General features: G+C 36.3%; 6 protein-coding genes, 1 long non-coding RNA gene and 2 pseudogenes across 14 annotated transcripts in view; 5 read left to right on the top strand and 4 right to left on the bottom strand.

The window, feature by feature from the left end:
* Positions 1-438, bottom strand: part of LOC103432772 (transcription factor bHLH153) — a 2,767-nt gene extending 2,329 nt beyond the window's left edge. The window contains exon 1 of one of the 3 annotated variants that reach the window (XM_070820445.1): positions 151-438. The gene's annotated coding sequence lies outside the window, so the exon portion shown is untranslated. The other 2 variants (XM_008370978.4, XM_029100939.2) reach the window with 2 other exon arrangements.
* A 4,359-nt stretch (positions 439-4,797) lies between these two features.
* Positions 4,798-7,846, bottom strand: LOC139195128 (uncharacterized). Of its 2 annotated transcripts, none has more exons than XR_011579766.1 (3): positions 7,131-7,846; positions 6,780-6,846; positions 4,798-6,589 (listed from the first exon to the last, which is right to left on the bottom strand). It is a non-coding gene; the product is annotated as an uncharacterized lncRNA (long non-coding RNA). The 2 variants fall into 2 exon arrangements; XR_011579765.1 differs by having other exon boundaries at positions 7,321-7,842.
* A 6,645-nt stretch (positions 7,847-14,491) lies between these two features.
* LOC108172639 (protein THALLO-like) lies at positions 14,492-19,289 on the bottom strand. 4 transcript variants are annotated; one of them, XM_029100934.2, is made up of 10 exons: positions 18,802-19,289; positions 18,496-18,656; positions 18,046-18,133; positions 16,743-16,922; positions 15,867-16,040; positions 15,695-15,772; positions 15,425-15,564; positions 15,214-15,337; positions 14,869-14,941; positions 14,492-14,774 (listed from the first exon to the last, which is right to left on the bottom strand). In XM_029100934.2, exons 2-10 carry the CDS (start codon positions 18,510-18,512, stop codon positions 14,746-14,748), a joined length of 903 nt encoding a protein of 300 aa, XP_028956767.1. In that variant the 5' UTR covers positions 18,513-18,656; positions 18,802-19,289; the 3' UTR covers positions 14,492-14,745. The 4 variants fall into 4 exon arrangements, with proteins under 4 accessions (XP_028956767.1, XP_028956769.1, XP_070676545.1 ...); XM_029100936.2 differs by having other exon boundaries at positions 18,496-18,620; positions 18,802-19,085; XM_070820444.1 differs by lacking the exon at positions 18,496-18,656 and having other exon boundaries at positions 18,802-18,942.
* Positions 19,290-25,277: 5,988 nt separating this feature from the next.
* LOC103408200 (uncharacterized) lies at positions 25,278-36,296 on the top strand. 2 transcript variants are annotated; one of them, XM_029100932.2, is made up of 15 exons: positions 25,278-25,596; positions 25,805-26,048; positions 26,421-26,500; positions 27,162-27,200; positions 27,859-27,877; positions 28,112-28,165; positions 28,835-28,962; positions 29,052-29,120; positions 30,233-30,318; positions 30,875-30,984; positions 31,719-31,769; positions 32,213-32,271; positions 34,116-34,160; positions 35,379-35,453; positions 35,983-36,296. In XM_029100932.2, exons 1-15 carry the CDS (start codon positions 25,435-25,437, stop codon positions 36,112-36,114), a joined length of 1,353 nt encoding a protein of 450 aa, XP_028956765.1. In that variant the 5' UTR covers positions 25,278-25,434; the 3' UTR covers positions 36,115-36,296. The 2 variants fall into 2 exon arrangements, with proteins under 2 accessions (XP_028956765.1, XP_028956766.1); XM_029100933.2 differs by lacking the exon at positions 28,112-28,165.
* A 1,636-nt stretch (positions 36,297-37,932) lies between these two features.
* On the top strand, positions 37,933-41,477 carry LOC108172505 (uncharacterized). Its single transcript, XM_017330137.3, has 8 exons — positions 37,933-38,172; positions 38,726-38,832; positions 39,445-39,488; positions 39,599-39,690; positions 39,956-40,064; positions 40,357-40,370; positions 40,724-40,825; positions 41,276-41,477. Exons 1-8 carry the CDS (start codon positions 38,122-38,124, stop codon positions 41,390-41,392), a joined length of 636 nt encoding a protein of 211 aa, XP_017185626.2. The 5' UTR covers positions 37,933-38,121; the 3' UTR covers positions 41,393-41,477.
* A 54-nt stretch (positions 41,478-41,531) lies between these two features.
* On the bottom strand, positions 41,532-43,369 carry LOC103427473 (UPF0481 protein At3g47200-like; annotated as a pseudogene).
* Positions 43,370-44,187: 818 nt separating this feature from the next.
* Positions 44,188-48,665, top strand: LOC103427470 (uncharacterized). The gene is made up of 10 exons (XM_008365525.4): positions 44,188-44,466; positions 44,548-44,771; positions 44,863-44,971; positions 45,194-45,539; positions 46,021-46,090; positions 46,258-46,325; positions 46,833-46,948; positions 47,038-47,144; positions 47,421-47,560; positions 48,125-48,665. The coding sequence occupies exons 1-10, from the start codon at positions 44,386-44,388 to the stop codon at positions 48,376-48,378; spliced, it is 1,515 nt and encodes a 504-aa protein (XP_008363747.1). The 5' UTR covers positions 44,188-44,385; the 3' UTR covers positions 48,379-48,665.
* A 1,057-nt stretch (positions 48,666-49,722) lies between these two features.
* Positions 49,723-50,826, top strand: LOC103427471 (endochitinase EP3-like; annotated as a pseudogene).
* Positions 50,827-63,844: 13,018 nt separating this feature from the next.
* On the top strand, positions 63,845-64,300 carry LOC139194949 (uncharacterized). Its single transcript, XM_070820110.1, has one exon. The coding sequence runs from the start codon at positions 63,845-63,847 to the stop codon at positions 64,298-64,300; it is 456 nt and encodes a 151-aa protein (XP_070676211.1).
* The last annotated feature ends 5,816 nt before the right edge of the window (positions 64,301-70,116 follow it).

Here is a 70,116-nt window from a genome sequence, read left to right as displayed (position 1 = left end):
AACGAATAAATTAGGTGCGAAATGAGCTAACAGCTACTGACATCCTAACCACAGAAAACCTTCCTATTTTCTTTTGTTGTCTCGAAACAAATACATGAACCTTCGTCGTTTCTAGCATGGTGGTTCCATGACAGTCTTGAAGAAGAACACAGGAAAAGAAAAATTTCAGTGAATTATCTCAATTCACAAACATGGGACTTGTCTGAAATTACAGAAATTCGGACCCAAAAAGATCAATTTGTCTCAAGTGTCAGTACGCAGAGAGAGAGAGAGAGAGAGGAAGGAGAGAGTAGTGCAGAGAAGGTGAGAGTGAAAACTGGGGTGGGGGTGGGGGAGGGAGAGAAAAGACAAGGCCTTCGAAAGTGATTTTATAAAGTAATCATATTTTAATATAAAGTTGTTTTTGGAAATTAAAACAAAAAGCACTTTTGTTATTTCAAAATTTTGAGGTTTATTTGACAGCTAATATACAACCGGACAGACAGGGAGAAAAAAGTGGTTGATTTAACCCCAACTTGACGTCATTCCTCTAACCATGGTTGAATGACCCCTTTTTTTTTTTTTTTTTTTGTACAAGATTGAATGATTGAGCATTTTGGCTATATGTATATATATATATATATATCAATATATATTTTAAACTTAATTATAGCAATGGGCTCTAAATTTTACTATTGATTTAAACATAATTGTTTTAAGTAGTAAAATTTAGAGCCATAAACTTAATTGTAGTAATGGGCTCTAAATTTTATTAAGTAAATGATGGGCTCTAAATTTCTTGCAAAGTTGGGTGTTCTTGTGCTTTAAGGTACCGTTTGGTATGCAGATGGGACGGAACGGGACGGGACTGGACGGAACAGGACGGGACGGGACAGGATGGAACAGGGTGGAATGGATGATGTAAATATTGAAAAAGATAAGGAGAAATTTTGTCATAAAATGTTATAAATTTGTGTTCCACGAATGTGGAACGGGTCGTTCCAGGGGAAGAAGTGGAACGAAAAATCAGCCAAATTTCGTTCCATGGGACAACCCGTTTCATAGTTTTTAGGCGCACCAAACATGGGACGAAACGGCTCGTTCCGTTTCGTCTCGTCCCATCCCGTCCCGTCCCGTCCCATGTACCAAACGGTACCTAAGCTCAATGTTTTTTACTCTTTAAACTTAATAATGTGTTGCAATGTTGGTCATTTTCACTAACGTCGTTTTTTGTTTCCAGTTAAATCTAAGGAAAATTAATGAAAATGATTTGAAAACTTTGAGTTTTAACGATAACGACAAATAAAAGGGTAAAATGAATATTACCAGAATTGACTTTTTAGTGGAAAAATGTGGTTTTTCGTTGAAGTGAACAGTATCAGGAGTTTTTCGTTAAAGTTCTCTTAAATCTATGGGTATATTATGAACTTTAACTTAAAATTAAAAAAAATAGAAAAAGGTAAAAAACAAATAAAAATTTATAAATAAAAATCTAAAACTTAAAACAAAATGAAGTTTGTACTATAAATACAAAATAAAAATTGAAGGACTTTAGCAACTTGTAAATATTAGGCAATGTGATTTCAAAGTCGACAAAAGATAGAACTGTCGTTGGACTTAAAAAACTAACAAATCACATATTGAACTACGAAAAATTTCCTATGTATCCAATTTTCTTACACAAAAAAATACACTTTTTTTTTTCTTTTCATTTTTAAATTTATTTTTAATGATCTGGGATGAAGTTCCAAATATACCCCTAAATTTAACCAAAAAAATAGACAGCATTAGTAAAAAGGGCTAGTGTACAACACATTGTTAAGTTCGAGGACTAAAGAAACTAATATAAGTGTTCAAAGACTAAAATTAGACTAGGGGTATCGTTTGGCAACCGTTGCTACAATTGAGCGTGTATTTTATTTTGCCTATTAATTTAGTTTCTTCTTTTGCCGTAGGTTTTACTAAATGATTGAGATTTGGTGTTAATGCAAGGTCTTTTCATCCCATAAAATAGTGCAAGCCGCGAAAGAGACCACAAAAGCCCAATTAAGGTCAAAGCCCAAAAAAGATTGAAAAGCCCCATGCTCCAGAGAGTTAAAAGAGGATATGCCTGAGCGCTAGAGCCGACTGCTCACTAGCCTAGTTCGACTAAGCAACATTAAGTACTTTCGGACCGCCAAGGTCACGTGGGAAGACTGACAACTTTATGGCACAAGGCTTTAGGAGCATGCTTAATCAGACACCAATCAGGTCACGTGCCAATCACCAATCAAAAGCAGAAGTCTAGGATGGGACATAAAGATGGTCGGACCACTGCTCATAATGACATCGTTGACTAATCAAGGCCGAGAAAGTCGCTTCACACATATCGATCTAGATAGACGTGCAATCACGACTGAGCAAACGTCACTTCACCGCACAATGTTAACTGATACTTAAAAAAGTTGTTAGTATGTTAGACAATGCAAGTGATGCATCAAATGCTAGAAAGGTGAGAGAGATGCTTTCTGGGTTTATGGATAGCCTATATAAAGGGTGGGAACCTCTTGTAAGATGGTCGAACGGGTGGGAACCTCTTGTAAGATGGTCGAACGACTGAAGAGAGAAAAATATAGCCTTTAGCCGGGCACTTTTTGTAAGCTTTGAAATCAATATAATTCGAGTAACACCGTGGATGTACCCAGTTTTGAGCGGCGAACAACTTAAGTCCTGAGTCCATTTCATTTCAATTTCGATTCAAGCCCACCGAGGGCCATTGTTTTAAGTTTGTTAACTAGCAATTTTTTAGTGTTAACATGAGTTAAGAGTAATGTTACGTAGATCAATTGTTAAGACCAAATTTGAAACCATGTGAGGTGTCACCAATAAGAAATAAGCACGTTGATCAACACTTAAGTAATAATTTAGTCATCAACAATCATGTCATATGGTTTACAAAATTTAGTCAAAATAATTTGCCTCCCTAACATTACCCTAAAGTTAATATTGAGTATGTCATTATTAGTGTCACTAATATGGAAGTGATGATGGCTAATGGAAAAGCTGGTATTTTTCTGAACCTCATGCATGTTCAAGATGTTCCCTTCTAATCTCAAGGGGAGTGCCATGAGATGGTATGCAGAACTTCCGTCACGATGTTCATAAGCGACATGATGCTCTGTTCAACATAGAGTAGACTGGGGACGAAAGCATGAGAAGTTACATAAAATCATTTCGGACTGAACTAGCTGAAGTCGAGAGGCCGAATAATCAATTTTAAGATTAGGCATTCAAGAAAGGCCGATACAGCGCAAGCGAAATGTATTGAGAAGGCCGAAGAGATCACAACTAAGAGTGGGCAAAAAAACGGAAGAAAACCAAAATTGAAAACTTAAAAAAAAAAAAAAAAAGAAACCGGCAAACCGATTTTGCTTTTAGATTTGGTTTTGGTTTTTGAGAGGGTGATAGTTGATTGACGACTAAAAAGATAAATGTTAATCATGATAATTATGTATGGTTACAATTATTTTTTAATTATGTGAATGTTTACGAGGTTAAAACTTAAAATGTTCACTTACAAGTAGATAAAAATATTATTAGATTGTACTACTAAGTGATTACTATATAATTGTTGTGGTCTATTTTTATCTGACAATATAGAGAGGGTCGGCGGCAGTGGAGAGAGATGAGAGAGATGTGTGTTTGTAGAATTGTAGGGGAATGTGTGTGTTGTTATCCCTCCTACATTGTGCCTTTATTTATAGTAGTAAAGGGAGAGAAGATATTCCTTCTCCTCCAAGTAATACAAGTTGTAATAGGAAAGGATAACTAGAATCAAATCTAATCTAGGATTTACACAATCATACTTATTCTAGGAATGTTTACAACACTCCCCCTTGAGTGTGCAAATACTTAAGGTAAATTCAGCATCATACAGAAGTTGAGGAAGTCGACTCGTCGGCACTGATTCCAAGGAACAACGCTTATTCTCAATAAGGTAGGAACTTGCATAAGTAGTAAGTCTCACTAAAAAAAAACCCTAAGGCTATGGCAAAAACCCAAGTAGGGACAAAATCCATAGTCTAAGGAAAAATGCGTGAGAAATGAAAAGTCAAAAGAAACGTCTACAGGATGTCATCAGGGATATGACCAGCCCAAGGTGGGTGCCTCGTTAAAACCTAGTTAGGTAGCAAAAACCCAGTGAGAAAAATGCTCCTAATCGTAGGGAAAAAGAGTACATTAAGATCAAGCAAGTATCCAGAAGATACTCCCCCTGAGTTTGACATAATTCCAAAGAGAAATAGCAAAGTTACAACTCAGAAAATTTACGCATACCAATTTCATGAACAAGCTTCTGAAACCTCGCCTTCGGTAGTGATTTGGTGAAAAGGTCAGCCAGATTGTCTTGTGATTGGATTTGCGTGACTTCAATCTTCTGATGCTCTTGTTGTTGATGTGTAAAGAAGAAATTCGGCGCAATATGCTTGGTGTTGTCTCCTTTGATGTAACCCTTCTTGAGCTGTTCGATGCAAGCTGCGTTGTCTTCAAAAATCGTCGTCAGGGTATTAACGGCGGGATGAAGATCACAGGAGCTTCGAATATGGCCCATTACTGCTCTCAACCAAAAGCATTCCCAAGTTGCTTCATGTAAGGCGAGAATTTCAGCATGGTTAGACGAAGTGGCAACTAAGGTCTGTTTAGTTGACCTCCAAGATATTGCGGTGCCTCCAACGGTAAAGACATAACCCGTTTGAGAACGCGCCTTGTGCGGATCAGATAAGTATCCAGCGTCGGCATAACCAACAAGGCGAAAATCAACCCGATGAGCATAGGGTGCGGCATCACTCGAAGATTCGTAGGGATAGAATAAGCCCAAATCCGTAGTACCCTTAAGGTAACGGAAGATGTCTTTCACGCCAGTCCAATGTCTGCGTGTTGGTGCATTGCTGTATCTTGCCAAAAGATTAACAGCGAAGGAGATGTCGGGTCTAATGCATTGAGCTAAGTACAATAAAGCGCCTATCGCATTTAGATAAGGAACTTCAGGCTCCAAAATCCCTTCATCATCTTCTTTCGGACGGAAGGGATCTCGCTTTGCATCTAGCGTACGAACGACCATAGGAGTACTCGAAGACTTCGCTTTATCCTCATTAAAACGGCGCAACACCTTCTGGGTGTAGTTCGATTGATGTACTAAGATTCCATCCGAACAATGCTCTATCTCGAGACCGAGACAGTATCGAGTCTTTCAAAGGATTTTATCGGGAGTCGATCTTCCTCTTGAAGATCCAACATGAACACCAGTACATTTGAAGATATTAATCCTAATAGGGATAAAAAATGATTGCCCTTCAGATGATCTTCTGTCAAATACTACCACTTTAGCACTAAGTTGTCGCTTCAGACATTTCTAGAATCTTGATGAAGTAACCTTCGTAGGGATTCTAAGAGAGGATAAACTAATAGGTGCTACCAAAGAAACAAAACCATTTCTGGTTTCCTAACTCGAACGGTTGGTAAAAACGGTGGAAGAAAAGCAATAGGATTGATCGGTAAATCCTTGGTGAAACTCAACTCTTGATACATTAGCCCGGCTGCGGGGCTAGCAACTTGTTTCCCAAAACGAAAATTCCTTGGTAGGGAGGTTCATCATTTTAAGTCTAGGGGCGATTGCCAAAACAATTTTCTAACATGACGATAAGTTGTCTAAAGCACCCAAAACTTACGAAAAACTAACATGTTTTTCGTGCTTAATGAGGTGGCAAGATTCAAGAATTAGGTTCAAGAACCAAGAATGCTTACGTCACGCATGTGATGAACGCAATACTACCCAAACTTATGCTCTGATACCAAACTGACACACCCCAACCCGGAATGTCCACTTGGTCTCCGAATCGAGTTATGTTGGCCGACACCTGGAGGGTGACGAAGCCATAAGGTGTAGTGTAATGGAAGAAGAATGTGAATAAATTTAAACCTAAAAGTGCCTAATCTAAAGAGTGCGTGGGTGAGCGGGATTGAACTCATTTCACACGTGATGTCAAAGCATGAGACATTATAGTAAATAGGATGAGGGTTATACTACTAATGATAACCATCTCCTGAGATTTGCCAGAATCCTCGTTTACATGTAAGCACAACTACTAAACCTGAAGAGGCAAAAAACAAAGTTGAGTGGGCCAGCAAAACAACATTTGTAAGAAAACCTTTATTTTCGAACATAGTAACCCATCGCTGTAAAACAAGTATAGTTTCTGTACAACATACTACGTAAGTATGTAACAAAAGTACAACAACAATATAACAAAAAATATGCCAAGTCATGATATATCAAATGCCGCAGTAATATAATCATGTGATAATCAAGTATAACTAAGTGTTCATCCCTCTAAGCTAACACACGAGTTCGTACATATAATTTCTGACACGAACAAGACTAGGGGTAATCAATACTCTCTAGTACTACGATCACGTGAATGCTGGTGCAGAAGTACATCACATACGAGTCGCAATTGCTTAATGCAAACTGTACGACAAAACTGGCACCTAACTTGGATCCAAGGCGAACAAACGGTGCAATGTGAACATACACGTGAAGGACTAGCCTTGGCCCTGGGGCGAGTGTTAACACCTGTGCAGCAAGATGAGCATATACAGATATGTATGAATGTCATGACAGTAATATCTCAACCATATAGCAGCATTTATCATAATTAATATCCCAATAACCCTACTTGGCAATATAAGTGTAAAAGTGAAGTAAATACGCATTAATGGAAACTATAATTATATATAGGTATAAAAACAAACTGTCCACTCACAGATACGCAGTTGAAACAAATCCTTCGAGCCTTGTTTGACCCCGTACGTCCTTGGGATACATTTCCCCTATATGTGAAATTACTAATTAACTTAGTTTAATAACACATAAATGGAAACTTAAATAAAACCTCTGTAGATTGCTCAAACATAGGGTTTGAATATACGAAATCGATCTACTCGACGTCATAGACCTACACAAATTTTTAGAATAATTTTTGGACGTCGGACGTGCCGTCATACACTAGCTATGGCATGACCACACATGCCGACCACTCGTAGGCAGAGCTGACGGAGGCCTAACGACCGTTAGGAATATTCCGTTAAAAAGTAACAGAAGTTGACGACGTTACCTAACGTCGTTAGAATATTCCATCAGAGTTAACGGAATATTCCATCATCTTATCCGGTGGTCCTCGCCGGTCTCCGGAATCTGGAAATTTTCATCGGTTTATAGGTAAAATTTCAAACCTTCATTTCTCAACCATTTTTCACAAAATTTATATGGAAATGAAGCTTATGAAGTGTAGAATCGCGTTATACCTTTTTGAAGTCCAAAAAGTGACAGATGTGGCCTGAAAAAGCCTCAAAAGGTACAACTAAAACTGGGACATCTTGAAACCTTGTATTTCGAGGTTAATTCATCACCAAACCTTCACTAAAGACCTCGGGGAGTTGTAAGAAAGCTTCCCCGACCTTCAAAACTCCTCGACTCGGCTTAAAAACGTCGATCCAGAACTCACCGAGTCGGAGCTTCCGAGTTGGTGAGTCAAACCTTAACTAAATCGATATCTGGTTACACAGTTGTGATCATAGGGTTGAGGGGAGTTCAAAGGTGTGGGTTACAAGTCACATTTGTAGGGTTTGGACGTCGTTAGAGAGAGTTGCAAAGAAAATGTGAGAGAGAGAGAAGAGAGAGAGAGAGAGAGAGTGATCTCTGATTGGGTGATGGGTTTGATGGTGATGATCTGATTGGTTGCTTTCAAATGAGGGAAACAATTGATTGGTGAAGGAGAAAAGTAGGGAAAAAGGAACGGTGGAAAAATCAAATTGAATAATTTGATTGGTTGAGTGTGAAGGGACCGGATCACTTTTAGGGATTTGATGGATTTTGAATTTCAGATTTTGTACAATTTTAAATGTACAAAATTAGCCTCTTTGATAGTGTTTTTTTTTTTTTACACTGTAAATTTGTACGCGTGTGTACAAAATTACCTGTGATTAACGTACTTTAACGGAGCGTAACTTTTTTGTTCAGATCTGATTCGAGTCTAACACGCGCTCGTAGCAACAAGTACTAATTTAGTATAAAACTAGGAAAAAGAAACTGAAAACCGAAAACCACATCCACGTCAGATTCTACTTTTGTCCAAAAAGGGTAAAATCATCAACTCACACCAACGGAAAAGAAATTACAATGAAAAATAAGGATGGATCATCACATGCCCGCCATAACCGTTGCCCATCCCTAATCACCTCATACTGCTTGAGCATGAACTATTTTCATAGACAAGGGGCTTAGTGTATAAGAGACTAGGCGGGGTCTAGCTGGGGCCTAGATTTTTTATTTAATTAAATTATTGTGTAACATATAAACATGTGTCAACTTATAAATAAAAATATACATATATAATTATATTGAAAAACATAAATTGCAAATAAAATGATATATAAAATTATAAAATACTAAATCATATTGAAAATATGAACAAGCACTTAACAATCTTTTTACAAATTATTGGAAATATAAAACGAAAGTTATTTATTTTCTGTCTAAGTAAGAGTTGTGATCCTAAGCCGTTTTCTTAAATAAAAAAAATAAGAAAAGTCATAAAACACCAAGCTTGCCTGGACACAGAGCTTAACTCCCTTAGGCCATCTCCAACTGACCCGGCCAAAATAGCTCAAAATGACACGAAAACTGTCTCCAACAGAAGGCTAGGCCAAAGGGCTTGTGGGCTCCACGTAGCCAAAACAACCAAATTAGTCCATTTCCAACCAGCTAGCCACCTCGATAAGCCCAGCCTTTTTTTTTTTGGACGAATTTTTTTTTCCTACACCATTTCTCACATACTTTTAACTATTTCATACTATCTTACCTCATTTTTTTTTTCAATTCTTCATATTATATTCTCTTCCAATAATCTTTCCTTTAATTTTTTCAATAATTTTTAAATGACCACCTCTTTCAATAATCTTCCAATATGTCCGAAAATCTTCTTGATATGGTAATTTAATTTAATTAACTATATTAATTCAATTAAATTAATAAATTATGTTTGGCCTATGACCCTTTGGCCCCCTCGGTTGGAGATGGTTTTTTGTTAAATGACTATGTTTAGCCTTGGCCCCTTGGCCCCCTCGGTTGGAAATGGTATAAAATATGGTCTAACATTGTTCATTAAAATATAATTTCTTGCAAGAATATAGGGCTAAACATAGCCCTTTGGCCCTCCTTCGGTTGAAGATGACCTTACATACACCTAGGCGGACAAGATGAGGGTCTAGGCAAGTTTTAGCACCAATTTTTTTTTTTTTTTACTAAACGATATTATCTACACCAAGGAAGGGGGTAGACTTAGTCTCATAATGAACTAGTAATAATATGATTCAAATTCTTCCTTAGCAGAAATTGAACATAAAACCCCATATTTACAAATAAAGAAAATTACATTATTTTTTAAATTCTAAAAATATATCCTGGTGATAGCAAGCTGCTTAATGCTTAAGTGATACCTAAGACAACTTTAGAGGGAGACTAAAACATTGCCCAAGATACATGGCCCAAAACTTTTGACTCCAAAATGGCACCGGGAATTGGGGCATAAAACATGGACATACCCGTGCGATGAAAAAGACACAAAATATAGAAAAAGTCTGAGATTCATTGATAGCCATAATTGTCGGCCCCGCGCTTTCCTATTTCCGAGCAAAATCCGGAAATCAAATTTAATATTATGTTGCATTTTTCATTAAAATGGCAAATTGGTAAATATACTTCTCTTCCCCAAAGCATCTTTGGTCCCTCCATGTTTATAATTTTCAGTATCTGCATGCATGTACATGCGGAACCGGATCCCTTCCTGAGCATAGGGTGGGGATCCTCCTGACTGGATCATATGAACCATTGAAATTTGATCCAACGATTACAATAATTATAACTTTAGAGGGCCCCCTGTTTGTAGCCGTTGAATCAAATTTCAATGGCTCAAATTTCAATGAATCAAATTTCAATGGCTCATGCGTTTAATTTTAGAGAAATGCGAAGGAGATTGTTTAAGGGTTAGTTTGAGATTGATGTGCTGTGAAAAAAAAAACGATGTTTTTAAAAGCAAATGTAAAGCTGCTTCTACTTTTTGCTATTTTGGACTCATGATTTTGACAAAAATACATTTTTTTTATATATTTTATTTACCAAACACAATTTTAGCCTCATCATTTAAAAAAAAAAACTGTTTTTAAAATAATTTCAGCAATGCCAACCAGCCCTAAAGTGGGACTCTCTGCCATTTCACAGTTTGACATTAATTCATGTGTCAACGTTATGAAACATTGTGCAAAAAACATGAGGTATCAGAGAGTCCATGGAGAGTTTCACTTTTGAGAGAATCGCCTTAACAATTCTCTTAATTTTATATATAAACTTGGTTAGTCAGCGAATTTTATACATAAACTTTGTTAGACAAGGTTTTAAAGAGGCAAAGCTAATTACTCACTTTTAAGTTAATTCGCATATGTTTGTATTGAGTTCGATACCTAATTAGTAGCTGCTTAGTTGTGTTGAGTGCCAATTTAAAGTGCATTCTTATTAAATCTATCAGTTCATGAAACTTTAAAGACCCTATTCCTCCAAAGAAACCACAAAATTTTGGTCAAAACACAAGTGGAGCATCTAATTTTGTCTAAACAACTTGCAAATTTAGGAACTGGCTCAATACTTATATGCATTTGATGTCAACCATTGATTTCTCCTTTCCAGTCCAATTTTTTTTTAAGGAAATGTTTCACTTTCCATGTTTCATTTTTTGGGTAATTCTCAATTTGCTATCCTAAAGTATCGCAGTTTTCAAACTTTCATATATCAAATTTTTTTCATCGTAGTGTCATACGAAAAGTGAGAAACATCCATTAAATTTCGGTGAGAAACTCCATTAATCTGTGACAAGATGCCTCTATGGACAATGACTGGACGCTACATGGTACCCAGAGCCGGCCCTGAGGGTGTGCAACAGGTGCCATCGCACAGGGCCCCCGATTCGGAAAGGCCCCTAAATTTTCATTACATGTATATAGATGCATATAAAATAATTAGATGTAAAAGACAATCTTATTTGTGGTTCTAGCGCAAGTGGTTTATCTCTTTTTTCTTATAGCCCATGTGCTAGGTTCGAATCCCAATGATATTGTTTTGTTATATTTTAAGCTTTTGCAAATTTGTATCGAACTCAAGACCTTTGAAGGTAAGGAAAAACACATGGCTGATCAAACAACTTATTTTTGTTGCAGTAACTTGTAATATTTTAGTTTTATAAATGAAAAAATAATAATAATAAAGAAATATAACATTAAAAAAAATGAAGGACCTCCACCTAAGTTTTATACAGGGCCCCTCAATACTCAGGGCCGGCCCCGATGGTACCCTTTCAAATTAAAAAAAATATATTAAAAACTTCATTTTGCATTTGATTAGTGCCAAAGCCTTCACGAGCCAATTCCCAATTTTTTTATTGGAAATAATTAATTTAGAAAAAATAAAAATAAAAAAAATAAAAAAAATAAAACCAGAGAAGGAACAAGAATTCCCATAATTTAATGGGGTTGGTTAACAATGTCAAAAGGTTGATAGGGTCAACATCTCTTTTCTGTTGCTGAGTTGAAAATGCTTGCTGATGGTGCAAAATCATTGTCAAAGGGCGGTACAAGCTTTTCCCCAACCCAACAACCTAAGCCACCCATTCATTCTTTTTTTTTTTGTTTTTGTTTTTTGTGTTTCTACAAACAATTAATAATCTACGCTAAATTTATCTAACCTATGAAAAGAAGAGAATATTTGAATCCGAAGCAAAGTAGGTTAAAAAAAAAGCATTTATATACCAAGCCAGTTCACCGCTTTCATTTTCTTACTCAAACAGGAAAAACATACCTATCAATCAATATTAAAAAAGAGAGTGTGATCTTTGATTAAGATCTTATAAGAAATTTTATGCACCTATCTTTTCTCCCATTACAAGATTGCAAGCAAGATTATTAGTGATGCTTTAATTTGTCGGGAAGTCTTAAAAAATAGTATTCATTAAAAAGAAATATATATATATATATATATTTTTTTTTAATATTTTACAAAACCATATTCTTATGAGTTTTGTTTGACATCTAGACATTGTACTTTGACCACATTCATTTGCACTCCTACGCTTAGCTCAAATTTCTCCTCGCTTAGCTCAAATTTCTCCTCGTAGAATAAATGTAGGGGTGTGATATTCACACACTCCTTTTTACTTCTTACACACTTTTTTAATTTTCGATCATCGGATCAGATGAATTAAAGAAGATCAAAGGTCAAAAATCAACAAGGGGTGTGTGAGAAGTAAAAAGTGGTGTGTAAGAAGTAAAAAGTGATGTATGGATAGCACACCCCTAAATGTATTGTTGTATCGGTTATTCAAATGTAGAAACAAAGCAAGGTAAAAAGTCCGACCGAAAAAAAAAAAGCAAGGTAATAAGTGGGGTAATTCGGGCAAGGCAAGATAAAGAACTAATTTAGGGCCAGTTAATCAACCCACTCATATAGTGTTAAAATTTTAAAGAGACGAATCAAAATTCAACCCTAAGCTTACATAATCTATCAACTTGCACCTCGCCAACAACTAGGGTTTTATCACAAAAAAAGTTTCAACACAAGCATAGTGAAACTGCTTAATATAAGTCATTTCATTTAGCCAATATTGTGATGTGAGATTTTTAGGGCCTGTTTGGTATCGTATTAAAAAATTTCATAATTTCTCAAAACATTTCTTAAGAACATGTTTTAATAACAATTTTGTTTAAGATAAAAAAACTTATTTGGTATGTGATTCAAAATAATTTTTAAATTTTAATAACTAAAAAGAAAAAGAAAAACGTCCTACAACAATTCAATTGGAAGGTCAGGTTAAAAAGGGAAGAGGATCCTCTCCGGATTCATTTTGTTGGGATCTTAGAGATTCCCACATCCTAGCCGTTCATCATACATTATGCGGCCAGTTTTCGTCAAGTACTATTTGTGTTTAATTTTAAATAAAAAAAGTCAAATGATTTTTTACCGTACGATGCACGATGAATAGCTAAAATGTGAGGATTTCTAAGATCCCACAATTTGGATCCGGATAGGATCCAAATCCGTTAAAGAGAATGAGAGAGATGAGAGAGAAAGAACAAAGAAAGAGGAGAGAGAGATAGGAGAGAGATTTGGGGAGGAGGAGGGGAGGAGAGAAGTAGGAGAGAGTCTCTAGGGGAGGATGGAAAAAGAGAGGAGAGAGAAAGAGCAGAGAGGAGAGATTGATTCGGAGGACGAGGGGACAAGAGAGAGAGAGATATGAGAGTAAAATATCAAAAGAGAGGAGACAGAGAGGAGAGAGAAATAGCTGAGAAATTTGGAGGGGAGGAAAGAGTACGATAGGATAGAGAGAAAAATCAGAAGTGAGGAGAAGAGAGAAAAAGTAGTGGGTTTCAAGTTTAAAAACTCTAACAACTCATTTTTTGTGTTTTTAGAAGTAATCTAATTTTTAAGTTAGTTTTAAATTCAGTTTTTGGAAAAGTCATACCAAATAAGTATTCAAGTTGTAAAACTTAAAAAGTGTTTTTGAGTCTAAAAATTTGGATTCAAGTTGAATACCAAACAAGCCCTTACATTCTTAAACAATATTAATAAAGAAGAGTAAGCAAAACTAGTACACAGAGAAACTTATAAGCAAATCAATTGGGATGTGGTGTGAGGTGAATTGCACATAAAGATTTGATCGTCAAACTAGTATTTTGCCCATGATAGCCTAGAACAACACTTAAGACAACCCTCCCCTCAACACATACAATGCCTTAAGTTCTAGTGTTAGAATAAGACCCAATATCACTAGTTAAATGAATAAGGTGATGAAATACCCATATACCATCTTCAACTGAAGAAACTAAACATAACCCTCTCAATAAGTTGTTAGTTTTAAGTTTATACTTTAAATTTATTGGTTAATTTAGTTAAATTATCGCTAAATGTTTACAAATATAGTCATTGAATTTGATTCAATGATTATAGATGAGAAGCTGAGTTTCAAAAAAGGGGCTACGAGGAGGGTTAGATTTGGTCAACCTAATGCCCATTTGGCCAAATAATGACTTGGTAGGCTCTATAAAATTATAGCCCAGCTATCGGTTGAAAATAAGTTTTTAGACAAATTAAGCCATTTTTTTACAACCTTTAGCCCTTTTCTTTGGAGATGACCTTATGGATACAAAAATGGCGTACAGGCAAGGCACTTGCGTTGCAGCGCCTGGCATTGGACTCGTCTTGAGTCCACTCGGAGAGGGACTTGGGAACTAATGACTTGGCGGGGGTTCCCAGCCATTCTCAACAAAGACTTGGTTTCTACTCCTCAATCTCAAATCTCAATGGATTAAATAAAATTGAGGCATGCACCTTGGTGCAGGTTCGCTCCTCACCTTTTCCCTCCTTGCGCCTTCATGCAATGCCAAACGAACTTCTTATATAATGCAGGCATTGTGTACAAGTACATTTCGCTACGTCATTTAATTTAATCACAAAATTATCTCGCTTAAACAAAAAAATTCTCACTATCAAAATTGGGACACAACGACGAAATCAAGAGCAACATTTAGTTCTTGAACCTGGTGCTCCGACTGATTCCGGCATTGATTCCAGTGGCCTCTCCACCATACGGACCTAAGGGCTTCCTCACCTCCCGCACCTGTCCTTTTCTATTCTTCACTGCCTTCTGGTGCTTCAACTGTGCACGCACAGAGAAGGAGATGAGTTTAACAACAGAGCAGTCATTTAACAGGCTGCAACATTACACATGTTCGATTATTTGATCAAAATACCATATACTTCTTTCTTGGATTCTTGATCAGCTTCTTGTGTGCACGAGTAAGTCCCCCCCCTGTTCTTCTCCATCTGGTGTAGATGTGGAGGAAGAAAACAATATGGTGAGCCAACAAACAATGGTAAATATTATACTGCCAATTAGATGAGCATGATGGCCAATGGATACCCCTTAGGTGTTACATTGTATGTGTTAATGGAAGGAAATGCAGAGGTTTATTTCCTGTTTGAATCTCTTAAGGAAAAATGAAGACATAAATATTATAAAGTTCAATATGTTTCATTCCTAGGAAATAAGTTAAAAACAAGGATTGATTGGAAGGCAGCAGTGACGAGGTCAATACCTTCGACTTAATCGGATTAGCAGCAAGTTGGGAGAGTTTACTTGCACGGCCGTTGTTCAATCCATGGACGCCACCCTCAATATTTACAGTGTCATCATCAAAATCATCATATGAGTCAAGCTTCCTGTTTACTCGCAGATTGGTTGAGTTAACTTAGTACTCACAATATAGGAACAAAAACATACTATAAAGTATGGGAGCAAAGTGGTACCCATTCAATGGCTTCAGAAGTTTCCTGGGTTTATCAATTTTCGGAGCAATGGAACTGAAGACACCTTTCTCCTTCAACTTTTCCTCAAGGGCAGCTCTTACTTTCAAAATTTTCATGCTCTCTACACCAACCTCATCATTCTGCCACATACTAAGAGGTAAGCATAAAACAAAATGATAATCTTCTTGCAGCCACAAAGAGAAAGGAATTACAAAATTTAGGAAAGAGAACAGAATCAGATACTCGTTAACAAATATGCCATGTATTTACCTGAAATTTGCGTTTTCCCACCTGGTTTTCATTATTCTTCAGAGACTCCGCTATTTCTACCTTAGCAATGTCATGCAACTGCAGTGAATTAAAGTATGAATCTCTTAAGATATCATTGCTTAAAACAATACAATGTATACTGCTCAAAGACAGAGATTAAAGAAGTAACTACCACAGCTGCTGCTTCTCCCTCAACCAAGGCAGGTTGGGGTCCATATTCTTTAGAAAAAGAATCAGATGCGTCAATCGAAGTCTCTTTACCTGAGTTTGCCACTGCTGCCACCCAATTATATTTGTTTAAAATTTCCTCAAAATCAGATGGTAGATTGCCATCAAGTTGCTTCATCTGTAAAGGGAAACCCACATTAGCCATATCTTTGGAACAACGAAACCACATATCGTCATACAAACCATTACTATAATAAGAGCAAAAGGAAACCAAACTCTATACTTCCATACGTAATTGTTAATCTGCACTTTGCAGGGACCATTATGAAACAAGCTGAATATCGACTCAAGTGGTTTGTAATTTTCCTTTTGCCCCACACCAGTTCCAGTTATAAACAATACCAACACTAAGTTGCAATAGTCATCCTGATCTCAAACGAGACCTTTAAATTGCAAATTAAATATGACATAGTTCCATCGAAGCCAATGAAGCATAAATTTGAAGATAACAATTAAAAATCCTTAATTAATTGGGACAAAAGTTTAGGAGAGCAATTCGAGGAGAGGCAGACAATCTGACTAAATTTATAAGTATCAAAAGGAGAGTTGCTTACTATCGAGAGAAGGGACACATTCTCATTATTCAATGATGATCACCCATATCCATTTTTTAAAAAGAAAACATGTAATAAAATATAACTCAGAGAGATGGGAGCAAAAGCACTGCATCAAATGTATATGCAATTTGTACGCACATATCTGAATATTATTTACTTTTTCAAATTAAAATCTTTATGGAGACCGTAACCAACTTATAGATCTGTGTAAGGCCGGCAAGTTCAAGATGCTTTAGCGAGTGAGTTAGAGGAAAAAAGATGACCTTATCCAACAAAATCTTGATCTCTATGAGGCGAGCAAGTACCAGATGGTCACAAACTGGTTGTCCTTCAGACTTGAGAAGAAGGTAGAATGTTATTGCTTGGCAGTAAGAAAGCAGAAGAAGCTGATTAACTTCTAAATAGCGCATCCCTCCTTCCAACATGGCCTCCCCTTTTTTAACCTTCAGAAAACACGAAAATTTCAATAAAACTTAACACACGATCGAGCAAATGTATTAAAAACATTTTCATGTAACCAGGGGAAAAATCATACAAAATTAGACAATAAGAAGAAACCTAAAGAAACTAGACCCAGAAATTTAGATGTACAGATATTGAAGTTTAGAATCATAAGAGCATCTTTACAGCCAGAAGGAACCAAATACATGGGTGATTATGAATTTATCCCAATTCCCAACACATTAACTCCTTAAAGGGACTGATCATCATACCACTACATCTGCAGGCATTCATGCTGAAGACAAATAAACATGAGTCCTTAAAATCAGCATATGCTTTGAAAAGGGTACAACTTAGAGAACCTGTGAGACATTCCCTATCTAGTTTTGTTATTCCAAATTTGCCGCCTTAAGTTTCATCTTGGCGTAGGTTAGAAATTATTTTGAAGTTGCAGGAAATATATGCAAAAGGAAATAGAAACGCTACCGTCACTTCTTTTAGTCACATTATTTTGGGGCCAAAAATGATTTAGGTGTAATATATAAAACAGATTAAAGGAGGAATGCTAAAAATGATTTGGGTGTAATATATAAAACAGATTCCGGATGCAGACATGAACATCCCATCTCCAGGCACGATTTATTTTATTATAACTATAAGCAGTGAAACCCATGAATGCATGTATAAAACAAACAAATAATAGAACAGGGAAAAGTATCGACATTGCAAAGCCTAAGAGAAAAAAAGGAGACCTTGTCAAGGAAACAAATAAAAAAAAACAAAAAACAAAAAAATGTAGAAAGGAGACCTTATCCAGAAAACAAAAAGGAGGAGCAAAGGAAACTTCAGAGTGGGGTAAATCCATAAGAATGACACCATAAAGGCTTTAGCTTCAACATCATAATAAACAAGACGCAACATTATCCCGAAAAAAAATTGCCTCTTTGCTCTTCCTACTAAACCCTTCATTTTTTGTAATAAAAATAAACCTCCATACCAAAATGCCAAGAAAAGTGTTTTGCAGTGACACTTAAGAGTGCATTCAAAAGAAAATTGGGATAACACTACAAATTTGACGATATATACGTAGATTTTGAAAAAAAAACAAAACAAAAAGAACAATACCTTGCCCAGAAGTGGATTCACTTTTCCTTCAAGCTCTTCATGTGCATCATATAGCTCTGACAACAACCCAACTAATTCTGGTGCAGAACTGGAGGGAAAAAGCATTGACTAAGCAGGGTACAAAAGAAGAGGCAAAGTGCCAAAGTAGAACTAAAATAAATACAAAACAAAAAGATGTGCAAATTTGAATGAGAGACAAGGCACAGGAAAATCTGAACTTCTCATTATCCAACTGGAAAAAAAATAATATGAAATGGAAAAAACCGCAGAGCACAGAAATAATATGACATAGAAAAAACTGCATAGCACATTTAAAATATCAAACTGCATAGCACTCAAAACTTTAATTTAAAAAGAAATTATAGAGATGAAAAAATTTACTTATATACTTAGAAGGTCGCACTTATACTTTAATTTTTTTTTTAAATATATATAAATGAAAAACCTTACTTATATAAAACATCCATTTGCTCATCCTTTGACAAGGCACTCAAATCTTTCTTCACCTCCTAATAAGCTGTACCCGTGCCATCTGCAAGATCAATTCCCACTGGAAACCTTTTTGCACTGTTTCCCTTCATATGTAGCAGTTGAGTATTTGGTTCTACAGACTTTCACGGTGCAACGAATTCAAATTACCAAACAATGCAAATACTAACTTTACTGTACTTTTCAGGTTCATAAATAATACCATTAATTTTGTAAAAAAAAAAAAAGAGAAAAAAAACAAACGGAAGAAAAAGAAGTTAAACTCACTGTGAGAGAGAGAGCTGGGTTTGGAGGTGGTGGGGTGCGGCGCCTTTTGGTACTTATTTCCCTGAAAACGCCGGAACTCAGATGACGACGTGCGGTTAAACCAAAGAAAATATTAGAGGCGGACGAATGGAGAAGAAAGAGAGATTAGGAGAGAATTAATGGAAAACAATTAATTAATAGAATTTTGTTAATCTAAACTACCTATTAAATTTTCTTTATCAACTAAAAAACGAATGGAAAGATTATTTAGAACATGTTTGATACTCTAATTTAATCCAACTTTTTAAACTCAAAAATAATTTTCAAGTTTTAAGCTTTAAAAACTTGTTTGGTAAGACTATTTTCAAAAATTGAACTCAAGACTAACTCAAAAATATAGTCTATTATCTAAAAACATAAAAAGTGAGTTTTTAAAGTTTTTAAACTTAAACTCACTCATTTCTTTTCTCTCCCTCCTCCCCTCTCACTCCAAATCTATCTCTTTTTTCTTCTTTCTCTCGCCCCCTTCTTTTTTTTATTACCTTTTTCGTCTCTTCTTCAATATGCTCTCTTCATTCTCTCGGTTCTTTCTCTCACTCCTATTTCTCTCTATCTCCTTCGATCTTCTCACTTCTTTCTCTTCCCTCCAATTATCTTACTTTCTTTCCTCATCTCTCATCTTTCTCTCTCGACCCCCTTTTTATGGATCTTTTTGTTCAGTTTAAGTTGTAAAATTTTAAAATTTTAAATCGCATACCAAACAAATTTTTTAGTCTTAAAGAAAATTGTTTACAAGAAAAAATTTTAAGAAATGTTTTGAAAAATTATAAAAATTTTCAAATAGGATACCAAACAAGCCCTTAGTTTTTTATCACACAAAAAAAGGACAATAATATAATTTCAAAGATCCAAATTTTTACTGTTTTTTATTAAACTCTTGCCTACAATTGATGTTAAGATATCTAATACTAGCATTTGCCTATACATTTTGTGTGTATGAATACATTTTTTTTTTTAAATGAGAAGGAGAGAAGGAGAGAGAGAACATGGGGAGTGGGAGGTTTTTTTAATTTTTTTATTTTAATATTAGAGGTATTTTAACATCACCTGTAGATGAGGTTTCAATAAAAAACAATAAAATTTGAACCTATGAAATTATATTATTGCCCATCATTTATTTTGTGTGATAAAAGACTAAGTAGTCTTTTTACCCTCTTTTGATTGACAAAAAGAGTTTCATTAATTAACAGAGATTAAAAAAACAAAAACGTCCCTTCCACTCCCACTTTTATCCCTCTCTTCTTCCCATTATAAAAACAAAAATAAAAGTCTTTGCTTGTACCATACTTAGAGCCTCTGTATTTAGATCTCGTATAAATACTCGGAGGACTAAAATGTAATTATGTAATAAAGAAAGGGGTAAATATGTAAAATGGGGAGGAGCCCTTATTATATAAAAGGGTCTCATTACCCTCACAATCTCCAGGTCTCTCATATTCAAAGCAAACCCCTCACCCTCTCAAAGCCTCATTCTCATATTACCGATGCTCTCCCCCTCACAATCCTCTCAGAAATACAATATCAGTGTGGACGTAACCCAAACCTTGGGGTGAACCACGATACACCTTGTGTTATTTACTTTCTTGCAGATTCACGGTCGGATTTACGTTGTTCCAAGACCTCTCCGGTTTTGTGCATCAACATTTGGCGTCATCTGTGAGAATCGACACAAAAAGCTATGTCGGTTCTCTTTCATTTTTTCATCTCACCACCGTGAGACCTCACCACAATATCCACCGCGAATCAGCAGCAACCACAGCACCAAGGTTACCAAAGTCACATCCAGTTCAACAACCCACAACACCAAGGTTACCAAACTCACTACCAGTATAACCAACAACAACACTACCCTTTCGAAGTCGGGAAAAGCTTTCGTCCTCAAAGCACCAGGGTTACCAAAGTCACATCCAGTTCAACAACCCACAACACCAAGGTTACCAAATTCATTACCAGTATGACCAACAATAACACTACCCATTCGAAGTCGGGAAAAGCTCCCGTCCTCAAAATGGCTCCTCAGCTTCAAATTTTTTGGCAATTGCCACCCTGGTTCCAGTAGGGGGAACTCTGCTCTTGCTTGCAAGGCTCATACTGGGCGAGACCATCTGTTGTGGTCATACTCTTGTCTTGGCGCAGAACTCCGCTATCGAGTCCGTGGTGAGCTCCACCAAGACTGAGGGAAGCAGCAGCAACAGTGATGAGGAGGACTTCCTCGCCGGGCTCACTCGCCACCTCGCACAGTCCTCGCTGCAGCCTACTCACCAACCTAAAAGTTGTGGACGCTTGTGGAGGGAGAGTGACGATTGGTGATGTGGCTGGCCGGGCCGGGCTCAAGCTTAACGCCACCTAGGATCTGCTGCACGAGGCTGCAGGAGAAGTCTCGTCTTGTCTCGAACAATTTTAAAGCACAACGACATACAATATCGAATGCTACCACCACCGATTCACTTCGACTTTTTCACCACCTCCTCCATCAAACCACTATTTCTCTCTCTTCCATCTCCCTCATATACCCTTTAACTCTCTCGGGGTTCTCTCTCCACCTTTCTTTCTCTTCCCAATACGGGCGCAGATTGCCATTCCTGCGAGCTTTTCATGTCTGGGGTTACTCCAAATCGATTTACCCCAATTGGGTTTTTTTATTTTCCGATTTGAGCATCTAGGTTATCATCGTCGTCGTCCCCCATGGCTGCCTCCTCTGTTGCATCTCCGCTCTGCACGTGGCTGGTGGCTGCTTGCATGTCGGTCACGTGCGACAGAGACTGCTCTGCCAGGCCATCTATGCTCAACTCCTCCCGGAGGCGGTCAAAATGTGCCGAAAGAAGGAGGCTGCCGTCCAAATGTAATAGCTTTATTGGCGAATTCCAGAAGGGCCTGATTTCTACGTTCAATGGATCCAGCATTCAGGGCCTTACAACCACCTGCTCGGCTTTCGAGCCCTGCGATGAGTACTACAGCTCAAAGGGCTTATCTTGTTTGGGATGCAATGGGTTTTCATCACTGTTTGGATCCAATCGAAGGCATAGGTAATTTAATAAAGCCTCATACTCTGATTCAAATCTCTTAGTGACACGAGACGATCCCGCAACCCTTCCATATGTCGACGATCCCGCAACCCTTCCCAAATGGTTACCCATCGCACATCCTCAATTTCCAACCAGGGGAGGCCTTTGTGGTTTGAAACATCGCCAACATGATTCCTCCATTTGACCTGAGAGAGAAAGAGAGCTGTCATGGGTAAGCCTCCAAGCAACGGCGGCCCTGCCTTCTGCTTCATCCAGTCTAAGATTCCAGTGGTCTGCTGTGGTTGGAATTGGGATGGGGACAAGGTCCCAGCAACAACCAGGCCGAAAGAGAAAAGTAGTGGGAACAAAGTGAAAAGAAAAAGGAAAAGAGAAAAGAAGAAAAGCAAAAGATCTTCCTATTATTATGATTCCTTTTGTCTGCTAGGTGAAGAGACAGAGAGAGTACAGTGGAAAAACAAAAACAAAAGCAGAAAGCAAAAGAAGATAAAAAAAACATACATAATTGCAGTGGTGATGAAATTATGGGCATGACCCATTGAGCAGAAAGTCGGATTTATTTTTTAATGATGTAATTTACTTTTCTTATATTTCAGAGACATATGTATAACCCCATCAGAGGGTAATAAAAAAATAAAAAATTAAATTAAAAAAAACGGCAAGCCCAAAGTAATGGGCTGCAATGTTATGTGGAGAGCGAATGCTCATATGCCCAAAAGAGCAAAGCCCTATGACTCCAAAATTATTCGACAGTCTGCCGCTATTACCACCAACCAGGTGATCAAAAGTACGTTCAGTACTCCAAAATTATTCGGTAGCCTGTCGCTATTACCACCAACCAGATGATCAAAAGTACGTCCAGTACTCCAAAATTATACATGAGCATCACTCATGCCAATCATACATAAACATTTCATGAGCATCACTCATGTCAATCATACATAAACATTTATGACCATCATTCATGTCAACATTCATGAGCATCACTCATGTCAACATTCATGAGCATCACTCATGTCAACATCCATGAGCATCACTCATGTCAATCAACATAAACATTCATGAGCATCACTCATGTCAATCAGCTTCAAAAGCTTCATTTACAGAACTCTAGCTTCAAAAACTTCATTTACAAAAGCTCCAGCTTCAAAAGCTTCATTTCAGAGCTCTAGCTTCAAAAGCTTCATTTACAGAGCTCTAACTTCAAAAGCTTCATTTACAGAGTTCTAGCTTTAAAACTTCATCTACAAAGCTTCAGTGCAGGGTATACAAATACCGCATCCGAACAACCCCCACTTCAGCCCATACATGGATTCAATTTGAAGTCTCCATCTAACAGACTTTATTGACCGAAAACTTAGGGAACTACATTATGTACCATATATTGGGCCTCAACTGGGCTTCATGAAAAATACTCGGGAGACTTAACCCATTATTCATGTATTGAGTAGCGAGCCCTTATTTTATAAAAGGGACTCCCTCACTTTCATTAGAGAGCACCTATCACTTATGTATTGAATAGTGAGTCATTATTCTATAAAAGGGACTCCCTCACTTTTATTAGAGAGCACCCATCAATTATGTATTGAAGAGCGAACCCTTATTCTATAAAATGGACTCTCTCACCATCATTAGAGAGCATCGCCGCCAGCTGAGTAATCGCTTCGCCGCGAGCATCACTCCTAACCCATCACTTATGTATTGAGGAGCAAGCCCTTATTCTATAAAAGGGACTCATTCACCTTCAATGCCACAAGCCGAACCAACCAAGGCAACATAAGCCACAAGCAGAGCAGTCTCGCAACATGTGCTACTTCTAGTTGAGCATCATTTCAAATTGAGCACCGCCTCATATCGAGTATCAGTTCTAGACGACATATAGTTACTTTAGCCCACACATGGACTGAATTTCAAGTCTCTATCCAAAAGACTCTCTTGACTGAAGACTTGGGGGACTACTGTTTGTACCATACTTAGGGCCTCTGTATTTAGATCTCGTATAAATACTCGGGGGACTCAAATGTAATTATGTAATAAAGGAATTGGCAAATATGTAAAAAGGGGATGAGCCCTTATTATATAAAAGGGTCTCCTCACCCTCACAATCCTCAGGTCTCTCATATTCAGAGCAAACCCCCTCATTATCTCAAAGCCTCATTCTCATATTACAGAGGCTCTCCCCCTCACAATCATCTCAGAAATACAATATCAGTGTGGACGTAGCCCAAACCTTGGGGTGAACCATGATATATCTTGTGTTATTTACTTTCTTGTAGATTCACAGTCAGATTTACGTTGTTCCAAGACCCCTCCTGTTTTGTGCATCAACAGTCTTCATCCACACAAAGTGTGCATGCAAATGCTAGTATTATGGCAATTAGTTGTTTTATTGTCTTAATTTAGTTTTTTATTAAAATATATTTTGAAAAATAATGAACCACTTATATTTTTTTAATTCTAATAAAAGAAGGATAATTTGAGTATTATGAAAGCTTCACTTTTTTTTTTGTTTTTTTCCATTATCTATATGTATAAAGTGATCACCCTAAAATGGTGAAACATTTAAAATACCATAAATTGTCCTTTAAGAATTTCATAAATTACAATTGAACCAAAAGAAGCTAAAGTATTTAACCATATTTTTATTTTGAATGATTTTAATATTTAAAATTATAGAAAAAAAAAACAAAAACAAAACCTTCTTAATTTTTTTTAAATATGTAAATTAATTATTTAAATAAAAAAATATAAAAAGGCCAATTGCCACATGCGTATGTGTGTGACAAGAGGCTAGTATATAGATATAGATATAGAATAAATAAAAGAAATTAATTGGATTTATTAATACATTTTAATCATTAAAAGTGTACAATCTAATGATTTATGCGTAATTTTTCGTTTCGGGAAATTGTAGCAATGATCCTTCAATTTTAACCAAACAAGAACAATGGTCTCTTAACTAAAAATCCATGACCACTGGTCCCTTAACTCCTCAAAATGTGCAGTTATGGTCTGTTTCGTCAGAACTTCCGTTGGAATGAGTCATGTTGGAAGAATCATTGCTACAATGGGTTAAAGTTGAAGCACCATTGGTCCAATTGGATTAAAGTTGAGGAAACATTTCTCCAATTGAGTTAAAGTTTATGTACAATTTCTACAATTTTTTCATTTAGCTTCCGATATTAGCCCCTTGATTCTGACCTCACGTGCGTGACATCATTTTGACTGAAAATTTAACAGAATTGATGAATAAGACTATAGTTACACGTTTTGATGAGTTAAGTAATAAAAAAATTTCAGCTCTTTTTGTTTTAAGGGTAATTTTTTGTTCTAAATTTTTTTATGGGTGGGAAAATAAATTAGCGGGTGGGCATAACAGTGATTTTAAGGCAAGACGGTGGCAAAACTGCCCTATTTCACCGAGGGTATAACTGGAAGTCCCTCTGAGAAGACGATGTTTAGTGGGACAGGCGGGAGGATGTGATGCTGTTTTCTGTGCGGAGCCAAAGCTTGCGGCCTTTGTGATTTGGAGCGAGTCGTGACCGACTGGCAGAGCGGCAGAGCGCAGGCGATGGCCTGGTGTCACTCGCACTCTTGGCTGCTTCACAATACTCAATCCCTTTCCCTCTGGAAATGGAGAAGCTTCACTCTCAGATTCGTAGGAACAAGAAGAAGAAGAAGCAGCATTCAATCTCCAAATTCACTCCGATTTTCTCCCCTAATTTCCCATAAGGTATAAATTACCTTTAACAAGTCACTCTTGCAATTGCTGCTGTTTGATATACACATACATATGCATATATATATATATATATGCATATATATATATATATATATATATATATATGCATATTATATGCTAGCTAATTTGTTCTTGGGCAAGCTTCTGAATTTCCAATTTCTCGTATTTTTTAACCGGAATTTATTTTCATAAATTTTAGGGCTACTGCAATACATTCAATCGTAGTTTTAATTCGGCTTCAACGGGAGTTGTTAGTGAGAGTGGTGATGCCGCGGCGGCGGCCTTTTACTCTAAAAGTGAGGGAGTAGTAAGCCGGGACATGCTGCTGGCTTCGACTTTGTTCAAGCGTGAAGAGAAAACAGTGAACAGAAACCCTTCAGATGGTAGAGTAATGCTCATCGACGGCACATCCATCATTTATAGAGCATACTATAAGCTTTTAGGTATGCTCTACAATTCCTTCCTTTGCTTGGTATAATATATATATATATATATATGTGTGTGTGTGTGTGTGTGTGTGTGTAACACTAGCGGTTTTCTCATCACTTTCGATATACAACATTTTTACTTGTGCAATGCTGGTGCAATATGTTAGTTCTATATTCGGGCGGATTCTGCATGTTTTGAACCTTGCACAAGAAATTTTTTTGAACATTCTTAAGATTTTCCGTTGTATGATAGTTTGGTTTTATGGGATACCTGTTACTTTTAGTCATAGTCATCCTAAACTTAGCTGATTTGAATGTCGTTAATGTTGTTTTTTTTTTTTTCATTCAATGGTATCCACTAATCTTTGTTTCCGTTGATGAGAGTAGCAAAGCTGCATCATGGCCATTTGTCACATGCCGATGGAAATGGAGATTGGGTGTTGACCATCTTCTCAGCACTTTCTCTTGTAAGTGATGTTTATATAAATGGTTGAGTTGAGCATTTTTTGCTGTTTTTTCTTTTCATGTACTTGTAATAAGAACAAAACCAAAACGTATGCTATTCTCCTCTTCAGTTGCAAAGTTTTATGCTCAAGAAGTTGTGATGTCTCATTGATTGTTGAGTTAACAGCAAAGATACATTTATTGTTGTGTAAATATATTATTGTGTAATAAAAATTAAACTTTATTGTTCTTTTCTATTCAATTGAGGCATCCTGATCCCAATAATAATTAAAAAGATATATATTTTATAATTTTTGAAATAATGTCATTCCAGGGCTTTTTGAGGATGTAACTTGTTTGAGTTGGAAGTGTTTTGGTTGTGCATCTTTTGATTAAGTTAGACCATATGCACAACCATGGGGTATCAGGTTCCTAACTTCCTATTAGGATAATTTTCCTGTTACAATTTCTTTTTCACTGATATCTGATTCCTGCTCTAAATACTGATAAATATAGCATATTAATGTCTATGTGGACCTTTCTAAAGGGCTATAACTGGGTATATAAATTTTATATAACAAGTCTTTATGGATGTGTTGAACCCAAACCAAAAGTAGACATTGTCTTTTATCATTTGGAATTTTTCTGGTCTAAGACCTTTTCTGTTATTTGATTTTCTTGCAGATAATTGATGTCCTGATGTTTATCCCTTCCCATGTAGCGGTATGATTTTATTCCATTACGTATTTTGTGTATTTTCATTGTATTTCACTTGTAGGTTCTAGACTTCTAGCATGCATGTTCTCTCTCGATTTTTACGGTGTTGGCTGACCATGTGTTTTTTATTGATTGGCTCATTCTACTTTGGTTAACAAACTTAAAAGCATTAGTACTGCAGAACTGGTAGGGAAAACAGAAGAGAGAAATGAATGAGGATGAGAAAGAGAGGGGAAGACTAGAAAGAGAACATTGGGGAGGCTTCAATATTTCATAACGCAAACATGTCTTGAAGAGCTAGATGATCAACTACATCAAATTAAGTAGCTCTATAATCCAATCGGAAAGCCATAGTTAACTGAATTCCTTAATTGAATCGTATCCCTCCCAAATTATTTCTTTACCTCATTGTCCATCAACTGGTTATTGCTGTTCAGTTTTTGTGGTTTCAACTGTCAAATGTTTTTGAATGCATATAGAATACGGATATTGGTTCTAAGAAATAGTTTTATTTATAAGTAGGACATGGAGCCATTAAACCTTGTTTGGTTTTGTTCTCCTTGAGTATTATTCAATTTCTGAATATCATATTCGCCCACTTTTGTCTTGTAACACAACTAATTACTTGTTTTTTCTTCTTTTTTTTCTTCATCTGTTCATGTAGGTGGTGTTTGACCATGATGGTGCGATACGAACTTTGCTGGCCTCTTCATTTTGTTATTGATATTCTTATATTTTGTATTTACTTCTACTGTACCAAATTCTCTACTCTAAATCACCATCTAGCTCTTTAAATGCTATATACATCTAAAGTCTTGGGTTTAGCTAGTGAAGTCATACATAGTGTACTCAATGTGTAAGTTGGGGAGCATGTCTTTCCAAGCCCAATTTTGATAAGACGGACATTCTCTTTTCAGGAGTTTCATTTGGTCAAACTTGTAATTCATCCAAAGAAAGTTTTAAAGGAAAAGGTATGCTTCTTTTGTTTTATTTTTTCCCTTGGTTTGCATGTTGGAGTTGAGATTGTAGGCCGTTCTGAGAAAGCAAGTCACGGTTGTTTGTCGGTTTGCCTGCATCATTTATTTTCCTATTAATCTCCGTTTGTTAATCTATTAACAAATATAATATATAAACATAAGTTAATTTCTATATGTAACGCTATACAGTAATTGAACCTTTCTGGATTATAGTTTAAATGAACTATGGCCCAAACTATCACCCAATTATGTAACCCTAATGATGTGTGTAGTATCTGCACAAGAACCTACCCTGTACCATAGAACATAGTACCTACCATAGAACCTAGTAAACCCAGGACCTGTTTCCCTTCCACGTATTGACTTAGACCCACATGGGAGGTAAATTGGGAAATGTTTATCCATCGTTCATCATTAGTTAGAGTCACATTTTGCTTTATATCATGTATTTCATCTTTTCATTTTTACACCTTTACCTTGAAGTAATTTAAAGCTTACCATGTGAAGTAAGTTCTGACCTTAGCATGTACTGATATCTTTGTTCTCCTTTTTTTTAGCTTGGATGCCCCGCCATTATTTTTCTGTCTTAATATTTGTTAGCTTCTGTTTTAAAACAATAAGAGATTATGTTGTGTCATAATATTATCTTTATTTTATTTGAAGGCCTGAATTTTCGTCACACTCTGTACCCCGCATACAAGAGCAATCGCCCCCCTACACCTGATACCATTGTCCAGGGACTCCAATACTTGAAAGCATCCATCAAGGCTATGTCCATTAAGGTGATTGAGGTAATAGCTATATATCACAGCTTTATATGACCAGTTGACCCATAGGTATCTTGTGAATCGTGATTGATCGTGAGTCTACTCAAAGGCAGGTGCCTGGTGTGGAAGCTGATGATGTGATTGGAACGTTGGCTGTTAGAAGTGTTGATAGTGGGTACAAGGTAACACTCTGAAGTTATTTTATGAAAGAAAACTATGTCTTTATTTATTTTTTAAATATACTTAATGTTATCCCAGTATGATTATATTTTTGGTTGTAGCTAAAGAATAAAAAAAGGTCGTACCCAGTGCACAAGAATGATTAAACAAAATTTCGTTTCTTTTTTTGGTACAAACAAAATTTCATTTCTATCCATATGAAAATAGGTCACTTTGATTGTCAAGTGGGACTTCAATCTATGCTCAGCTCCAGAGTGTTGGAGATTAATTGTAATTAGAAAGAAAATAATATATTGTTTCCTACCTTTTTTGTGTGATCTCTGTAACCAGGGTTGTGCTTGGTTGTGACTAATGAATCTTGTGTTCTCTCTGTTTTTGTTACACACTAAGAACAAATCTGAATTCTTGTTTCATTAGTCACAACCCAAAAAGGGTTCAAATGTTTAGAAGCGGGTTGGTAAAAAGTTTGGCTGTAGTCATTGTCTCAAAACTGTTTGTGATTTAACAGTTTCATAGTTTGTGCTAGTAATCTAGAAGTGGGTGAATAACAAGTTTTCTGTAGTCGTTGTCTCAAAACTGTTTATGGTTTAGCAGTCTGACATTTTGGGCTCATTTGGGAAGTTAGAGAAAATGTTTTTAAACCAATCCTTGGTACTAAAAATTCAAGTTAATCCTGGAAAATCACTTGAAGTGCTTCCTGCAAGAAGCACCTAACTTGTGCTTCTTGCAGAGAGCACTTCAAGTGCTTTTGAACCCAAAAATATTTTCTCTAAAAGCACTTTCAGTCATTTAGAAGCACTTCCCATATAAACCAGAAGCTTTGACTGTATTTAGTAGAAAAACTTATAAGTATTTTGGATTCATAGAAGCACTTTCTGGAAAAGCACCCGACATGTGCTCCTTCAGCAAGCACTCCCAAGTTTTTTTCTAGGAATCACTTGGATTTTAATAAAAAGTTCAATGTATTTCTAATACTTGCACTTCTAGCAAAGGCACTTATGAGGAGATGTGCTTTCTAATACAGATAACATAGTGTGATAGTTGTATGAAATTCGAAAAGAATCGTACGAGTTCTTTTGCTCGGTCATTTTCTTATTGACCTGAATTTTGACAGGTACGGGTTGTCTCCCCAGACAAAGACTTTTTTCAGATTCTATCTCCTTCATTGCGCCTTCTACGAATTGCTCCACGTGGCTTTGAGTAAGTAACCTTATTGAATACCTTTACTTAGTAGTGTGTGTTCTAATATGTATAAGAATCTTAAAATCTGTGCATGTTTGCTTTTATTTAACTTCGTATATTCATGTAATATTGTTTAGCATATAATACCTCTGCCGCTCAGTTTATTCCTTGCTTTTTTAATTCTATATATCATTAAGTGGCAATTGACTGTCTCAAAATTCTTAAGTTTCTTCAGAAAACATATAAAAATGAAAGAAAATTTTGTGCTCAAAATAAAAACAAAAAACGAAGAAAAAAGTGGTCTGATCGGTTTAGGATACATAAAGTTCTCATACTGTGGCAGAATTCATCAGTATTATTTTCTTGTACATTAAATTAATTAAAATAGCACAATTTCTTGATAATTTGTTAAGAAAATGGTGATGTGTACCATTTTTTTTTTCTTTCTCTTTTGACAGTTTTGCAAAGGATTTAAGTTATTTAAAGGCCCAAACTTTGTAGTCATGTATCTTTCTATTTATTATTATTTGGATTAGTAGAGTTGAGCTCTGATGTATGTTTACTGATTTCTCAGTATGATTTCATTTGGAATGGAGGATTTTACTGAAAAATATGGAAGCCTTCAACCTTCTCAGTTTGTTGATGTGATCTCGCTTGTCGGTGACAAATCTGATAATATTCCAGGTTACTTTCGTTTTGCTTTTTGTGAAAATTCAAATGAGAAGGGAGGAAAGTGATTATTTCTGTTTTTTTTTTACAATTTACAGGATAATCGTCCAGTTATTAGCATTTAGTTATGGCATGATATTCGATGCTTTATTTTATGAATACCATTTCGTCAACATGAATGGCATCTCAAGCTACAGAAAACATTTAGTTATAGCATGATATTTGATGAATGGCATAACAAGAGTATTTCTAGTGATGAGATGAAATTCAGTGATATTTTTTTTTTCTTTTTCTGTAGCTTGAGATGCCATTCATCAGCCTCAGGACAAAACTTTTATACGAGAACAATGTCCATCCTGGGAAAAGTGTCAATCCTGCATTCCTTATATTTTAAAAATGAAATGCAAAAGAGCGTTTATTTAAAATGTTGTAATTGAGTTGATTTGAATGAAGAAAAATCGTAGATATCTTCACAAGTTCTCTTGGCATCATACTGATGACTGATGACTTAAGACAGAAATCTACTTTCACTTGGGCATGGAATGAGTGGTTAGTGGATCCTTATCCTTTAGTTCAGCAACGGGGGAGAAAATGGAGTTCTAATGAATAACAATTGCTTATAAGAATCTCTAATTTTGGAAAAGGATTCTGGAAATTTCAAAAAATATATTTTTTTTAATTTTTTGTATTTTCCTAGAGAAAAATGATCAATGGAATTTATGCTTTGAACGTGGTTGTTATAATTGCAGGAGTCCATGGAATTGGAAATGTTCATGCTGTGCAACTCATCACTAAATTTGGTGCGTAAAACATGTCATCTTCTTACTTTCTTTTGGAATTGAACTTGCATGGTTCTAGCAGTAATAGCCTTTCCTGAATGCCCAACTGCTTAATGCAGTGCTGATCTGCATCTACCTAGAATATAAATAATAAATGCACCAATAATGTGTAGCCCTTCTTTCCAACTGAAGTAATGCTAAATTTTTACGATGTTTAAGCTCTATATGATTGCCAAGAAAGCTTAGACTTTCAAACCTGTTCTGTTAGTACAGTCAGTAAGTTGAAATTTCAATACAGATGGCTTTTTAAATACCGAATTTGTTTGCGCCTTTGTATTACATAATTTTTTCTAGTCACCTGTTATTACATGTCCGTATATATGCTTGATAATTTTTCTAATGAGTTACTGGATACAGGGACTGTATTGCTTGGTAGTAATAAATAATCTCACTTCTGTGGACAGGCACATTGGAGAATTTATTGCAGTGTGTTGATCAAGTTGAAGAGGAACGAATAAGAAAGGTAATGCAATTGTTAATGACTAATTAACAATCTCATAAACAATTAAGTGCTTTTAAAATAAATTTTCATTCGTCTATCAACCTTCTATCAAAAGAATAAAAAGCTAGTATGGTTTTATGGAGATAAGCTGGGGTGAACTAGGTACCCAGATTATTTCTGATTGATTCAACCTGTCTGGACCGTTAATCACAGTTTGAGATCTTCTAGTGGGGTTTTGATCACTATGGGTGAAGCATGGATCAGCATGACCTGACTACAAATAATTGGGAATGAGATTGCATTGTTTTTTTTAAGAAACATTAAAAATACAAGAGCGGACAAGAAATCCGCAAAAGCACAAACAAAACAGGATAAATAGCAGCATCACCCTGACACTTAGAAACTTGGAAGGCATCACAAAACTAACTAATAGCAGCATTTCAATTATGCAAAGTTCTGAAAAACAAAAATCTCAAAATTGTGTAGTAGCTGATGCCCACAGAGATGACCATAACCGAACTTTATCCCAAAGATCCTCCCTCCTACTGACTTCACAGTCCTAAAAATGAGCATGTTTCTTTCCATCCAAATGACCCAAAAGATAGCTGAAACTACATAACCCCATAAGACCTTGGCTTTCTTCCCCTTTCCTAGTAATTTATGTTTCTCTAGCATAAAAGAATAACATTCCCTGGGTAAAACCCAACTGATACCAAACTCCCTAAACAACTTCAACCATAGATTTAAAGCCACCGGACAGTGAAGAAACAAATGATCAGCAGACTCAACTTTTGTTGCATAAAATGCAGGAATCATTTCTCCGTTTTTGGAGCATGTCACAAATGTTAACTTTCCAGGTGCCACCAACCAAGTAAAAACCTATACTTTAGTAGGAACTTTAGATTTCCAAACCCCATAAGCCTGAAAACCTCTGTCTGCACCGTTTTTGAGTAGGAAACCGCAATAAGATTTAACAGAGAAGCTTCCTGAAGAATCGAGAATCCTATTTCTTGCATCAACGCTTGACGGGTGTATGCGAGTCTGATCCAATCTTGTCAAGAAAGATGACAACTCATCTAATTCCACATCACAGATTCCTTCAAAAGCCAAGGTCCCAATTCAGAGAATGTTCAGCAAAACTCGCTACACTAGAAATACTCTTGTTATAAAACATGGAAATGTTGTACTGCCTGTGAAATGAGAATTGTAAAGAGCTTTTGCCCAGCCAAATGTCTTCCCAAAATCTAATTCGATCTCCTTTACCAAGAACAAAGCGGCAACACTCCAGAAAATAAATATAACCGTGGGAAATATCCTTCCAAGGACTTCTACTTGATCCATACCACACTATCTTGGAATCCCAGCCGTTGTCACTGAGACCATACTTGTTTCTAATCACTTTATGCCAGATAGAACCAACTTTCGAGTTCAAAAAGGATTTTAATTCAAAAGGGAACAAATACACTATAACGCTCATTGAATTCAGTTCACAAATCTAAACTAATTCTCACTGAATTCCATTGCCCCTCACACATTCAAGTTTTGATGAATTTTGTCTGGATCAATAATAAGGAAGCAGATCTTGTCCCGGCTGGTTTTTTACCGTAAATTGGCCCACAGGTAGGGACGAGAGATTTGCATGGATCCTCCTGCAGTTGGATCCACATTTTATTAAACTCTGAGTAATGCTTCAATTTGTTCTCCATGTGCTCAGAAAAGTTTCTTTGGATTACTGAGGTTATTAGACTAGGTGTATGCCTTTAAATGGCTTGGAAAGTCAGTATTACCAGGCTGTAAGCTAATTTATAACTGTTCAGAACTTATCATGTTTAACTCACAATGCTGCATCTGTTTTCTCCTTGCAGACCTTGATAGAAAATGCTGACCAGGCTCTCTTGAGCAAGAACTTGGTAATCGTATTTTCTTTATCCAGTTTCTCTTCTAGCTTTCCTTTTCTATTTTCATAAGGGACCAGTTTACCCATTTTTATAAAAAACAGTTTTGTTTTTTCATAGAAGATAAACACTTATTTATCTTAATAATTAGTTATTAGTGTTAAAAATAAATTCTTGTTCCTGATAAAATTGGGCTTAGTCCTCATTTACCAAATTAAAAAAAAAAAAATTCAAATTCTGATAATCAGAAGAAAAGATGAAAGCATTGTAAATTTGTAATTTTCTGTCAGTGATCAACTTAGACTACATGTTAATGTACTACATTTTTGTGGGGAGGACTGATGTTCCCTTATAATTTTCTGCTCTTGGACAGCTCAAGTTTTGCTTGAGAAAAAGCCTGTTAATATTTGTTTGTTGAAGAATCAATTCAAGCTGAATCTTCCTTCCGAAGCTTAAATCCATAAGTGAACCAAAGTCAAACCCATACAAACATGTTTATTGAACAAAAAGATGAAGCTTGTTGACAAGCTTGTGAAGAACCCTTGACAAGAGTTTCAGCCCGTTTAGCATATTCTTATAATATGAACGTCTTCTCATAATACAAAAATCTTCCCTTTATTCACTTACAATGATTTTCATCTTATACGAAAAGAAAAGCTACCTCATCAGTTTGCATTTGAGCTTTTTCTTGAATTGAGTAGTCAATCAAAGCCAAACTAATAGAAGGACTAGCAATCTGAACAAAGTCCAGACCTTTGCTGTAACCAAGAAAAGATTTTAACCTATGCATATGTGCTTGAACCAAGTTCAAGTCGGTCTTCAGTACACTTCTCTTTCTTGTTACTCTGTTATGTATAACTATTACATGTAGAAAAAAAAAACGTATAAAATAAGTAAGACTGAAATCTTTAAATTAGAATTTAACTAATATAGGATTTTGTATAATTTATTTGGGAGCTGTTATTGGCATTCCCAAAAAGTCATTCTGCACTCTTTCGTGTTATTTCTCTCCTAAGTTTCTTTAAAGGAGCGCAGTTTGACTATTTTGGAGTGCCAATAACAGCACCCTTTATTTTTGCAGATTTTGAATTTTTTCTGGCTAGAGCAATTATCTTCTGGTTGTCATTTTCATTCATATTAGCTAGTACTCTTTAACAACAGATGTTAATATTGTTTTGATATGTACTTCCTCTGTATAATCATTTGATATGTAATTCCTTTGTATATTGACAGGCGCTACTACGCTCTGATCTTCCACTGTACATGGTACCTTTTGCCACAAAAGATCTGCCATTTCACAAGCCTGAGGTTTGTGCAATTAGACTTATACGAAGTTATCTTCTTTTCGAAACTATAATTTTGGAGTATTTAGTTAATACAATCCCATAAAGCAAGTCATCTGAGTACAACTACTTGTTTGATTTGTGATACTATATTAATAGACCACGCATAACTTTTGATTTAGCATATTGTATTAACCGCATGGAGGAAGAAGCAACGTATGTAGAGGTCACTTAGTTCGGTCACTTAACTACGTTGTAATACATATTTCCCTTTGTGACATTCATTGATATCTTCAAATTTTAAGCTATCTTAGAATAGATGTTGTTTGAATAATGAAAATGAATCCAGAAACCCCAAACTTATCAGTGTTCAAGATGTTTATAAAAGTACAAAGCGATTGAGTTTTGTCTATATCCTGCTTAACTAATTTAAACATGCTCGAGCGCGTGCATTTAGCATAAGTGTGAAATCTTTTGATGTGATGAAAACAATTCGTGTTTGTGGTTGTTAATGACTATTTGAGGAGCTGATTCAAAATTTCGGATGGTTACAGGACAATGGGGAGAAATTCACGAGCCTCCTAACTGCTATAAGTGCATATGCGGAAGGATTTTCAGCTGATCCAATCATCAGGAGAGCATTTTACTTATGGAACAAACTTGAAAACCAAAATCAAGTTACGTAGTTTGCATTTGGTCGGAGTAGGAAGCGCCTATGCTTGTTGCAAAAGACAAGCAGTAGAAGGTGCATCATTTTGCTTACCTACATGTAAATCAACTTGGTATGGCTCTAACTTCTTGGGCATATAGGATTCAAACAATGGCCATCATTTTTCTGAGCAATTAAACTTTTTTTTTTCTTCCCGAACGTTACGTGTGCATATAGTTCTTAGTTGCCTCTATTTGATTTGGAACCCTCCCACCATTTTGTTTAAAGATCTCACAATTCATAAGTATACCCAGGCAGCTTCCAAGTTACCCTCTTGTCTTCTAATGCACCAAAACCGACTTTATTTGAATGAAAACTTGATGTGGTGGCACTTCCTCCAAGTGGTCTTTTCTTCTTTGTGTGTGTTTCTATAAATGTACGACTTCTATCCGAAAATAGGTCAACAGTATTGTAGTTATATTATTATCTTGCTAATTGGACGATCATACTTGTTGAGAAGGAAACTTGCAAAATTTAGAATTTTATTTTTTAATAATTCATGCGTTAAAATTAACTAAAGGAGTGGAAGCTAAATTGTGTGTATTTAAAAACGAAATCATTCGCATTTTGTTCAAGAATTATAGAATGATGAACCAAAACTTTGTTCAAAACAAAAGAAGGGAGGAGTTTGTCTACGAACCCCACACTTTGATTCATACAAACTCTACATCTTGGAGGAAAAACCCTCTATTTTTTCTTTAAATTTGTTGTCGAAAAGATGAGATAACCATGAAGCGAGAGTTGTGCTAGCACTCTCTGGCCAATCTTAGCTAGGAGCAAACGTTAGAATCTCATCTCTGTCAAATTGAAGATTCCATGTGTCTCATGCTACGCGGGATAGAGCGCAAGCTAGTGATGTTTTTGGATATTGGACTCTCGCCATCTAGGGTGTGGCACTCCACCACTCTAGGTAAGATGAAGTTATAATGTAGCTTACATAAGAGTAGAAATTCTACCCCCAAAACATTTTTTTCTTTTTACGAGTGAAAGAGTGAGAGTTAACTGCATGAGATTTAGTTAAATTAATCTCATGTCATTAATTATATTTATCAATTAATCACAATTAACATCCTTTAAGTTTTGTTCATCTTCATTGTTATCTAAAGAAAAGTTGCACAACATTGACAATATAATAGAAGCATGAAGCAGCCGGCAGCAGAACATGAAAAATACCTAACATCTCCAACGGAGTTCAAACCCACACCGTGATGAATATTTTTTTGGTAATTACATTTTACACTTCTCCTCTCCACCACTATGATAGAGGACCACTTACCAACGGAGTTCAAACCCACACCGTGATGCAAAGACAACACTCATCTCCACTATTGTGGTAGAGGACTACTTGCCGTATCAACTTTTGACTTTCTATCTTTTTGACTATATGAACCTCGGTTAAACTGATGATGTAACATGTAGGGAATCTATTTTTAGTATATTTACAAGCCACACTTACATCATTGAGACTAAACACGTGATTTGTTGTCCTTTTAAAATATAAAATATTGATTAAGGAGAAGGTAAAACTCCATGATACCTGATTCAATTATGATTTCTACGCTAACTTATAAATAGATGTGACTCTTGTTATGTCATCAATTCAACGAAAGGACAAAACATTAGGCATAAATTTCAACCATTCAACTTCTTAGAGTACAAAATGAGAAAATTAAAACTACGTGACACATTTTTAAAAATCACTTTTAACCTAAAAGGCGACTAAATATTGGGCCTTGTGACCGCACGGGTCTGATCCATTCATCCCACATTTTTGGCGAACAGATTTTATCGGGTCGGGCGTGGCGGATACCTCTCTGTCCTGCAACCGTGCCTATCTTCAACGCGCTGCACTGCTTTGGCCCCCAAAGCACCCCACCAAGTTACCAACACAAATACATTTGGTGGCTTCTGGGTTTGATGCTCTTCGGCTGCTGGACGTGGCAGTGAAACTGATATTACAGGGAAGGCAGAATTGCAGGAGATCATGGAAATGGCCGTTAATTTCAGCCTCCCCTTCTCGAGTTTAAATTCTAAGGTTAACAAACAAGCTCCTCCTTTTTCTTTTGTTTTGTTTGTTTCTCTCCTTTTTCTTCAACATATCAATTTTGTATGACATTCTTATCCATTTTTTATTTTATAGTCACTACCCAAATACTGGGTTGTATTTGTTAATTCTATTTAGTCAGTGAGAAGTTCGAAACTTTGTGTTTGTTTCTATGTTCTTTCTTCATTTTTGTATCGAATTCGAACCCAGAAGACAAGTATTTGTGTACAATTTGTAATGTTGTTTCTGTTAATGTTGTCAAAATCAAATTAAAATCGAAAAGATTTTTGCTTGGATACAATAAGCTTTACCAAAATCCTTGTTCATGGGTTTTTATTCATGTCTTGCTCCCTTTCTCTACTGCTTTCTATTGGTGGTTTCGCGTGATTAACTCCGGTAAAGCCGGATTGGTTGCACGGGAATTAACTTTGTATATCCATTTTCCGGTTAACAGCAAGTGAATTGCTTAAAGTATGTACATTTTTCATGAAAGTTGTTTTCCGCGAGACAAACGAACTCTTCAAGTTACCAAACTTTTGTACAGGTAATTAGGCACGATCAGAAAATTGGTGGCTCTTTTCCAAGCCTTACTTGCACAAGTGCAAAATCCTCCAATCACATCACATATGCTGCTCAATCAATTTCCAGAAGGTAATAATTACTTGTACTACTTACCTTTCTATTATTTATCCTATAACATAGATTTTGTGCGGTAGGTCTCGGGTTCGAGACTTGGGAGCAGCCTCTCCATAAATGGGGGTAAGGCTAGCCGACATTCACCTCTCCCAGACCCTGCGTAAAGCGGGAGCCTTGTGCACTGGGTACGACCTTTATAAGTTAAACGAATGCCCGAGAGTAACTTCTTAAGCTATTCTTGAGCTTTGCAGATTTCGAAGGTGTTAATTAAATGCATGCTTGAGTTACAATTTTGTATGAGGATAATACAGCCAATTTGATCTGTATATGGTTCTTTAGCAAGTTATTACTAGTTAGTGAGTTTTTCCAAAGCTCGTCATAGTTTGTATGCAGTCACTAATGTTGCTTTTTCAAATTTTTATGAGTTTTTCTTATATATATATATATATTCAACAGAATATGTAAAAGGTTATAAGACTGGTTTAGTTCTTTTTATTTGTATTTATTTCTCTGTTTGCTTACTTAAATTGTTGGGGTAGGTAGACTAAGGGTAACGTGTTTATAAATGAGTGGTTTATTGTTTTTGAATCAATATTTGAGTTCTAAATTTCTGAATTTCCTTTACAGGAAAAGTCATAAGTATTTTCCTCCAATTTGTGCTGTATTATCAGGTGCGGTTGTCAAGTATTTTCTGCCTAAGTGCCTAGTCCTATTAAACCAGTGCTGTTACTTCTCTATGCAATCGCCAAGTATTTTTAACTATTGGTTTCACCTAACATAGGCACAGAAGACATTGGAGTATCTTCATCTCAGATTGACGACTTGCCTGTTACTGTTACTACTTCAGGTGCCAATGATGCTGGTGAACTGAAGGTATGACGACAACAAAATTTCAGTTGAGAAGCTTTTTCTATTTTGTTTTATTTTTTATGTTTTTAAAGGTTAGTAAGAACACGACATTCCTAAGTGGATGACGGAAGGGAAAGTTATTATAATGTGAAGATATTTAGGCCCAAAAAGTGATCAAGACGACCTTTGCTCTCTGTTCTTGTTTCATGATAGACACGTTTCTATTGTAGATATTTGTAATTTTTTTAAATGGTTGTAAATTTTGACCATATAAAAATCTTTTCATCAGATAAACGTAGAGGCATCTGGTGCTAAAACTCAAGCAATTTTTGACGAAGTTTTTAATAAAATGGTTACTGCAGCCCAACCAATACCTGGATTTCGAAGAGTGAAGGGAGGTAAGATTTTAAAATTCTATTATATTCAAATAGTGTGAACTACTTATGATGATCTTCACTCATTCTTCAAACGTTGTAAGTGTCAATTAAGTGGCTTACATCATTATTTGCATTTGTGAAGAGAAATGATTTGGGAGTTATTAACAAGGACCTTTGCACCTCTTTTTTTATACAATTTGGGAGAATATTTATTCTTTTATGTCTTGTTTCCTTTTTCCAGACAATTCTAACTTTTTTTTCTTGATTTCTTCCCCTGGTTATCTTCGCTGATAAATGAAACCGGGACTACCAGGCAAGACACCCAATGTAAGTTCTTAACTCCCAAGTATGCCGCTGCAGTTAATATGTTGACTTGGATATGATTAGTTTCATATGAATCAACAACTTAATTTTGTTATATCGATCACACCTATACAGAAAACTACTGGCTTCCTTCTGAATCCTTCTGTTCAGCAACTTAATTTTGTTTTTAACTTTTTGTGTACTCTCCAGTCTGACACACACACACACTCACACACACACAGATTTCATGGTATATATATACTTGTTAGTTTACATGTACAATTGTATGCATTTATACTCGAGCACTCAGTAAATTACGTATAATTGCATTTGTACAGTTGCATCCTTTTACTCATACTCTTTTTATTGTCTAGCAGATACCTAGAGACATTTTACTAGAAGTCCTTGGACCTTCGAAAGTTTATAAGCAAGTAATCAAGAAAGTGATCAATTCGGCGGTAGCTGAATATGTAGAGAAGGTAGTTGTTTGGTATTCTGTAATTTTATTTTATTTTCTTGTACATGCTTCATCTGGGAAATTCTTGCATGTTGTTGTTAGATTTACTATGACCAAGTATACTGGTTCAAAATGCATTAAGCCGCTTTGTTAAATTTAATGAACTCAGTTTTACGAAATTTGTCCTTTTGTTTGTATCACATTTCTGTTGCTATCAGTCTAACAGAGATTGATTTGTAATATCTTTCAAGTAACTTAGCCACAATCAATCATGTAAACCAATCAGACGGTTGATGTTTTCTTATCTATCAAACCATGAAAGTTTATAACTTCTTCATAAAGTTGTAAAAATGCTGCTCCCTGGGAGTTCATTATCTTGACATTGCATAAGTCAGCCAAGAGATTTTTCCTTTTTCTTCAATGAAACTTGAGTTTACATACATCTATTTATTTGATTTTGTAATTGGTGCAGGAAGGTTTAGAGGTTAGAAAGGACTTGAGAGTGGAGCAAAGCTTTGAAGATCTTGAAGATGCTTTCGAAGCAGGTGAAAACTTCCGCTTTGATGCCGTCATTTATCTTCGCAAGTGAACAGAAATAATATGTATATTTTCCTTTTCCCTTCTTTTAATTTTGTACATCATTCATTTGAATTTCAAACAAAGTTACATTACCATATGCTCAAACCGATAATCGTCTCAGACCCAAAAAGATTAAAAAGAAGAGAAAACACCCGAAACTGATAATCTGTCAATTATTTGTCTCATAATTCAGAACAAAAACTAAAAACGAAAATCAACCATTGAACTCATACTGATCTGGTAACTTAAAACATTGATTCCATAAATTGTTCCAAATCATGTGGCCAGTCCATGGCATTAAGGGCCTCGTCATTGTCCTCGTCACTGTCCTTGTCACTGTCCTCGTCAGTGAGAAAGGCTCCGACATAGAACTTGTGCTCCAAATCCTTACTGAAGACTAGAATCTTTTCCAGATATGTTATGAACAACGAATCCTTGAGAAAGGCTCCGAAACTGAACTTGTGCTCCAAATCCTTTTTGGCAGCGGCAACTCCACAGCCGGTCTGAATCAAGGTGAGGTAAAGAGCTAAGATTCCACCGAGCGTTGAGATGCCCACAACCCAGCTACTTAAATAGTGGTGCACCAATGCTGCTCTTACTTTTGCAAGTTTAGAATCATAGTAGAAGTTGGCATCGCCAATCACCCTGTATAAGTATGTCTGGGATGCATCCGGACCAACTTCCTTGCAGAGGTTGTTGACAAGTTTCGCCACGCTTCTGTTGCTGCCTAGAGAATGTTGGAGGACTCCATGATAGTGGAGAAGCCCTACATCCTTGGATGAATTGATCAGACCGTCGAGAAAAAACAGATAGCTTGTAACATCTTGATGGCAATTCCGGTGACATTTTTCAAATGCCAGCAGGTTACGAAACAAAGTACCTCTATGATCATTGATGTGTATTTGAGGGATAGTCAGAACCTTTCCCCTCAGCGTGCTTCTGAAACTTATATCTAATGGCTGACGATTCATATCAGTCTTGAGCTTGACACCAGCCTCCTTTAGCTCCTGTATGGACCGGATCAGCTGGGTTTGCTTCCCTCGTGGCTCTTGCCATGGAAGGGTAGAGAAGCCCTTTTCATGGTCTGGACGGATACTATGGTGGAAAAGATGAAGAAAGTGCTTGTGCTTGTAACTGTTTTGGCGTAAAATGTTCCAAGGGTTTGTTCGGATCTAGATGTCCTTGCAGTAGCGGGTTAATGAAGCGAAGGGCAAGGGCTTCCAGTTCCAAAGATGCTGGTTGCTCGTGCTCAGAAGAAAAACAAGAGCTTCTCGCTGTCAGCTGAAACAATTCACGTAAAACAAACAGAGGGAGCTGATTTTCAAGCTTGATTAAATCCTGACGGAGAGTTGGCAGCATCCACCTTTTAATGGTGGAGGGTGTATGTACGAAATCTTGTTGCATCGAGTCTCTGAGCAACTCTACGATGAAGCAACCATCAATGAGCATCATCTTGACAAATTCCTCGCTGCATAGCTTGGATTCTTCGGAGTAGCAGCTCCGAGCCGCCTCCTCTAGTTTCTGCATTGCCTCGGTCGCCTGATCCAGTTCTTCTGGCTTTGGTTTAAAGACGCGGTGAAAGTATACTCGCTTCAGTTTTTCCATTTCCTGTAAGCTCGGCAGTCCATGATGGTAAGGGCCAATGGAGACAATACTTGGTTGGTAAGCCTTGCTTTTTACTTGGCGAAATGTATTAGGAATTTTGTAAATGCAGACAGAGCTACTCTCTCCAGGAATCTCACTCTGCAATTCTTGTTTTAGCAAAGCTTTCGTGTTTGACGAGCCGCTGAAACTTCTCGCTTTGATTACGTGAAGCGCAGCAGCTCTTGTTCCCCTTCCGGCCGCCAAACCATGAAATTTCGTCATGGTTATCTTGTGCAAGAGAAACCAGCTGCTGCTGAAGTTGCCCTTCCCCATTGCCATTGGTGTATCTCACTTCTTGTTGTATTGTAACTGTACATAGAGTGAAGTCAATGCTTTAAGTCTTTGTTAATTTCTTATTGTTTTATTAATTTTAGTAGTCTACTGATTTGCTTCCTAGCTATTACTTCATCCGATCAGTCTATTAAGTCAATGTTTCATCAGTATTATTATCTGTCATTTTGTTTTTCTATGTTTAATCGACAACTACATCTGAGAGCAACTTATATGGAACAAGTTCATTGCCACGTGAAATCCCAATCTTATAATACATTGTCACGTGGAGAAAAATTTGCACTTGAGAATGTGTTATTAGATACGAGACATTACGTGACTGTAAATCCGTTCTATGTAAGTCATTCTCAAAAAATCTGACTGGCTAATGACTATCGCAATCACAAATTAATAAGTCTTGCAGGTTAAGTCCACCCCACTATAAAAATTAGTATAGCACCAGCTTGTGCTGCTTGTTTCCATTGGAATATATTTAAAATAAGTAAATTGTTACAGAAAGACAAAAAGAGAGTTGTTGGAGATCGAGGTAAGAGAGTTGTTAGAGATTGAAGTAAAACAGGAATCATGTATCACTCTATTTATTTTCTTCACACGAATTCAAATTTCAAATTTGGATACTAATTCACAGGAATCGCGAGGAAAATTCAAAATAGGAGTCGGATAGAGTTTTTGATGAAACGACGAGATTTGATGAGTGACTTTATTTTTTATTTTTTATAGTACAATTATATATTTTACACTAAAAAAGAAAATAGTTTTTGATGAAATGACGAGATTCGATGTGTAACTTAAAGTGACAATCCTTGTTCCAATTTGGGCCTCAAAACGGGCCTTGAAGATGAAACCCCGTACACCTCAGCCCCAAGGCCTGGGCCTTCCCACCTGTTGAGTCCAGTCTCCTCAGTCCGTACTCAAGCGAAGCGAGTAGCAGCCATTCCCCCTCCTCCTCCTCCTCCTCCTTCAGTTCATCTTCTTCCTGAGCAAGAAAAAAGAGTTCTTGAAAATCTACTTTTTCAAGGGCCAAAAGCTTTGATCTTGCTTGTCGTTTCAGAGTAATTTTATTCGGTCATGGAGTTTGAATCAAATTACGAAATTGCTTCTACCGCCGACTTCATTCACACTAACAACTTCACCAGAGTTGCTCTACAGGTATTATATATATATATATATATTTTGAATCTTCATTGAATTGATCTATTGAATTTGAATTTGGACTGAATTGAATGTCAGTTCCCGGATGAGCTTCTGAAGGACTCTGTGAGAGTGGTGAGTGCTCTGAGGGCCAAGCTCCGTTCACTAAGAAAACCCGGCGCCGACCTAAACGACGACGTCCCGGAGGTGTCCTTGTTCGTGATGGCGGACACGGCCTACGGTAGTTGCTGTGTGGACGAGGTGGGAGCGTCGCACGTCGATGCTGATTGTGTTGTTCATTACGGCCACACCTGCCTCAGCCCGTGAGTATTCACTACTACTAGTTTTACTTGATTGGATGAAGGCAGGCTCATATCATTCATTCATCTCTCTTACTTGATTGAGTTTTGGCAGGACAACGACGCTTCCAGCTTTCTTTGTTTTCGGGAAGGCTCCCATCAGTGTGCTTGATTGTGTCAACAATCTATCACATTATGCTCTCGAAAATCGGAGGCGTGTTTTGGTATATCATAATTATTCGCTTTCAATTCAGTATCGGCTGATCGCTAATAATCATTTCTGTCGCATTAAGTACTAGAAATCGTACAATGATTGGCGTAATTGATTCAGTTATTAACTAGTGGAATGTAGATTCTTGCCAATGTACATAAGTTGCGGAAAGTTGCGCACTGCATTTTGTTTTGGTGAGGTTACCGAATCTAACTTGGTATACATTAAATTGTAGGTCCTTTTTGGGCTGGACTATGCACATTCGATTCAGCATATAAAAGAAGAATTTGTACAAGCATGTGGGGTTGGGTCCAAACCAGAAGTTCAATATGCTAATGTTATGTGTTCAGTTATGAATCCATCAAAAGATCGTAAACTCTCAAATGAGCTCCCAGGACCAGCTGGCAGCCTCACTGATGATACCAGTTTTGGGACAACGTCTAGTGTTACTTATAGCATTGGAGGCCTGGTCTGGAAATTACCTGAGGGACGCAAGATGGAGGATTATTTACTTTTCTGGATTGGTTCAAATAACTCCGCCTTTGCAAATATTGTTTTAACATATAATGGATGTGAAATAGGTACATAAATTACTTCTTTTTCATTTAATTTAGTGTGCGAGTATGCATACGTGTGTCGGTGTGTGTGTGTGTGTGTGTGTGTTCCCGTTTCTTCTTTTTTGACTGAGGCAATCAAACTGTTTTCCTACTTATGTGCCCATAGTTCAGACATAAATTCTCATAAAGAAAAAAGATTGTTGCCTAAAGTAACTAAATTTTCCTCAAGTCCTGTTTGTCAAAGTACGATGGAGTCCTTTTAATTGGTAATGAATTCTGGCCATGCAATTGCACTTATGATTCTCCGGCAGTAGGAACTTACAGAAAATAATTTTTGTATCATAATTTTCTCTGTATTGGTAGCAACTTGATTCATTACTGGAAACCAAGTTTGAAAGTTAATCTTCTTAACGTACCCAGTATTAAAAAATTGTTATGCGCTTGTATTGATTCTTCAATCTTTCTTAATTAATCTTGCTAGTGATTTTGGTGGTTATTGTTTTAGTCAGATATGATGCCTCGGAATGCAGTATGGTGACTGACTTATCTCAACAAAGAAGGATTCTTAAGCGCAGGTATTGTCTCCAAAATAATCATTCAATTTCCTGTGTCCGCTAATCTCCGCTCTTAAAAGCATAATAATTCCCTTGTGACATGATACATTGTTTTGTCCCTTCCACGTGTATTCTATTGTCATGCTTGTATTTAGTATGGTTTATTGAGTGATCAATCTTTTATCCAGATATTACCTAATGGAGAAAGCAAAGGATGCTAACATCGTGGGGATCTTAGTAGGAACCCTTGGTGTAGGTGAGTTCTTGTCCGAGATTCTTTAGTCTTTTTCAATTTTTTACTTGTTCCGTCTGTAGAAGCTAGAAACTGTGAAGTAATTACGATATTGTGTTCTTCTCTAGTTTTTGAATATCGACTCCAAATGCTACGTTAAGAATGATATATTCTGAAAATATTGAATTGGAAAGTGAACGGTCCATTTGATTTAACATTGTACCAGCAATGTTTCTGGGTTTGCTGGAAAGTTTTTTCTTTCCCTTTTCCTTTTCAACCTGCAATCTGGTGATGAAGGGATTCGTTTTATTTTTTCCATTTTAGCACTAAGATGGCACAGTTAAAAACTATTGTATTTCGATCTCTGTACATTTTAGTATGTACCATACGTGGACTTTGTATAACCGCATTTTACATTTCATTATCCTCGGATCATTTTAAAAAACATATAGAAATAACTTCAATTGTATTGGGATCACTCTCTTGATTGTGCATCTCATTAATTTATCTTTTCTTGCAACTATGATGCAGCTGGTTACCTGAATATGATTCATCAGATGAAAGAGCTGATTACAGGAGCAGGAAAAAAAGTGTATACCCTAGTTATGGGGAGACCAAACCCTGCAAAACTTGCAAACTTTCCAGAGGTAAACTTTGATACATGCAAGTATATGTTCATAGGGAATTTAAAATATTTGAAAGTTTCAATGTTAATGATAGATTATTACTGTGGCAGTGTGATGTTTTCATTTATGTCTCTTGCGCTCAAACTGCCCTTCTGGATAGCAAAGAATATTTAGCTCCAGTAATTACTCCTTTTGAAGCCATGATAGCCTTCAACAGGTACTGCATTGAGTACGGTCATGCTTATAGATTATAGAATTGGTTTATCTTTTCTATTTTTATACACCGTGTGCTCAATCATTTTCCTTATGATAGACCAGTTCCACTTTTATCTACTATCCTTTGAACTGCTTGCTACTTACTAATTATCGCTCATATGAGATTGTCTGTTATGCAATTCTCAGTAGATGTGCATTTAAATTACTAAAACCTTGAGAATATTAATTGATTAGCTCTATAGCTGTGATACTCAATGTTCAATTTCTCTCACCACAGAGGATGTGAGTGGACTGGAGCATATGTAATGGAATTCCGCGATTTGATTAGTTCTTCACCAGTGGATATAAGGATCCAGTCTGAGGAAGCACGATTTTCCTTCATACAAGGTGGTTATGTAGAAGATTTCCATCTGCAAGGTACCTCTCTTTTATTATTATTCTAATTTATGCAATTGGTACGACATAAGAGTTTAAAAAACAAACAATGAAAATATTAGATTTCGACTACTCTGAGAAACGAAGAAGAATACTGCCAGCATCTTGACACCTTCTCCCTTCTTTTCCCCCTTTTAAAGAACATTTGTGGAGTTTGTATTAGCTCTTTGTCAAACAGTACCTAAAAGTGGAATAAAGATGAATGAATTTACTTTTCTTCCCCCATAGATTGGTTTTAAGAAAGATAAAGTTTCTTGATCATGCTTTAAATCTATGTGTGCTGCACATCCTTCCTCATTAAAAGTGAAGGAAATACGAAGCTTAATGGCTTGTTAATTACAATGATGGTTAAATTGATCTTGATCATGATCTTTTAAAGATAATTTTCAGGAAATTTAATTTTATTGATGAACTGATGAGGTATGTATGAATGTTGTCTGTAGTTCGCTTTATTTTGGTCTCATTGAGTTAACTTCTCATTCTACCAAAAGTCCTTTTACGGTAGACATCTTGTACTGGAAGGTTCTGAAATTGTTGCATGAACAGGTAATGGCACTGAGGAAGACAAGGAAGGAGCTCTTGCTTTAGCAAATGCGACAGAGAAGGCTCTGCAATTGCGCGACAACCCTAGTTCTGTAGTGAAAGGAAGAGCTAAATCGGGTGCAGAGTTTTTAGCTACTCGATCATATCAGGGTCTAGATATACATTACGAGACTTCCTTTCCCGAACCATATTTTATTGGGAGGAGTGGAAGGGCAGCAGGGTATAAAGATGAGAAGAACGGGGAAGAGAAATTGTGACCAATATTATGAACATGGAAAGAGATTAAAAGTGGATACGAAGAAGGCGGCAGTCCAGACCGGCAAAGGCAAAGAGCACACTCTCCATGTCCGTCTCCCTTGCAGCTGTGAAGCCTAGACCAAGCTATTCCTTTTGCCACATGTAATTTTGGAATTTTGTATTGTTTTCAGTTTTCAGTTTGAGGTTGTATGTAATTTTTTCAAATTAGTTTTTATTTTGTGTCGAAGAATTTATTCAATGAAACATTGAGATGCAATGAGCAACTCAGCTCCTCTTTTGTTTTTGATTTTCAGTTTTGGTTATTTCTCATAAAAAGGCTTTTGTAACTCAAACTTGATTCCACTTTCCCTCTGAATCTTGAAACTCGATTTTCGTCCCGAATTGTCTAGAGTATGTTATTGCTTATGTGGCAAATGCGTGGGACCCTTCACATCATCGACATGATCTGTTAAGATAATGGTATGATACGAAAACGATACGAACATGTCAAATACAACCTATTTGCAAGTCTACCCATTAGACATGGCAATTTATTGTACGATCCATTAATTCGACATAAAACAACACGAAAATAACAGGTTATGTATCAACCAGTTAACGGATCTGACACTAAACAAACCTTTATAATAACCAATAAAATAAACACGATCCGTTTGGCAAATCTAGGTGCAAGCTTCATAAGCTTGGACTTTAGAGAAATGGGTACTCCACTCCTGTCAGTCATTGAAAACGCCCCCACAATCGAGGGAGCCGCCTGTGTTTGACATAACCTGCAAGCCACTCTACTTTACTAGGAGAGGTTGCAACCATTTTCGTTAATTTAGCCTATTTTTTATTTTTTCTTTGATTATTTGAGATAGTAAGTTCATATGCCTATTCTATTTTAGGGTCCATTTCATTGAGTGATCATTTCCAAATTTAATTAATTAAGGTCAATTTGTATGCTTTTGGGCGTCTTAAAAGTTTATGTTGTCACAACCCGAGTTCAAACTCATACGACTACATTTTTTTGAAGTCACCAACTCTATTCTGGCGTATTGATTCAGCCGCTAATAGGATGATTAGATTAAATACTTAATTAAATAGCCAAGTTAATGAATAATGGTTTAAGGAGAATCAATGAAAGATTACTGACCATTGAAAATCCTGTGGAAGTAGACACAATTTGGGAACCATTTTTTGTGTGTCCAACTTGCAAAGTCAATGCCCATTCAAACCACACCACACATCTTCTCTTTTCCAAGATACGAACATCTCAAACTCTATTTTTCTCTATAAAAATCCAACAAATTAATCTCAACCTTCATTACCTTCGCATTCGAAATTGTTTTCCCTTCAGAAAAATGGAAACAAAATCCCTGATCGCACTAGTAGCAGTATTTGTAGCCGTAGCCGCAGCCCTAACAAAGAATGTAACAGCCCAAAACTGTGGTTGTGCCGCGGATCTCTGTTGTAGCCAATATGGTTACTGAGGCAGCAGCGCCGATTACTGTGGCCAGGGTTGTCAACAGGGCCCCTGCACCGGTGGCACTACTACACCTTCCATCCCAAGTGGAGATGGCTCCGTGGCTGACATCGTCACACCGGACTTCTTTAACGGAATCATTAACCAGGCTTCTTCAGACTGCGCCGGGAAGAAATTTTACTCTCGCAATGGCTTTCTTGATGCTGTCAAGTCGTAATCCGGCTTTGGTAGGCTCGGTTCTGCTGATGACTCCAAACGTGAAATTGCAGTATTCTTTGCCTCATGTCACCCATGAGACTGGCCGTAAGTTCCTTTTATTTCTCCCCTCGTTTATATAATAATGTACACTACACATCTATATGGATCGCATTCGCTTGCCTTGCATATATAGGCATAGAGATACTTATGTTGTCGGACTTTGTTTTTGGACACTGCATTCCAAAAAGTTTCAATCTAATTTATTTGGACTTCAGATTCACCTCGTCTTGTATCGCAAGTTAATTTATTTGGTGTTCTTATTTATTAATCTTTCATATCAGATTTTTGCTAGATTGAAGAGATAAATCGTGGCACCTACTGCGATACCACAAGTACTGACTATCCGTGCAACCCCTACGGTCGCGGACCACTCCAACTAACATGGAATTACAACTATGGAGCAGCCGGAAACAGCATTGGTTTTGACCGCTTAAACTCCCCGGAAACCGTGGCCTCAGACCCCGTTGTTGCATTTAAGACTGCCTTGTGGTTTTGGATGAACAATGTCCGTCCAGTTCTAAGTCAAGGATTTGGTGCCACCATTCGAGCCATTAACGGCGAGGTTGAATGTGATGGGAAATTACCTGATGCAGTTCAAGCTCGCACCAACTATTACAAAGATTACTGCAACCAACTTAATGTTAATCCTGGCGGCAATCTCTATTGCTAAATTACCAACTCGATCTCTCTTCCATTACATGAAAATTTATTATTTGGAGAGTGAATAAAAAGTGAAGCCTAAAAAAGAAATAAAGGTCAATTGCTTCCTTTATTGATGTGATTTAAATAAGGGTTGTGTTATTAACACCCACCTATTGTTGAATGCACTTTATATATAGAATACACCTTACATCTGCTTTCTTAATTAAAGTTTATCTTAATACACCCAATTTTATTCTCATGCTACCCTCACACCGCACACTTTCTATGTACCCCACATCGTTACTTATTCCGTACTTGTCTTTTAAGGAAGAAGAAGCATATGAAGGCACAATGTGGCGTATTAAGAGCTATAAGCTTCCCATCTGAGAATACGAAACGAAGCTTCTACCATCGTTGATTTTCATGGATGATTTCGAAAAAGCAATACTTATTTTGTTTGATGAGTCAGGCGCGGTTGAATCTGAAATGAAACATGCAAAAGGATACTGTGATTAAATTAAGAAAGACCAAGCGACATGCATTGTTTGTGTTGAGCGGTTGTGCTTTTCGAATTTAGTTCAAGTCTAGTTTGGGTGTCTACAGACTTTGCATGAGGTGATTAGGGTCCAGTTTTGATCAGGAAATCAGTGTGTTTTCATTGCTGTTATGGTGGGTTTGACGATAAAGGTGTTAGGGTTTTAGAACTTCAACTTTCTTCATGGTATTAAAGCAGGTTGTCCCATGTGTGAAGCTAAACGGCTCCAAGTCACCCCGTTGTGCTGTTCACGTGTTAGGCTTGAAAACTTGCCACACGTGAGGGGGCATGTTGAGAATGAGTCCCACATTGATGGGAGAAGGAACCTTGCATGGGCTTATAAGAGATTCGGCTACTTCCCATATTACGAATTGATTTTATGATAGAATCTCAACTTTCTTCACTGCATTTATAAAAAACACAGTTGCTTAGGTTTTGGTGACTTTGATTTATTATGAGATGAGTACCTACTGATTTGGTTGTAGGTTTTTATCATGTGAAGACTAGAAAACGTTGATTCAACAAGCTTATAATTTTAATGGAAAACTAACCAAAACACCCTTAAAAGTTTCACTTTAATCATCAGGACAAAACTTAGCAAAAATGCCAATCATGCCCTTCACACATCCATACAAGATTGCTCAGCAATTTCAGAAAAATTTTGCATGCCAAAGATAAGGTGGCAAACTTTGCAGCAACCAAGACAATATGGATTCACGTGGCCCTCAACAGCTTTCAGAAACAGTACTGACAGCTTTCAGAAACAGTGTGTTGTCACCATCAAAAAGTTGTAAATATTGAAAAATTATTTTGTTGTTTAGGAATCAGCTTTTGTATATAAGGGAGCCTTTCCTCCCATACAGAACACACCTGAATACCACACACATATCTCAATATCTGAAAACACCATACACTCAAGCATTCGTAGTCTTCATAGCATCCTTGTAAACACTTCTTTGTAATCACTTTCTTGTAAACAACCATCTCTGTAAACATTCCATATATCAATAAAAGTTCAAGTGTACATATTCAAGTAATCTTCAAGTCTTAAGTAAGTTTTCTTTTCCTTCTTTAGTGTGTTTGTTTAATTAGACTTCTAGTCCAAAACAGGGAAACACTATTGTGATTATATTATTAATCTGCTAAACTGACGATCATACTTTGTTCGAGCACTCTGTTATAGTTGAATGCTTGCCATACAAATAACTAGACATTAACCAGGGTACCTCTGAGTTCTTTGTACCTCTGAGTTCAGCCGTTAAGGCCTTATACTTGTACTGTGAGTGGCCGTCATGCTGAAACATGTCGAGTTCCATGTGCAAGGTTCTATGTCTAGTTGTTATAATGGTCATCTGACTATTTAACCGTGCATGCTTTTCGAATTTGGTATCAGAGCCAAGTTTAGCATTTTAATAATATGATTATAATAGTAAAGTACCTTGAGGACGGAAGTCATTAAAGCAACTGATATCACACTTGTTTATTTTGTATGAATAACAGATATTATTGTCCCTGTAGACCTTGTCAACCACAATTACCAGGTATTTATTGTCCTAGACATCCAACTATAAATAGCATAAAGAGAAGATTATCATTTATATCCAAAAGAATTAGCAGGACCTTGAAGAAGCAAAAGTTTTATCTTGGTTATCTTGAACATCCTTCATTTATTAGTAAATATAATAACACTGAAGTGCAGCATAAAGTTTTAGAAGCAAAAAGAGTAACTGACCAAGTTTTAGAGACCCTGAGAGAAGAAAGAGAGGTTCCAAGAAACCAATTAGCTGTAACTTTAGAGAAATGTAGACTATAGTATATGATAGATTATCTTAATTTAGAAATTAGTGAACCCCAAAAAAGAAAAATAACTTTAGACCAAAATAGTTTAGTTTGTTATTTTCCATCAAGAAAGCATAATCATATTTTGCACAGTGAAGAAAATCCGCAAGCCAATAGTATTATAGATCTTATTATTAGTCAAGCAGAAAATATAAAATTAGAAAATAATAAGCATAATCATTTGTTAAACCAGTTGTTAGAACATTTTTCAGAAAAATTCCATAAAGATAATTAGACAAAATTTAGATTATATTACATCTCAGTTAGAAGATAATAATAAAAATATTCAAAGGTTTCCTAGCAAAAGAGAGATAAAAGAGCTTGTTGACCTCATAGATAGTAAGCCAAAGCAAGTAGAACTTAGGTCATTAGAAATAGTTGAACAACTAAAATTAGAAGTTCAAAAAATTCAATTCGTACAAAAGGAGTTGAGAGAACAAGTAGATAAGTTGCATAATAAAATAGACAAATTATTAGTTTAATGACAGATTCTAGAACTAGCAGAAAATATATTCAAGCTTTGAAAGAAATTAGTAAATTAGATAAAGAACTAGTAGGATTAACAGATTTTTCAACACAAGTATCCAGTAGTAATATTCCCATTAGGCAAAATAATTTGATTATCCAATTAGTTTTAAGTCTAGCTGAAAAATTAGATCAAGTTGAAGAACAAATAGCAGAAATAAACCAAGTTTTACATAACGCATCTTCATCACTTCCACCATCCTTGCTAGATAAATTAGAAAATTTAACTTTGAGTGCAAATAATAATAGAAGACCTAAGCTAAATCCTTTTGATAATAGAAAATGGAACTCTTTAGGAAAAAAGGAAAAGAAGTAGTTAGAGCGGAAGATATTTATCCAAATGAAGAAGAATCACAAGAATTTATTCGAAGAGGTTTTGAGAGAACACAGAAAAATAAATATAACTTGTATCAACTAGGTTTATTTGAAAACAGAAGTAGAATTGTAAGCAGCATCAGTCAACATGAAGTTAGTTGTATTGATAAAGAAGTCACACTTAATCTAATTAGTAAAGAAGCAGTTACTCATTTGAGAAAATCACATTTTAGTCAGATTCATATAGGAACAATATTAATTGGAATAGCAGGATTAACCAGAGCACAAGTAGGTACAAAGGCTTTAGTATACATATATGATGATAGATGGGATAATCACCAACAAGCAGCAATAGCAACAGCTGAAGTAGACTTAAGTTCAAACTTAGCAGTCATAGGTTGCATTCCAAATTATGTTATGACGATTAATGAATTTAGTAAATATATTAAAGTGAGCATAAGAACAAAAAATTATAATATGAAAGGAGAATATAAAAATTTGTGTATTAGCTTAATGTATATAGGTAAAGTGTCTAATAGATGTAATCATAAGTTTAATTTAGAGTTTCAAAATTTAGTTCAAACATTTGGCAGTAAGCATGTAAATATGATAGAAGCAAAACCCGTATATAATAGCTTTTTAGAAGGAACTCAGTGGACATTGCCCAATTTACAAGTAGCACAAAATAGACAACCAGATAAAGTACAAATATATGAAACTAGTACAGGTCAAGCAACAATTAGGTTTAGTAATTATAAACAACTAGAAAAAATAGAAGAGGATGAGAGTGAGATCGAAAATGAGAATATACATATGGCTTTTGATAATCTAGATATTAATTTAGTTGAGCAAAACTTTGATCATATTGTAGACAAGCTTATAGAAGATATCGATCATTTAGATGAAGAAAAGTATTTAGAAAAATATAAGACATATGATTTAGGACTACATAAAATTTCAGATGAGGAGATGAAAAATTTAATCTTAGAAATAGGAGTAGAACATATTTTAGGATCAAAAGAATATAATAATTTATTAGAATTAAAAGAAGAATGTAATCCAGCAGAAGAAAGTAGTACATCAGGAGTAGAAAATCCAGGACAAGCAAGTAGAACTGATCAACAATTTTTGAGACCAACAAATGAACATTATAATGAAGGAGCAAGAGTAGACCACATAGAAGAAAGCATGATAAAACCTAGAAAAAATAGGATTCCATATTTGAGAGGGTTAGAACAAATTAATATAGCTGGTAATATATTAAACTTAGACAATGTAGATCCACAAGATTGGGAGAGAACAATTGAAAGATGGGAAAAAGGTTGCGTACATGCAGCATTGATGTTAGATTTTAGTAATTCACAAAATATGCTAGATTATTTTGAGCATACTTTAGATGGTTTAGTTTTTTATTATTTCCAGTCATGGAAAGTCCAAAATCCAGAACAGCATCAGGCAGCTAAAACACATTTTAATATTGATGGTTTTGTTACTTTGATTAAACAAGAATTTTTAGATCATAATAGATTAGATGGCAGAAGTGAACAAGAGCAGAAAAGAGCAATTAGAAATTTGGAACAATTACAAATTTGTGATTTACAATATATAGCTGAATATACCACTGATTTCTTTAAATATTTAGGTAGAATAGGTAGAATTAGTGATATTAATTTATTAGATACTTATATGACAAAAATAAAAGGACCAATAGGAGAAAAGATTTGGAATGAATGGCAAAAGCATCCAAAGAAAAATGATATTGCAATAGGACCTAGAATTCAACATGTATACGATATACTTAGACAAGAGTGTAGTCAAATAAAAGCTAAGAGACAAATTAGGAAACAATTTTACATGAGTTGTAAAAACATAGATTTACCACAACAGTATGGTTGTCATAAGAAAAATAAGCATAAGAAAATACACAAAAAGAAATATAAGTCATATAAACCCTACAAACAGTATAAGAATTTCAGTATAAGACCTTCAAGAACATATAGGAAGAGAAAATATATTCCAAAACAATTTAGAAAAAGAAGTGGCAGACCTTGGATTAGAAAATATAAAGCACCAAAAGATAAGAGTAATTGTAAATGTTATTTATGTGGAGAAGCTGGACATATTAGACCTAAATGTCCAAAACTAGGTAAACAGTCAAAAGAGAAAGTACATTTGATGGAGTTACTTAAGTTAGAAGAAGATGAGGATATTCAGTCAATATACAGTTTAGATAATTTAAGTGATAATGAGAGTATTTATAGTATAGAGAGTATTAACATGATAGATTCAGACTCAGAAGATTCAAGTAGCACAAATAGTGATTTAGAAGAGTATATGTGTGCCTTCATAGAAGAACAGCATGAAGAAGAATATAAATACATTAATTTAGGTTGGCCAGAAAAATGTCATAAGTGTAGTAAATTAGTTGCAAATAAATACTATAATACATATTCAATATTGTGTGAAAATTGTTATAATAATAAGTTATTAGAAATTAATTCAGAAGAATCACAAGAAAGCACTGAAATATTAAGAAATACTGTTTATAGTATAGAAAAGCCAAAAAATAGTTCTTTAATTACCATAAATTGTGAAATAGAATTGGCAAAAGAACATAAGATACAAACAACAGCTATGATAGATACAGGAAGTACTAAGAGTGTCATAAGAGAGGAGTTAGTACCAGAAAAGTATAGACAAAAATTAGCAAAACCAGTGAAAATAACGCAGTTTGATGAAAGACCAGTCTATTTAACACATTGCATTAATAATGAGTCCATTAAAGTGGAAAAACAACAATTTAATCTACCATTAACATTTGTCTCACCAGTAGGATCATACCCATTCATTCTAGGTTTAAACTTTTTGAAAAGTTTACAAGGTTTTTTATTTATGAACCCTAGCATAACATTTTTCAAAAGAGGAATTACAATAACTGACCAAAGTAATACCATAGAAGCATACAAAAGTATAAGTATAGAAGAATCTAGTAGTCAAGACAATTATTATTTGGAAAATTCAAAAGAAAATGATGAGCATAATAATCTAAAAGAGTTTGAGTTTGATGAAGAAATATTTGAACACGAATATCCAATTATAGATGAAGGAACCCGTATAGAAATCTTACAGTTAGACAGACCAAAAAGTTTAGAAGAATTGTTACAATTAGCAGAACAAACTAGGATTATAGGAGAAGACCCACAGTTACATTGGAGCAAAAATAAAATACTAGCAAAATTAGATATAATTAACCCAGATTTAACCATTAAGATGTCTGATATGCCTTGTAGTCTAATTAGTAAACAAGAGTTTGAGCAGCAAATAAAAGAGTTGTTAAATTTAAAAGTAATTAGACCCTCTAAGTCCAGACACAGATCAGCAGCATTTGTAGTAAGAAAACATTCAGAGCTAAAAAGAGGAAAGGCTAGAATAGTTTATAATTATAAGAGGTTAAATGATAATACATATGAAGATAGTTATAAGTTACCAAATAAAGATGAACTTATAAATAAAATTCAACAAAGTAAATATTTTAGTAAATTTGATTGTAAATCAGGATTTTGGCAAATACGATTAGCAGAAGAATCAATTGGCTGGACAGCTTTTACTTGTCCCGAAGGACATTTTGAGTGGCTTGTTATGCCATTTGGACTTAAAAATGCTCCATCGATCTTTCAAAGAAAGATGGATCAAATTTTCAAGAAATATGATAATTTTTGTAGTGTTTATGTAGATGATATTTTAATACATAGTAAAAATCGAAATGAACATAGGAAGCATTTAGAGATAGTTTTACAAGAATTTATTAATAATGGGATTGTGATTAGCAAAAATAAAATAGCATTAGAAAAGCAAGATATAGAATTTTTAGGAATGTATATCAAGTTAGGTACGATACAATTACAAGATCATATAGCTAAAAAGGTATTAGAATTTCCAAACAAATTAGAAGATAAGAAACAGTTACAAGCATTTTTAGGATTGCTAAATTATGCAAGAAATTTTATCCCGGATTTAGGAAGAAAAATAGCAGTATTACATAGTAAAACTAGCAAAACGGGACAAAAATATTTTAATAGTGAAGATATTAAATTAGTTCAAAAAATAAAAGAAGAAATTACTAAACTTAAGCCATTAACATTACCATTAGATGATAGTTATAAAATAGTCGAAACAGATGCTTCATCATTAGGATGGGCAGGTATACTATACCAGAAAAAGCATAGGGAGTCTCCAAAGTCTGACGAACAAGTTTGTAGATATTCCTCAGGAAAGTTTAGTGATGTACAGTCAAGATTACCATCAACAGATTTAGAAATTTTAGGGATAATTAATTCACTTGAAACATTTTCTTTATTTTTACATAATGAAGTATTTACGATTAGAACAGATTGTCAAAATATAGTTTCTCATTATAACAAGATACATACTAATAAACAGGCAGCCCGAAGATGGGTTAATTTTGTTGATTCAATTACAGGAAATGGTTTTAAACCAATTTTTGAACATATAAAAGGTAATGACAATACATTAGCTGATATCTTATCAAGATTAATTTGTTGAACAGGTATGGAATATCGTGGACCATCATCAGCAAATAGCACAAGGCCGCAAGGCAGAAGAGTTTCTTTCAATGGCATGATGATGCACCATCAACCTCCACCATTCAGTGGATTTCAAAATAGCATGAGCAGACCAGCATCACCACCAGTACCCACGTTCAACTTTAATGGCAATATTGTTGAAGAAATCAGAAATCCAACTCTGAGATACAGGTCAAGAGTACCAGGGCTTTCTGATAGGCAGCAGGTTCTCTTAGATAATTTCTGGAATATCCAAATTAAGCAGCCAAGCATGAGGTTAGGTCATGAAAAATTAATTAGAGCCTTGGAACAAGAGTTTGATAGCTTTAATTTTAATTTCCACCAAAACCAGCAACATATTTATTCTCTTGAGCACAATCTTCAAGCCATTTCTAGGGACCATGAGTCATTACTTGGTAAGTTTACCAAAATGAACCAAGAACTCCAATATCTTAGAATGCAGCAAAAGGCAAGTGACACCTTGAAAAGAGAATTAAAAATAGGTTTAGAAATTGATCAGCATAAAGGAAAAGAGGTTATTGAACCCATAGAACAAGAGGCTAATGAACCCATAGAAGAAATTAAGATTGAGCTCTTAGAAGAAGACGTTGAAATGGAGCAACATCAAAGTAATGATCAGCATCAGGTTCTGAGTGACAAAGAAAAACAAGAAAAATATGAAAGTTTTCTTAGAAATATATCTTCAGACTTAATATTAGACGATGTTTTATTAGAAGAAATTTCAAAAGCAAAACTAAGAATAATGCCAACAGATATGCAAAATGAGATCCTGAGCAGAGCATCACAGTCCATGAAAGAGTTACAATTACAATTATAATGCGCTTTGTATCAGTCCATATTTGATCCAAAACCAGGGATGTATATTATTACAAAGATGTATCCTCCATGTCTTTGTGATAGTACAGAGAATTGTATTTGTAAACCAGAAGTTAGCGTAGCTGTGGCCAGGATTGACATGAGAGATTTTAAATCATGGCATTTTAGTTATGAGCATCAGAAAAAGCATAATGAGGTAGAAGTCACCCCTGCCTTACTATTAGAGTTTGGTTATCTAGATAAAATATTTATTAACTGTATTTCTCAACTAGAATCATTTCCTGAAAAGCTTATTAAAGTAGCAGAAGACTATCTAGAAAGGTGGAAAGAAATTTGCATAAGTTTTATTAGTAGTCCTCCAGATTGGTATGTACACATGCATAAGGAGAAAGCTAGGCATATAGCCATGATCAATAAAGAGTCCTTTAGACTAAACCCTATCTCCTCACATAGGTGTACTCCTTCATACAAAGATATTTTAAAATTTAGGGGGATCCAAATGTTTGCTTTAGATGAGTTTGAAGATTTTAGGTATGATATGGTACTAGTAGCAGAAGAAGAAGAGATGTATATTTACAGCAAGACAAGAATCAGTCATCAGCCTTATTGGAAGCCCCAAAATTTCAAAGAAGAAACAGCGGAAATATATTACAAGGTGAAAGAAGATAGAGAAAGAGATGCGGAGCTAGTAGAAGGTGATGAACAGTATTGGAATAATTTGTTAGAAGAAAAGCTGCATAACATCGACAACATGATGGAAGCCTGAAGAACTAGCTGTAAATTAGCATAAGATGAATAGCATCATAATGTATTTCCAGACAGAAATGTCAACATCGTTGTGGTCCGCATGTAATGGCATAAGAGTAAATAAAGAGAAGAGTTTGATCTATTATAGACTTTTCATACATAAAATGTCCTTATGGTTAAGAATGAATAGTACCAAGCCATTTTCGTTAAAACTCCCTAATTTTAATGGTTACGATTTTGTTAAGGAAAGGGGGAGTGATTTTGAGATTTTTTTTTTTGAACAAAACTTTGAAAACTTGAAGAAGAAAATCTTAGAATTCACGTTTGAAAATAAATTGGGGTGTATTAAAAATAGTTTCTTTCTTAATAACTTGGAGAAGTGATCATCATCTTTTTGAATCATATCTATCAAATTTTGCAGCATTTCAACTGACTTGTCCATCAGAATGGCCACAAAACTGCATATATTTACAGGATTGACCATGGCGTTGACGCCTGCCTCTTCGTTCCAAGCTTCTTCTTCAAGCTCCAACAGTCTCTCCATGGTCAGAAAACCTTTCACGATTTCCTTCTTCAATGGCGGATGTGTGTGCCTTTTTCTTTACTGAAGTTTTCAGTTAATGCGTATCTTTTAGATTTTCAATTGGACTTCCATATCTGCCTCTTGGTTGTTACTCTGTGTTTGCTCTGATTTTTCAACTTGCTTTGAATGTTTTGAGACTTGTTTATTGGTTGGTTGGGAATCCAAATAGTTGTATTGAGCTTAGTGGAGAGTGGGTTTTCTTGGATTTGGATCCTCTCTTGAGCTAATCAAGAGGATCCTCTTGACCTATCATCTTGGATCGTTGGATTTTTATCCAACGGCTACAAACAGAGGGGGTCCCTTTAAAGTTAAAATAATTATAATCGTTGGATAAAAATCCAACGGCCCACGATGATGGGTCAGGAGGATCCTCTCCATTAGCTCAGGAGATGATCCAAATCCGGTTTTCTTTGCTTCTAAGGCTGGCTTTCATGGGGAAAGGGAAAACATTTCATGGGGAATTGAGTTTGTGTTTGCAAATATTCCATCTTTTACTTGTAATGGGGAAATAGGGGAGATAATTAGATTTTGAGAAGACAATTGGGTTTGGAATCTGCTTTGGGCCTGTTTGAAAGTTATTTTAGAATAGTTGAAAGTGTTTTCCTAATAGCCAAAAGCGCTTCTGACAATGTGTGGCAGAGAAAAGAAGAGGGTTTTTTTTTTTTTTTTTTTTTTTTTTTTCTCTAGAAGCACTTCATTTGATTATATGTTTCGACGTTCTTCTAATTGAAGCTCTTATGAAAAGAAGTGCTTTCTAGAGATGCATTTCCAATTGGACCCTTTGTATATTTGGCTTCCAGTTCTTTATACAGTATTTCATTAAGTGTCAATTGCTACTTCATTTAGAGGTGGTTTGGGAGTGAGGTGCTTAAAAAAAAAAGCACCCATGAAAAAAAGCTGTGAGGGTTTTAGGTGTTTGGTAAACTAAAAAAAAGGGCTTATTTTGGAAGCTGTTGTGAGAATAAGCTGAAATCAAAGGAAAAAGTTAAAGCTGCTATTTGCAGCTTTGGAAAACTGGCTTTTTTTCAAAGCACACGGAGCTACAGTGCTCTTTTAATGAAAAGACTCACTATCAAACTGATTTTTTTTTTCCAAAAGCACTTTTACAAAAAAGTTTACCAAACACTCTGCTGCTTTATTTCACAGCTGTTGATTCTCACAGCACATCCACTTATTCTCACAGCAGTTTTTTTTCAAAGCACAGCAATACCAAACCAGTCCTTAGTCTCATCCGGTACTCCTTGCATTGGGAAAGCATTAGCTCTAACAATTTAGAAATTTCTGACCCAAAAAGAGCTGGTTATAAATTCTCAATTGAGACTCATTCAAGAACAATATGACAGAGATATTCTTGCTCCATCTCAATCTCTATGGCCTGGCAGTAGTAATGTAGCAATAGCGACGCATTGGTGGAAAGTGGGATGTTTAGCAGGTCATTACGAGAGGGCTGGGAGGGACACTAATAGGAAATTACGTCAGGACTCTTTCCATCTTGTTTTGCTGAAACCATTTCAACTTTGTTGTCATTGACCCTATTCTGCTGTTTAGGTCCTTTAAACCACCCCCGCTTCCACCACCACCCCCACCCCACCCGTCGTTTTATTTTATTTAACTCTTTCAATTACACGTATATATGTGGACTCACACACGTTAGCTAGGAAGTGTTATTCACACAGATACCCATGAGAACACAGTTATAAATTATAAATTATCATGAATGATCTTAGAAAAGAGGAGTAATTGGTTCTTTGTTTTTTAACTTTTTCAAACATCTATCAGTAGTTCTTGATATAGAAGCTGCGTACAATTAAATGCCAATAGAAATTAAAGATTGATGGTTTTCATTGGACAATTCAAAATTTTGAATCACTGATTTGATTTTGATTGTATGTTTCTTCAGCTCTTGTTTGTAAATGTGTTTATAGAAGGATTGGATCCTCGTGTTTGACAAATGTTTTGCAAACCAGCTACATTCTTCCAATTGTACCTTAGCTATTTAATTTACATGGAAATGAACTTCTGTCCCAGCAACAAAACTTGCGCATTTTGATGTGATAATATAAGATGATTATAATGCACGCGTACTATCTGCCTAAGGGACAATAGAGGGGATATCATTTCTTCATGCTTTTGATTTTTTTTTTCTCATCTGAAAATTGATTTCTTAGGATTTCCAGACCTACACCAAAATTGCAGTTTGCGTTGCTAGAGAGCTCTTCAGTTGACGATGATCTTGCAAACTCGAAGAAAGAATTATCTGGTAGTTCAAAGGTATGTTATATCGAGTAGCACGAATATATATTCATGAGATTGTGCATCCAAGTTTCCACTGATATATTCCCGTGAACTAGATTCTTATCCTTATAGTTTCTGCCCATTATTTGGTACATATTAGGTGTCTAATTTTCTTTTAATTCCACCATGCTCTATTGGGTTGACCAAAGAAGCATTAAGAGGAATCGTGTGGCCAAATTATCTGGGTTGATGGTTCTTCTTTCCTGAAATGTGTTGTTTGGTACCAAAATGGAGAATAAATTGTTAGTATGTAAGTTGTTGAGCTGATTAGAAAACATTACAAGGTTGTTATGTGTGTTATGTCTCAGCTCATAGGCTGAGCCATTGTGTAAAAATGTGATGTGTTGATTAAGTCTCATAGGGCTTATCATTTGACAAGTGTCTTGATCTTAAGATAGGTTGTAATGGTTGGTTGAGATTGAATTGAGGTTATGTCTCTCTCTCTCTCATCTCCATCAGTTAAGTGTCTCTTCGAGCTCATATGCTCAGTATGAAATACAATGATAGAAGTTCAATAGTTATGCTCTGTGTGTGTTCTTCCTCCGAATTCATCTTCTAAATCTTTCCGAACATCTCTCTCAAATACTGTTAGACTTATTGTGTAGTTGTGTTGCTTTATTCTAACATGGCCTCAGAGCCAGGTTGGATCTAAACTTCTGGGCATCGTTTCTACGAGTAGGTGAGCTCAGATTCACAGCAAAAGCTTATTGCAGTGATTCGAGTGTCTAACATGGTTGGTTCTGGATGAGGAGAACTCTGAGCGCCAATCTTCAATGGCGAGAATTTTGATTTCTGGCAAATCAAAATGAAGACTATCTTTCGCTCGTATGAACTGTGGAATATGGTTGAGAGTGGGGACAGAGCTCTGGCGAAGGAGGAAGAGCTCACAGAGGCGGAGAGGAAGCTGCTGCGAGAGAATGTGGTCAAGGATGCTAGAGCAATGGGTATTATTCAAGGTGCCGTTTCAAATCAAATTTTCCTGAGGATTGCAACTCAGGAAAGTGAGAAGGCTGCGTGGGACATCCTGAAACAAGAGTTTTTTGGTGAAAAGCAAGTAAGATTTGTGAAACTTCAAGGTCTTAGGCGAGATTTTGAATATACTCGCATGAATGATAGTGAATCTCTTTATGTGTATATTGCTAAATTGTTTGATCTGATTAATCAAATGAAGAGCTATGGTGAAGATCTGAGTAATCAAAGAATTGTTCAGAAATTGTTGATTAGTTTACCTAAGTCCTATGATAGTATTGCAGCTATGATAGAGAATACTAAGGATTTAGACACCATAGATGCATAGGATGTTGTAGCTATCTTGAAGGGGTATGAACAAAGGTTGGATAGACATGGGGAGAGTAGTATGGAGAAAGCATTTGCTAGTTTGAAATTTGCCCCGAAGTCTAATAAGTTCAATGGCCAGCCAAACAGTAACAAATATCACAAGAATTTTAAGCCAAAAGAGAAACAATGGAGTAACAAGGGTGATTGGAGTAATAAGGTTGGATTCACTGTGAAGAATGAGGCAAACAACATGGGGGATAAGTGTAAATTCTGTGATAGACTTCACTATGGAGAGTGTTGGGTTAAAAACAAGGTCAAGTGTCACAAGTGCAACAAAATTGGGCATGTTGATGCACAAAATCAGCGAGGACTTTGGTACAACAGAAAGTGTCAGGTTTGTGACCTTCGTTTGGTTGCTTCGATCACTAGTGAAGATAAGTACGTAAATGAATAAGGACAGGGAAGCAAACACAAGATGTACGTGGTTCACCCAGATCGGCTACGTCCACGGAGTAGAGGAGTTCTCATTAATTGTGAAGGGTTTACATAAATACATAGGTTCAAGCTCTCATTTTGTGAGTTCTAGTGAATAGTTTAGTACAAAATGACATTAGAGATTATTGTGGGAGAATGATCCCTATTTATAGAAGAGAGTTTCTAGTTTTGTTCTAACATTGACATGTGTCGTGTTGTGATTGGCTTCTGATGTTGACACGTGTCGAGCTGTGATTGGCTTCTGATGTCGACACGTGTCGCATTGTGATTGGCCTCCTGGTTGAAGGGAAGCTCTTCTGGGTCCTTGACGGTATAACGTTGACCGGTGCTCAGTAGTTTCAGGATTGGTCAAGTATGGTACAAACAGTGCTCCCCTAAGTTCCCGAGTGAGGGAAGCTCCTCGGTTGGGGACTTGCAAGATCCAAGCCATTGAGTAATCACGAAACTTCTAAGTACTGAAGTGTGGTATCATTTTCACGTGCCTTATCTGTCTCATATGTAGATGTGGCATCTTCTCTGGAAGTACTTTTCCTCCATCCATGGGTGGTATCTTTAACCGATGAAGATGCACAAGGTAATGTATCAATTTCACTTGAAGCTTACTTGTAGTTTCGGGCTTGGTCAAGTGCGATACAAACCCTATAGTAGGAGTCCCTCAAGTCGCGGAGCTAGGAGATCTGCTGAAAGAGGTGACAGACAAGGAAAGCAGTCAAACTTCCAAGCAAGCAACCCAGGATCGGAGGTTCGACTTTGGCTTCCGGTTGATTGTTCTCCTTCTCCTTGTCTCTCATTCAGCTGCCAGGATAAGGAGAAGCAAATGGAGAGGAGATGATATGAGATACTTTTGCTTTTGAAGAAGTAACTTTCCACAGGCTTATTCTTGAACTGTGCTGGAGGGTTTTCTGGTTCCCTTCAGAGTATAAGGCCGACTCAAGAATTTGAGGGTCAAAACAAGTCCATCAAATATAGAGTACGTTCGACCTTGATGATATGGGATACCTTTGCTGTTGATGGAATAATGAATGTGGTATGGAAAGGTGTCGTGCTGTAGTGATCTGTTTCAGCTCACCGTTGAACCTTCTGCTTCAATCTTTTGCATGGCAGAAGTGGTGTGCAACCTTTGCATTTAAATGGTCCTTCAGAACATTCCTTCATAGTGACTCATCCACGCTTGGCAGCTTCAGTGTAAAGAGCCAATATTTGATCAACTGTCATGAGGTATGTGCCGGTGGAATTCATGACCTTGACAGCAGTTGAAGATGAGTTCTCGAGAGCAATGCTAAGTAAGCAACCAGGCAAAGGTCTCAGGCAGTCAGTTCCAGATTGGAGGTTTGATTTCAGGTTCCGACTGACTGCTCTCTTTCTCTTTGTCCTGCAGGTGTGGACAAGGACGAAGACAAAGACATGGAGAAAGCATGATATGGGATACTCTTGCTTTCGACCCTGATGATATGAGATACTCTTGTTCTTGGTGTGGCTTATTTGCTGAGGTATTATCGGGGGGAAATAAAGCTGAGTATTTCGAGAGGTTATGTTGAGGGTGCATTCTCGAATGCGAGAAAGGGTTGAGCATTTTTGCAGGTTTGCCTGTCCGTTGAGGAGGGAGGTCGATATATATAGGGATTTCCCAATAACAAGTAGTAATGCTATTCCTTTACCCTTCTTGGTCACAGCAATGTAGTGGGAGCTACCGGCTTCACGTGTTTTAACTTTGTCAGAGCATTTTGAAAAAGTGGTATGTGGTATCTGGAAAGCTGATGTTGCGTGTGAAGATTACAGACAAGCTTTATCTAAGGAAATTTGGCTCTCAAAGTTCTGAGAGCTGTGCCTATTCGGTTTTCGAACAAGCAATCCCGTCGGGGATCTGGCTCTCGAGATTCGGAAAGCGGTGCCGCTTCGGTTTTTGAGAAAGTAATTATGTTGAGAGTCTTTTCTCGAATGTGAGTAAAGGTTGGACGTTCTTGCTAGCCTGTCTTGCCACGGAACATGGAGGTCGACACACATAAGGACTTTCCAGTTGTCAAGCAGTGATGCTGTTCCTTTACCCTTGTGGGTAATAGTAGGGTAGCTGGAACTTCGAAATTCTCGCACCTAAACTTTGTCAGAGATCTTTGGCAAAGTTATATGTGGTACCTGAGGAGTTGATGGTGCGTATGGAGAGTGGTGATTGAACAGCAAGATTCGCGTGCTTTCTACTTCACCAGAAATCTTCGACAGATTGCCCGTAATTTCCGCAAAGCTGAGTGTGAATGTGACAGGTGCTGACGAGGTTGAAAAAGCAGGTGCTTCTTCGATTTCTGAGATTGGCCCTCGTGGTCTCTAAGTAGCCCAGCTTTTGAGAAAGAAAGCGCCTCTTCGATTTTTGAGATCGGCCCTCGTGGTCTCTGAGCAGCCCAACTTTTGAGAAAGCAAACGCCTCTTCGATTTCTGAAGCTCCGTCGAGTGCAGATTTTTATAGAGGCTGGCATTAAGTTCCACAGCACACCTGAATCTCCACCAGTAGAATCTCCATTCTTGCACTTCTAAGATCTTGATTTGTCTGACCTCTTCTCTCTTCAACACCTTTGAAAATGTCTGGCCCATCCGACCGTCATTTTGACTTGAACCTTGGAGAAGAGGCAGCCACGCCTTCTCCAGACAACATATGGCGCCCATCCTTCATATCCTCTACTGGTCCTCTTACTGTTGGGGATTCTGTGATGAAGAATGATATGACTGCTGCGGTGGTGGCCAGGAACCTTCTCACTCCCAGAGATAACAGACTACTTTCCAAACGGTCTGATGAGTTGGCTGTTAAGGATTCTCTGGCTCTTAGTGTTCAGTGTGCAGCTTCTGTGTCTAATATGGCTCAACGCCTATTTGCTAGAACCCGGCAAGTTGAATCATTGGCTGCTGAAGTGATGAGTCTCAAACAGGAGATTAGAGGGCTCAAGCATGAGAATAAACAGTTGCACCGGCTCGCACATGACTATGCTACAAACATGAAGAGGAAGCTTGACCAAATGAAGGAATCTGATGGTCAGGTTTTACTTGATCATCAGCGGTTTGTGGGTTTGTTCCAAAGGCATTTATTGCCTTCGTCTTCTGGGGCTGTACTGCATAATGAAGCTCCAAATGATCAACCTCCAATGCCTCATCCTTCTGGGGTTCTGTCCAGTACTGAGGCTCCGGATAACCACCCTCCGGTGCTTTCTCTTTCTGGGGCTCTATTGACTGCTGAGACTTCCCCTAAGCAACCTTTGTGAAGGCTCCCTTTTGTTTGTTTATTTTGACTCATGTATATGTACATATTTGTGGCTTATCGAAAATATTAATAAATAAGCTTTGCTTCATTTCAACATATTGTGTTAAATACACCAAAGCCTTCTTCAGAAAGTTCTTTGAATTTTTTCTTTTGTTGAAACTTGTATTGTTGAAGCTTTGTGAGTGAAGTATGTAGTTTGAGGTAGTGTTCCCTTAATTTCCCGAGTGAGGAAAACTTCTCGGTTGGAGACTTGAAAATCCAAGTCACTGAGTGGTTGTGAGACTGCCGAGTATCAAGGTGCAGTAGCATATGGTGGGAGTCCCCTAAGTCTGCAGGCGAAGAGAGTTGCCGAATGAGGTGTCTCGCTTGTTACTAATTTGTCAAAGTAACGAATCCTTGTTTCGATGTCACACATTCGTATATGCCTTATCTAAAAATATTTCCAACTTTTGTGTGTTTGATGCTGCATGCTATTGACTAGACAAGATCAAGTGCAATTAGTAGCTTTTCTCTCTTTTTCATCTTTTCTTTGGTGGAATTGCTTTTCGTTTCCACTAATCAGCCTGAGTGGATGCAATATAACACCATTCTCTATAGCTCAGATGGCAAAGTCGTCTTCATGAAAGTTGTTCCTTATCTTGTGAACTACAACATATCCAAATTTGAGATCCATCGGAGTAGTACAACTCCAGAAATTCAGGTATGATCAGTAACTGTTCATCAATTTTCTGTTAACCCGTCAGACTGGTTGTGAGCTTCTAAACTCCATTTTTTCTTGTTCAGCTCAACATACTATCTTCATCGAAGTTGTTCCTCACCTTGTCAGCTACAACATATCCAAATTTGAGATCCATCGGAGCATTACAAATCCAGAAATTCAGGTATGATGAGTGACTGTTCATCATTTTTCTGTCAACCTGTCAGACTTGTTGTGAGCTTCGAAACTCCATTTTCTCTTGTTCAGATCAACATACTTTCTTCATCGAAGTTGTTTCTTATCATCTCTTGCATGACATATCAAAAATTCAGAATGAACTAACGGTTAAATATTTCCAGATCTTCGAAACATCACAGCAGTCTTTAAATTTGCGGGAATCCGACTGTCGTGTTTGGAGCCTCAACACTTTAATTTTCGTCGCTCAAACAGAAACGATTCCTTCTTGAAAGTTGTTCATCTGCTCAAGAACTATAGGGTGTCCAAAATTCAGCTCCACTGGAGAAGAGCAAAGGTTGCAGAAATTTGATAGATGAAAGGAGGCAGAAGAGGAAGAGAGGGAAAGAGGTTGCTTGGGTTGGATTTCTAGTTAAACTTGGGATTTTGGCTTGTTGTTTGATTTATTATAATATGTTTGGAAACATATACATAATTGCTTGTTTGGTTATGACAGGGATGTTGTGGGTGTAGAACAAAACAAATGTTTGTGTTGACCCGTGTTTTTGTACAGGTTCAAGGGAATCTTGGTTTTGTAAACAAAATTTGTTTATTTGTCACAAGGTTTTGTGTTTGGGAAATAGTTTAATAGGTAAGGTTTATTGACTATAGATTTTTGCTTGGGTATATAGCGTGACTAGTTGAAGCTATTTTTAGGATACAAAACTTGAATTAGCTTCGCACTATCTTGATGAAGAGTGTGCGAAACTTTTATATGTTTTGGTGTTGAAATTTTGTATTGTAGATGAAGCTTGATAGGTGAAGCTTTATAGGTGAAGCTTTGTAGGTGAAGCTTTGGTGTTGAAGCTTTATAGGTGAAGCTTTGTGTTTGAAGCTTTATAGGTGAAGCTTTGGAGTTGAAGCTTGATAGGTGAAGCTTTGGTGTTGAAGCTTTATAGGTGAAGCTTTGGGGTTGAAGCTTTATAGGTGAAGCTTTGGTGTTGAAGCTTTATAGGTGAAGCTTTGGTGTTGAAGCTTTATAGGTGAAGCTTTTGTTGGCACCATAAATTGATTTTGCTTCACACTATCTTGATGAAGATAGTGCGAAGCTTTTGAGATTGATATTTGTCCTCCATTGATGAAGCTTTTGTTGGCACCATAAATTGATGTTGCTTCACACTATCTTGATGAAGATAGTGCGAAGCTTTTGAGATTGATAGTTGTC

The sequence above is a fragment of the Malus domestica genome, chromosome 04, assembly GCF_042453785.1.
Source record: "Malus domestica chromosome 04, GDT2T_hap1".
Taxonomy (NCBI): domain Eukaryota; kingdom Viridiplantae; phylum Streptophyta; class Magnoliopsida; order Rosales; family Rosaceae; genus Malus; species Malus domestica.
Note: the sequence above shows the minus strand (reverse complement) of the source record. Positions and strands in the feature narration are given on the sequence as shown.

What these genes read in the sequence shown, in the direction of transcription:
- LOC108172639 (XM_029100934.2), bottom strand. An exon ending in AGGGAGAAGCAGCAGCTGTG is followed by an intron (nt 15,773 to 15,866) that starts GTAGTTACTTCT and finishes AATTCACTGCAG; the next exon opens with TTGCATGACATTGCTAAGGT. An exon ending in CTTCTGAAGCCATTGAATGG is followed by an intron (nt 15,338 to 15,424) that starts GTACCACTTTGC and finishes GCGAGTAAACAG; the next exon opens with GAAGCTTGACTCATATGATG.
- LOC103408200 (XM_029100932.2), top strand. Translation starts at nt 25,435, where the DNA reads ATGGCCTGGTGTCACTCGCACTCTTGGCTGCTTCACAATACTCAATCC. An exon ending in ATTGCTCCACGTGGCTTTGA is followed by an intron (nt 30,319 to 30,874) that starts GTAAGTAACCTT and finishes CTGATTTCTCAG; the next exon opens with TATGATTTCATTTGGAATGG. An exon ending in TGCCATTTCACAAGCCTGAG is followed by an intron (nt 35,454 to 35,982) that starts GTTTGTGCAATT and finishes GGATGGTTACAG; the next exon opens with GACAATGGGGAGAAATTCAC.
- LOC108172505 (XM_017330137.3), top strand. Translation starts at nt 38,122, where the DNA reads ATGGAAATGGCCGTTAATTTCAGCCTCCCCTTCTCGAGTTTAAATTCT. An exon ending in TCTCGAGTTTAAATTCTAAG is followed by an intron (nt 38,173 to 38,725) that starts GTTAACAAACAA and finishes ACTTTTGTACAG; the next exon opens with GTAATTAGGCACGATCAGAA. An exon ending in ATGATGCTGGTGAACTGAAG is followed by an intron (nt 39,691 to 39,955) that starts GTATGACGACAA and finishes TCTTTTCATCAG; the next exon opens with ATAAACGTAGAGGCATCTGG.
- LOC103427470 (XM_008365525.4), top strand. Translation starts at nt 44,386, where the DNA reads ATGGAGTTTGAATCAAATTACGAAATTGCTTCTACCGCCGACTTCATT. An exon ending in GGCCACACCTGCCTCAGCCC is followed by an intron (nt 44,772 to 44,862) that starts GTGAGTATTCAC and finishes GAGTTTTGGCAG; the next exon opens with GACAACGACGCTTCCAGCTT. An exon ending in AGAAGGATTCTTAAGCGCAG is followed by an intron (nt 46,091 to 46,257) that starts GTATTGTCTCCA and finishes TCTTTTATCCAG; the next exon opens with ATATTACCTAATGGAGAAAG.
- LOC139194949 (XM_070820110.1), top strand. Translation starts at nt 63,845, where the DNA reads ATGGTTGAGAGTGGGGACAGAGCTCTGGCGAAGGAGGAAGAGCTCACA.